At 43.6% G+C, this 72,089-nt stretch overlaps 4 protein-coding genes across 4 annotated transcripts; all 4 read left to right on the plus strand.

Moving 5' to 3' along the window:
* The first annotated feature begins 11,293 nt into the window (after positions 1-11,293).
* On the plus strand, positions 11,294-13,520 carry LOC122009501 (polygalacturonase-like). Its single transcript, XM_042565684.1, has 9 exons — positions 11,294-11,606; positions 11,696-11,827; positions 11,908-12,072; positions 12,178-12,198; positions 12,290-12,497; positions 12,606-12,687; positions 12,783-12,891; positions 12,995-13,111; positions 13,190-13,520. The coding sequence occupies exons 1-9, from the start codon at positions 11,361-11,363 to the stop codon at positions 13,400-13,402; spliced, it is 1,293 nt and encodes a 430-aa protein (XP_042421618.1). The 5' UTR covers positions 11,294-11,360; the 3' UTR covers positions 13,403-13,520.
* Positions 13,521-15,606: 2,086 nt separating this feature from the next.
* LOC122002123 (octapeptide-repeat protein T2-like) lies at positions 15,607-16,041 on the plus strand. The gene has a single exon (XM_042557192.1). The coding sequence runs from the start codon at positions 15,607-15,609 to the stop codon at positions 16,039-16,041; it is 435 nt and encodes a 144-aa protein (XP_042413126.1).
* A 16,182-nt stretch (positions 16,042-32,223) lies between these two features.
* On the plus strand, positions 32,224-32,736 carry LOC122002132 (octapeptide-repeat protein T2-like). Its single transcript, XM_042557203.1, has one exon. The coding sequence runs from the start codon at positions 32,224-32,226 to the stop codon at positions 32,734-32,736; it is 513 nt and encodes a 170-aa protein (XP_042413137.1).
* A 9,438-nt stretch (positions 32,737-42,174) lies between these two features.
* Positions 42,175-42,957, plus strand: LOC122002141 (zinc finger protein 1-like). Its single transcript, XM_042557215.1, has one exon. The coding sequence runs from the start codon at positions 42,175-42,177 to the stop codon at positions 42,955-42,957; it is 783 nt and encodes a 260-aa protein (XP_042413149.1).
* Positions 42,958-72,089: the final 29,132 nt, after the last annotated feature.

Genomic DNA, 72,089 nt, shown 5'->3' on the forward strand with positions numbered 1-72,089 from the left:
TCCATGGCTCCTCTAGACTCCCAAGTAGTACCCACCTGAGATCCATTGGACATGGGTCCCAATTTGACTCTTTGATCTCCTCCTAGAGCCCTTAACCTTAGCCACCTCCCTAGGTGACTCATTTATAATTGTTAGGCCACATCGGTGCACCTCCGGTGACACTTGACCTACAAACCTAACCTTCTTAACCTTGGACACCTTGTCCTTGGTTAACTTCTCCTTACTTTTAAATGGCTTTCTCTTGCCATTTATTGACTTCTCCTTGCTATAGTCATATGCAACCCTAGCATAAGACTTTCCCTTAGCTTTGGAGACACTAGATCGGTATCCCAAACCCGATCTATCATTGTTGGGTCTTTGACTACCCAACACCATACCTAAACCCTTAGATCCAACATTGAATCTTTCTAGGGTTTTCTCCAATTTATCAAGTTTTGCCTTCAAAACTTGATTTTCTCTTTCTAGGTTCCTAAACCTAGAATCAACATGTCCACCTTGGCCATTTCTAGACCTACCCTTCCTAGGCATATGTCTCCCCTTTTTGGGATTAATGCCTTGGTTCTCTATTACCTTCTTCTCCTTAGGTAATGAGAATTTAACTTTCCTAGGTCTATCATGCATAGGTCTCCTAGGGTTATGATTGATATTTACCCTATTCCTATCATGATATTTAAATCCAAAATTTTGCATGGGGATATAATGATAATCAAAACCATTTCTCCTAGCATGCATGGGAACATAAAAATTTAAATTTGACTTTGAATTACAATTTAAATTAGGGTATACCTCCCTTACCCTTGAAGCTCCCCCTTGACTTAAGCTCCTCTTCTTCTTTTCCCACTTCTTCAAATGTGCCAATTTCTTGAGCTCTCCCTTCCTTGGGCATTTGGTGTGGTAGTGACCCATTTCTCCACATGTGAAGCATATAATGTGCTTCTTCTCTTTCTTCTTCCTACAACTCAAATTAGATTCAAAATAAATTGAATTAAGTTTAGGAGTTACCTCTTTCTTACCCAATGGACACCTACTCTTGTAGTGTCCTTTTTCATTGCAACCGAAGCAAATTATGTTGTTCTTTGACTTCACTTCGGTGGAGGTGCTTGCTATGTTGACTTCCAAGACTTCTTCTTCTTTACTTGTCTTGGAATCTTCTTCAATTATTGAGGATGTAGATGATGCCTCATCTTCCTTCTCCTCCTCGGATGTTGAGCGTGACTCAACTTCCATTTGCTCCACCTCCTCTTATTGAGCTACTAAGCCCATCTCCTTGGGATCCACATCCGATTGGTCCTTCTTCTCCTTTTGGACCACTTCATCACTTTCTTCGGACTTTTCTTCTTCTTCTTGTGTAGGCAAAAATTCCTCCCATGGAAATTTCTTCACTTTGCTCCATAATTCATGGGCATTCTCATATTTACCTACATGACTCACAACATCATTAGGCAACATATCAATTAAAATTGATATTACCTTTGAATTTGCCTTTGATTGTATGGTTTGCTCCTCCGTCCAATGTCGTGATCGGAGCTTCTTTCCTTTCTTGTCCTTCGGGACTTCAAACGGCTCTTTAACCACCATCATGGTGTCTCAATCCGTGTTGAAGAAGACCTCCATCTTCATCATCCAATATGTGATGTCCCATAAGCCTCCGCCTTTAAACTTTGGCAGTTCAATCAAGCCGGTCATCTTTTGCCTCCTTGGCGGTTAGTCCAATAGAGAGCATCCTCGCTCTGATATGACTTGTTTGAGGATCTTGCGGCCGGCTAGAAGGGGGGTTGAATGGACGGCGCCCCCAATTACTCGCTTTCTACGTATTCGTTAGTGCACAAGCGGAAATACAAATACTAATTATGAATACAAAAGCTAATGACAAAGAAAAGAACAAGCAAACCAATGCACGTCGATGTAACATGGTTCGGAGATGATGCTCCTACTCCACGCCTGTCCGTAAGGTGGACGATCCTGATCCATTGGTGGATTAGCCCCCGGCAAACTCGGGCTACTCAAACAACTCCTTGAAGGTGGAGAAATCTCACCACAATACTAACCAAGAACACTTGGATATAAGAGACCTTGAGCACTTTGGTGACTACTAATTAGGCTTTAACCAAGTCTAATTTCGTCAACTTGGTCAGCCATCCCAAGCTCCGTCTTATAGAGCTTGGGGAAATCAGCCTTGCTGATTTGCCCGTTACCAGTCGAATGGTCCTTGCACCAGTCGACTGGTGCCAGCCCAACGGCTATCTACCAGTCGACTGGTCACAGGACCAATCGACTGATCCCAGCCATTTCGGGCACAGAGAGCTTCTGTGCTCACCACCAGTCGACTGATCCCAGTACCAGTCGACTGGTATAACCTTATACCTAGGATTCCCATCCCGAGTACATTTCTCTCAGCACTCAGACCCTCACGACTCACTTGACTCTTTTTTGCAGCTTTGACCTCTTGCTTTCAAGCCTACTTCCTTTGGCTCTCGTCCCTCGGATACATCCAAGCCCGCGGCTCGTCCCCAATGTCATCCTTTGCATATGCCTCGACGTCGCTTCCATCAGCCCTTGTCCTTGCTGCCTTGTCCACGGTCCCTCGGATGCTCCATCCTTCACCGGACCCGAAGCCGTCAACCTGAGTCACATGTGTCACCTGCAGTCCTGCATAACTCAAGTACACATATCAAATAACGAGGGTAAACCTAACTTAAACCTTTCGCCCAAACACCAAAACACATGGTCCCGCGAACCATTGGGATTGCTCCAACAGTAATGATGTATTGCTAGATACCGCTTATTACTTATGCTTCTAAATGGGTTTAGGAGCATTGTCAACGTTACAAGAACCTATAGGGTCACACACAAAGGACAATTAGATGGAGATTAGGTTCATATGATGAACCAAATTGGATTAAGAGTAATCCAAAGTAGGCTAATTGAGTTGGACTCAATTTGGTTCATGTGTTAAGTGAGTCTAATTTGGACTTAGACTCATTTAATCAATTTAATTCAATGAATAGTGATTCATTAAATTAAAATTGACTTAAATCAATGGTTAGATTAGATCAACCAAGGGAGAGAAGTGGTCAAGTTTGACTTGACTTGAGAGGAAGATGAAGGGTTAATTTTGACTTGACCATTGGCCACCTCATTGGTGAGTTGGCATTAAGTGGTCCAATGATGATGCTCCACATCATCATGGTTGCTTAAGTGGAATGCCACCTCATGGGAGTTACTAAGAGTTGTGACTCTTGGCATCCCATGGAGGTTACAATTCCCCTTAAAGTGGCCGGCCACTTTTGATGAGGAGTTAGTGCATTTTGTTTTCCTCTCTAGTTTTCTTCTTGCTCTCCCTCTCCTCCATTATTAATCTCTAAGGTTGCTAGCACATCCTTAGAGGTTCTTCTCCATCTCTTGCTTGTGTGGATACACATAGAGAAGTGTCTACTTTGACACTTTCGAGATCCGGTGAACCGAGGACGAACGGGATTGCGAAGGGCTTTGCATCAAGGGTAAATTCCTTATTCTTGTAGATCTAGTTTATAACTAGTGTAAGAAACTCGTACTCGTAATGTTTTCAAAATTTTAATCTTCGCACGGATCCGGTGACTGGGGTTTCGGGGTTTTCGCAACGCAAAAAGAGGTTTTTACAGCCCGAAAAAACCCAACATGGGCCTCTTGGATCCTCGTCCTGATCGACTATTGAGAAACTATGGTAACCAGAATACCCTGCTTTATCTGTCCCTGGTTCTCAAGGCCTAACTCGGAGAAACTCTGAATCAAGTCTGTGACCAAAACTCGGTGGAAAGATAAAGTCCCTCTAGACTTCCGGCTAAGTGCATTGGCAACCACATTAGCTTTCCCCGAGTGGTATCTAATAGTACAGTCATAATCCTTCAAAAACTCCATCCATCTCCTCTATCAGAGATTGAGTTCCTTCTGAGTGAAAAGATATTTGAGACTCTTATGATCAGTGACAATCTCAAATGTAATACCATATAGATGATGCCACTAAATCTTCAAAGCAAAGATAATAGCGGCCAGCTTCAGATCATGTATTGGGTAGTTCTTCTCATGCTCCTTTATCTGACGAGAAGCATAAGAGACTACCCTACCATGCTGCATCAAAACAGCGTCCAAATCCAGTAGAGAAGCGTCAGTGTAGAGCACAAATCCATCCTCTCTAGAGGGCAAAACCATAACTTGTGTCAATAGCCGACACTAATCTCCTCTTCAACTCCTCGAAGCTAGTCTCACAGGCTTCTGACCACGTGAACTTCACGCCTTTCCTGGTCAGGCATGTCAGCGGCATAGCAATGTGAGAGAAACCCTCAACGAACCGTTTGTAATATCCGGCCAGTCCCAAGAAACTACGAATCTCTTAAACTGATTTCGGCTGCTCCCAATTGGAGACAACCTCGATCTTCTAAGGGTCTACGGAAATACCTCGGCTAGAAAACACGTGTCCTAGAAAACCAACTAAGGATAGCCAAAAAGCACACTTGCTGAACTTCGCATATAGACGATGTTGTTGAAGAATCTCCAATACTATGCGAATATGCTGTGCATGTTCCTCCTCGGAACGGGAGTAGATCAAAATGTCGTCGATGAAAACGATAACAAACTGATCTAAATACTCCAGAAAGATGCAGTTCATCAAATCCATAAATACCACTGGAGTATTAGTAAGCCCAAATGGCATTACCAAAAACTCATAATGTCCGTATCTGGTGCGGAATACTGTCTTCTGAATATCAGGAACTTTGACTCTCAACTGATGATATCCAAACACCAGATCAATGTTAGAATACACTGATGTACCTCTGAGCTGATCAAACAAATCCTCGATCCGTGGTAAGGGGTACTTATTTCTGATGGTCACTGTATTCAGCTGTCTATAATCGATGCACAACCTCATAGTACCATCCTTTTTCTTGACGAACAATACCGGAGAACCCCACGGAGATACACTAGGGTGAATAAATCTCCTGTCCAATAACTCTTGGAGTTGGAATTTTTGCTCATCCAACTCTTTCAGTGTCATACAGTAAGGAACTTTTGATGCCAGCGCGGTCCCCGAAATTAGCTCAATAACAAACTCCACTTGCCTTCGGGGAGGCAAGCCTGGTAGCTCATCTGAAAATACATCCGGATACTCTCGGACCATTGGAATGTCTGAGAGCTGAGATCTAGTGATGTCGTCAGCATTAATTAACAACAATAGAAGTCCCTGATAGCCATGTGATAGCAACTTCTGAGCCTGAATCGCAAAAATGGTCGATATATAGTCATCCCTTATGCTAGTGAAATTCCACGAGGGTTGGTTCAGAGGTTGGAATGTGACGACCCTCATCTGGCAATCAACCATGGCATGATATGCTGACAACCAATCCATGCCAAGGATGATGTCGAACTCGACCATTTCCAGTACTAATAAATCTATAGTGAGTATATGGTTGTCGAAGTCCAATGGGTATCCTCTAACCTCCTGAATGGCATCCAATGCATCACCAGACGATAGGGAGATGGTTAGTCATTGCGATCTAAGAACAGGTAGTCTACCAATCTCCCTCATAAATACCCAAGAAATAAATGAATACGAACTACCAGTATCAATTAGCATATCAGCAGAAAATGCATATAGTAAAATCGTACTACGGAAAATGGATCCGTTAGCTCGCTGTGCATCCTCTCTGGTAATTGCATGAACTCATCCAGTCTTCGGTAGGGGTGGAGGTGGTAGCACTGCCAGAGGTTGCTGCGCTTGAGTCGGAGTCTGAGTCTGCCACTGAGGCGATGTTGGATACTGAGCCAGAGATGGATATGAGGCCTGTGACTGATACTGGACCGGTGGCTGGGGCTGCGTCTGGTACTGAGCTTGTGACTGTGGCTACAGCTGATACGGGACTAGTGGCTGAGGCTACGACTGGTACTGGACCAGTGATTGGGGCTACAACTGATACTGCACTAGTGGCTGAGGCTGTGACTGATACTGAGGTCCCGAAACAGAACCCTGCAATACCGTGTAAGCACTGGAGTGCTCTTGTCTGTGCATGCCATATGTAGCTACTACCGGAGAGGCTGTCCTCTGCGGATGATGTGAAGAGTGGACTTTCTGCCCCCTCGCTGAGTCCCTGTTTGACTGAACTGTCCTCCCTAAATAGAAACTCTGGAAGCCACATGTTGAGCCTTCAGTGAGCAATCTTAGCTCATGTGCCCAGGAAGTTTGCAATAATAGCAAACTGACTATCCCATGGAGCAGGCTGATGTAATGTGATCTCTAGATCCACATCAGGTGCAGTGCATGTCACTGGAGGACTATTTCCGATTATGCTGAGAAGACCGAAAACATCCTGAGGAAGTCCGCCTTGATTTCTAAGGCCAGCCAGATGCCCCAGAAGTACACTGACCTGACTGACTATGACCACTCTGCTACTGTCTAGTAGCCTGTGGTTGTTGTGTCTGTCCTGAAGTCCGAACTATCTGCTTCCTTTTCTTGTCCGCATTCGCTCTCTGCCGAGCCACCTTAATCATAAGAGCTCTATCCAATGCTTCTATATAAGATGAATTTCCAAAACCTACAATCTTATTTGAAGATGTCCATCCATTCCCTTGACAAACTAAAGCATACGAGACCTGTCCTCAACAACTAACTCTGGACAAAATCTGGCCAATCGATTAAATTCAACATTGTATTCTGTCACCGTGCGATTGTTCTGCCAAAGACTCAGAAAATCCTGCTGGCGTGTCATCTGATATGACCGTGGAAAATACTGGCTCTCAAAAGCCTCTCTAAATCTTGCCGAGGTGATGTGCTGCTCGCCTATGATCGAGCGCTGCGTATTCCACCAGATGTTGCCCTCATCCTGTAAATGGAAAGTAGCCAGCTTTGCTTTCTCCCACTCGGAGCAAGCCATATAAAAGAAAGTCTGCTCCATAGTCTCTATCCAAGACTAAGCCATTCTCGGATCGGTTTCTCCGTGGAATAACGTGAATCGACCTTTCACCGACTCTGCCAAAGCTGGGATCCGAGCTCGTGCTATAATTATATCAGTAGGGTGAGTAGAGATCATCGCTGGAATTGGCGGAACCACTTGAGCTGGTACTACAAGTGGTACCGCTGGATAGGTCGGGGAAGGTACCCTTGGTGCTGTTGCATAAGCTGGAGCAGGTACCGCTGGTGGCACAGCATGGTCAATATAGGCAGGAGCGACTGGTACTGCTGGTGCGGATGCCGGGTATGCAGTAGCAGGAAACAGGTGGCGGTGGTGCTGGGTACGCCGTAGGCGTAGCTAGAGGAGGTACTCGGTACGCGGTAGTAGGCACTACTGGTGGAGGGGTCAGATATACTGCAGGTGGTACTGCTGGTGGTGCCGTGAATATTGTAGGAGTGGGTACGGTGGGTACGGTCGAGGTAGGTACCTCTGAAACCATCGGAGTCTGAGAGCCCGACGCGCTTGTAGTACCATGTGGAGTCTGTCCTTGACTGATAGGCTCGATTCCGGCAGACCCCTCTGGTGACTCCATCGCTAGGGATTCCAACGTCCTCTTACGTGATCGTCCTGCGCTACGTCTCGGCGCGGGAACACGTGTAGCTCGCTTTATATCTATTAAATTATTACACATGTATTACTACGAGTACCAAAATTATAAAATTAATCATCATACTTATTTTCCATTTGAAGATGTTCCGTCGCTGCTAAGTCCCCAATTTTGACCTAGTCAAAGAATATCTCGGAATTCGGAAACAAAAAAATCGATGAAAATACATATAAAATCCGAAAATACCCAGATTAACTCGCAAAAACCTGGCTCTGATACCAAATAAATTGGTATCAGATTAACTCAAAAATCTATAACACGAAAAATAGGCATTGTAAACTTGGCTCTAATACCAAATAAATTGGTATCAGATTAACTCAAAAATCTAGAACATGAAAAATAGGCATCGTAAACCTGCTCTGATACCAAATAAATTGGTAACAGATTAACTCAATAACCCAGTACACGAAAAATAGACATCGTAAACCTGCTTTGATACCAAATAAATTGTCACACCCCGGGGAAGTCCCTGCCAGAAAAAGTTTCGCCAGCATCTCCCCTGTACGGGTGACAATCTGAAATTTATCTACATAGCCCTCAAGGCTCACAATCATCAGCCAACATGGCTGGAATATATATATCATACAAAAATGAAACAATCCACACAGTTATAATATATCAGCCTCCATCTGTAATCACAATACGAAAATAAATTGAAAACAACATCCAAACTTACCTCCTCTGTCGTCCGGTAGGCGCGTAGCAAAACATACCAAATAGAAACCCACAAAGCAAGCAAAATACCAACCATTACAATGCCTTAAGAAAAACCATACAAATCCAGGGTGCAAAACCAATACAAGTATGAAATACAACTCTAAGCAAATAAACAGAATATCAAAAGACCAATACGTAAACTCTTGTGACAAGGGAACTAGCAACTGGAACCTCCTGACAGCTTCAACCTGAAATAGGAATAAATCAACGGTGTGAGTTCAACAACTCAGTGGTTACCAGATAGACATGCATAATAAGATATAACTAACAGTAATAATCATGCGATAAAGTTTCCTAAACAAAAGTAGGAAACGTAAACTGAAAAGGCTGAATAAACTGTACTCACTAGAACCTCCTATTCGAAAATAAGGGTCATCAGACCAGATACAAAATGTCACCTATATACATGTCAATCATATGCAACCACCAAAATGCAACATGCATAATGTAGCAAGCACAAACAATAAATGCAATCCATGCATATGATGCAAAAATGGCATGGTCACCCCTGACGCCAGTCAGCCATCTCACACGCGATGGTGAGACCGAGTGGGTAGGGTTATGCCAACTGTGCACATTGCCATCACTTCTCCTGAGTGACCGAGTGGATAGGATACTGTCGAAGTACACCTATCCTCCTACCCCAAACATAGTGGGGGAGCCTAAGCTCTCATCTCCCTGTATCATGGTTAAGGGGAGGGATCCCTACCCGCTACACGATGCAGTCATCGCTACCTATGAGCGGACCAGGAAAGCCCTAACAGAGCAAATTACACACACTCTGCATATTGTACCACTAACTCATGAGTGGTTGTGTGTACAGATCATGTAACTGGTGATGTGCTCAACAATAATGGAGCAGACAATCGTTCAGCATTCAATCATGCAAGATGGTGCATGACACTAAACATGTAGATACTGACAGTATGCACCTCCATATAAAATATACCAAAAAGAAAATAAATCCATACAATGATCTAGGTAACAATGAACTAGATACACAAGTCAGACATGTCAAAAACTAGACTTCTACACAGTAGGGCAATGTATATCACTATTTCTATGAACAGGAGTAAACATGACAACAAACAAGAGAATATAACTATGAATGCATAACATATAGGAATATAGGCAGACTACAAGAACCAAGAAGTGACATACCAAAGCAGAAGTAAACACAATCATTACTACCAGCTATAAACTACTATGCATATAAAAAATAACCATATCAAGGAGATAAGTCAGAGGTACCCACCTCAAAAGAATGTCGTATCCGATAGATCCCAAGTCATGATGCTGTCTCAAACAGATCCTGCATCAAAGTATTTTATTTAGCTAAATTCCTTTGAATTAAATAGCTAAATAAAATCCCCCACACTAGTTAGGGAAACCCTAATCAAAGTAATCAACCTAATTCAATAATCCAATTAGGTTTAACTGAATCCACAATTCCTTCACTTCAATCCCACCCTCATTCCACCATATGAAAATCAACATTTTAGTAAACACACCTAACCTAGTACAGATTTGGTTCCAACAAATCCATTCAACTACTACCACAGTTACTTCAACAATTAAGCATTCAAAAATCTGTAAATTTCTCAATGCTAATACCCTCATCTCTTCCTCTTCAGTAGCTAGCAAGTGTCCTGGATCGGTAAAGCCAGCAACAAGCTATTGACGCTATGGTGATGCTGTGGTAGCCAGAACCAAACTAGGTCACTGCCAATCAATCAACACTACTAATGCATCAACTGCCCAAGTCTAATACCAGATTTAAATCACTTACCTGAGGGAACCGAGAGAAAAAGAAGAACCGGTGAAACCAAGCTAGGGTAGAGGGCCAAGGTAGCTCGGCGTCGGAGATCAAGCTCGCAGCTGTCGGCGTCGGAGCTCTATGGTCGGCGGCGCTGAAGAGGGGCGTCACTAGGAAACTAGGGCACGACTAAGAGGGAACTAGTTGGTGCTGGTAAGATCGGGGCTGTGGAAGTCGAGGAATGTGGCCTCAGCGTCGACATCACCGATCTAGTCCCTCCAAAGGAAGTGATGAATCCGCACTAGCGAAATCACTGGACAGGAGGGCAGATCGGGTGTTGCTTGATTCGAGGAGGTCGAGAGAAAGAGTCGGAGAAGAAGAATCGGGAGGAAAGAAACTTGGCCAGCGGTTTTGTACGTGTTCGAGAAGAGGAAACGAAGAGGGACGACACCGTTGGGTTGGGGAGGAGAAGGGCTTGGGAGAGGTGGCGGTGCCTTGGCATCGCGATAGAGAGAGGACGTCGGGAGTTTAGGGGATGGCGCGGTGAGGATTAGGGCACGAGTTGGGGAAAAGGAGAAGAATCAGGATTTAAGAGAAAGATTAATAAACTTAAGTTTGATTTAATTAAACTCTATGTTGATTTCTCAATTAACTTCCAACTAAATGGGTATTCTATACCGACTTTCTCAATCCCATATATGCATCCCCTCCAAATACGTCATACGAGCTCCAATTAAATCCCATAAAATTTTTAAAAATTCTAAAAATTTCAATAAGATTATTTTCTCAAATAACCTTATTATTTAATTATTATTTTATTATCGTATTTTCCACACCTAAACCACCGTTCATCTGACTATATATCGAAAAGACATAAATATTCTTTACATATAATTAATATATTAGCTAGTGTTTAAATGCAGTGAACTTAATTAAGATGATAAAAGAGAGTTTAACTTGAGTTAATCAATCCAAAGCTTGACGTTTCCTTCCTCAAGAATACTGTTGGTGCGTAAAGAAAAAAAGGAGACGACTTAACCACGGAGATGACAAACACGTGTATAGTTGTAATTAAGATTCCAAATTGTCCACTTGTTTTTTGACATCAATTCATGATTAAAGAGTGATTTATATCTTCAAGCAATGCCACTCTCGCTCATCTATAATCATCCATAAATAGGCGCAACACACACCACGGCCATTCCCACACCCATCCATGCATTTCAACTAATTACTTAATTAGAAGAAGATCATCACACTTGTTAGTTAGAGTAATTCCTTTGTCAAATTAAACTAAATGATGATGCCGTCCCATGCACATAAATTAGCATGCCTCATACTTTGCATTCTCTTGCTGAGCAAATTGCACCACTGCTTTGGAGAAGAAGAGGCAGCCAGCAGTGTCTTGCTCGAGGATGATCAGGCTGCAATGCCTTTGCATGACTTGCGGAGTGCTTATGCCAAATTCTATCAGCTAATTGCAGGGAGGAAAGTTCAAGCTCAAGAGGTGATCAATATCGATGCCTATGGTGCCAATTCTCAGGTATGCATGCAATTAATTAATTAGTTGTTTAGTTTTTTGGCATGCATGAACCCTAATTAATTCTGGGTATCTATCTATATATCATGCAGGGATATCTGAAGGCCTGGAACGCAGTTTGCTCTTCTTCCACTCCAGCCATTTTGACGGTTCCAGAAAAGAAGAATTATGTTCTTCAGCCGATCATCTTCTCAGGCCCTTGCAAATCTAGTGTCACTGTCATGGTGAGTTAGTTCTTCATCTCATTTAATTAATTAATTAATCAGTATTTTGCTCTAGTTAATTAGTTCCTTTATATATATAGATCAAAGGATCTGTGGAAGCTCCGGTCGATCGGTCGGTCTGGGCCGGCAAAAGATACTGGATAATGTTTCGTGGTGTCGACAACCTTTCAGTTGGAGGCGGCGGAGTGATCAACGGCAATGGCAACGTTTGGTGGCAAAACTCATGCAAGATTAAAAAGTCTTCAGTAAGATTTTTTTTATTTTTTTATTTTTTTATTTTTTTATTTTATTTTATTTTTTATCTATACGATAACAACATAACTAACTACTAATTGTTTTTTTTTCTTCAGCCTTGCGTGGGCGCACCCACCGTAAGTAAAACTTCTCATGAGGGAAATAATTAATTAATTAATTAACTAACGGTATCTAATTTGCTGTCGTATGCGTTTTGAATATTGGAAGGCGTTGACTTTTAACGGCTGCAAGAACTTGAGGGTGCAGAATCTAAGGATTCGAGATAGTCAACAAATCCACGTGTCGTTCCAGAGCTGCAGCGGCGTCGACGTATCTCATCTTTCGATCACTGCTCCAGGAACAAGTCCGAACACCGATGGGATTCACGTCACAGGAACACAGAGCATAACCATCTCCGATTCCGTCATTGCAACTGGTAATTAGTCATTTAGTTTATTCCTTAATCATCATCATCATCATCCAGAAATATTGAAAATTATGTTTGATTATATATATATATTTTTCCTTGGAATTAATTAACAAGGTGACGACTGCATATCGATCGTGAGTGGGTCTGCTAACGTGATGGCCAAAAACATAGTTTGCGGACCTGGCCATGGAATCAGGTAATTAATTCATTAATTAAGTTCAAACAAAGAATTGCTATCATAAAATTCGCATCAAATCATGTGTTTTTTCTCTAATGATCGATTAATTGAAGCATCGGAAGCCTTGGAGGTGGGAATTCCCAGGATCGCGTTTCTGATGTGACTGTGGACACTGCCCGTCTCAGTGGCACCACCAATGGAGTCCGGATCAAGACGTGGCAAGTAAGAACTAATTAATACCATAGGATTAATACCATAGGATTAATTACAAGTTAAAAAATTTAGATTATTTATCATTTTTTTGTTTGTTTGTTTCTAATCGTAGGGAGGTAGTGGATATGCAAAGAACATAGTGTTCAAGAACATAGTCATGCAAAACGTCAAGAATCCTATAATCATTGACCAGAACTACTGTGACTCGAATAAGCCATGCCATGAACAGGTTTTTTAATCTCTTGTTATATTTGGTTGCTACAGTTCAAGGCCATGCATGACTAGCTCGTAATTAATGACATTGTAGGGATCAGCTGTGGAAATAGGGAATGTGCTGTACAAGAACATAACAGGAACTAGTGCTTCAGAGGATGCTATAGCCCTGAGCTGCAGCAAGGCAACTCCATGCCATGACATAGTGTTGCAAGATATCGACTTAGGTCATTCCACAAAAAGCTCCTGTGAGAATGCAAAATGGAGCAAATTAGGAAGTGTTGTGCCTTCTCCTTGCACCAACTAGCTAGTCAGTACTAAACTGTGTGCTTAGTAGTAGTCATTAAGAGAAACAGACAGGCTAAGTCTGCTCTAAATGACTGGTAATTCATGTTTCATGTAGCCTTTATCCATTAATGAACCTATCCGTGCTTGTGTTGATATTGCATAAAAAAAGAAGAAAAATTAATTAAAAGAGCACGTGGAGCGCCATTGATCTTCATAAGTATTCATCAAGGAAGGTGAGAAGGAACTGCTTATAGAACTAATATTAACGTGGAGCATCATTGATCTTCATAACTATTAATCACGTGAATGATTTTTGTTTCACGTGTTTTTTGGTTTAAACTAAAAATAATGATTTCACTGTTTAATGCAGTCATACAAAAATAATGATCTGTTTCTTTTTGTGGAGTATGATTAGAATCCTAAAAAAGAATTCTTCACAAATTAATATATTTCTTAATCAACTAACAACATCGATTTAAACGTTAAAATATACCACCTCTTTAAATAGCAGGTCACTTATTCATTATATTAACACTTTTCTTTTATTAACACACATTTACATTTATTTTAATATTAAAATTGATTATTTAGGCTCCCACTGTCTATCATTGATTTTTTATCTTTTATATTTATATTTTATATTTATTTTTGAATTTTTAGTATCCAAGAAGAGAAAGACAAAAATAAAATCATCCCAGAAAATGCATATGAATCAATTTAATTATTTACGCCGACTCCAATTAAAAATAATTTTAAAATTCTTATTTAAGTCAACCCTGCAAACTAACCTAAAAATATAGAAACGCATCATTAATTTAGTGGTTAATTACAAAATAAATCCGCCAATGCTATTCCCACGTTAACCTTTTCGTTATCCCACGATCATTAAATATTGTATAATTCTTTTAATCATCTACTGTTAATTAAAACAAATGAAAAAAAAATCAATAGATGAAACATTAAAAATAAAACTGAGCAATCCCTTAATAATCGAACAGATTAAATCGACACCAAATAAATCAAACTTTATTTTGATAATTGTTGGGATTGTGCCACAACAAACAAAAAGAATTATCAAAAAAAAAAAAAAAAAAAAAAAAAAAAAATCGGAAGAAGAAGATGAAGAGGAATAAGGAGAAGAGAGACGAGAGGAAGATTTAGCATGGTTAATAATCCGGTCCGAAAGCTGAGTCAGACGGACCGTCGGATGAGGTAGATGAAATGTTGATGAAGTCGCGACGTCTCGGAGGGGGGTGTGCTGAGATGGCTCCCGTGTTGACCAAGTTTCCAAAAGTCCTCTGGTCAACGCTACCTGCAGCCAGCGACCGGGTTTACCCGGCCCCCGGTACCCCGATGCTCGATGCAGATCCAACGAATATATGAGTACAAGACTAAGCCATGAAATAATGAAAATGCATATGAAATATGAACGAAGAACGTACCCTGACCCAGGGGTGCCCTCGGATGGGACGCGGCTGGAATTGTCGCGACCCGGAAGAGTAGATGACTCCGATCAGGCTGGAGAGCTGGATCTGACGACGAGAAGCAGAACGCGGCATGAGCCCGAAAGACGAGCTAAAGGTCGGGAGATAATAGCGGCATGCAGGCCGGGGCACGAGATCGGCACATAAGCCGAGACCTGAAATCGGCACGCAGGCCGGGACAAGACACCGGTATGCAGACAGGGATAAGACATCGGTACGCAAACCGGGATAAGACACCAGTACGCAGACCGGGATAAGACACTGGTACGCAGAACGGGAACTGATATCGGCGCGCAGGCCGGGACACGACACACAGGCAGGATGAGCGCGTAGGTCAGAATACCGTACCCAAGCCAGATCGGCGCAAAGGCCAAAATACAATAAAACGGCACGAAGGCCAGGAACACAACGGGAACTAAATACAGTCCAATCAATGACAACAGCCACGGTGGAGGCCGCACTCGCCACCGACGACTGGGAAGGGAGAGGTAACCAGGAGGCGGCACTGTACAAGGGGAGAATGGAGGCAGCAGTCCCCTCCCCTGGGCGGCAGCGTGTAAGAGGGAGGAAGTGGAGTGTCCTGGAGGCAGTTCCGGCGAGGGGAGGAGAAAGAGAGGCGGAGTCCGCGGGGAAGAGGTGGCTGCAGCGGCATCACACGAGGAAGCGAAACGGCGGAGGCATTTGAGACCGGCTCGCGGGGGTGAGGAGAAGGGCAGTGGCCTGTCTGCCCGGCGACGGCATGGGGCGAAGGACGAAGGAAGCAGCACTGTCGTCGCCGGCGTCGAGAGGAGAAGGAAAAAAGGAGGAAGCTGGGCGGTCGTCGGGCCGGCGGCAGCGCAGCGAGGAGAAGGAAGATGGTGCTGTCGCCTTCACTGTGGGGAAGAAGAGGAGAGGGCTATCGTCGCTATGGTCGGCCCTGCGAGGAGGAAGAAGAGGAGAGGCTATCGCCGGCGTTGCGAGGGTGGTGGCGAGAGAGAGGGAGCGGCACAGTGAGGAGAGGGAGAGGAGGATAAGTGGGGGTCGGCGCCGACGAGGAGCCTCGCGTGAAGGGGCTGGCGGCGAGAGAGAAAGAGAGGGAAAGGGAGGAGAGGTAGCGGCCAGTGGTGAAGAGAAGGAGAGGAGTGGAGAAGTGGCGGCCGGCGACCTCGGCTCCGGCGACGTCGACGCGAGGTGAAGGAAGAAAACCCGCTACTGTGGCAGCGGAAAACCAACCACGAAAAACCCACCCCCTGCATGCTACAGTGCATACCCCACTTAAAGCCCTAGTTAGCGAAAAGATCTAAATACCCTCCTTCTTTCCCCTTATTTCTTCTCTACCCCCCCCCCTCCCCTATCATATCCGTATCACAAGCCTCCCCCTCAAGTCTAGTCGAAGGAGGCGCAAGTCCGATTGACTAGACCCATCCGAACAAAAAACAGAATCGCTACTGAATGCAAAGTCATATCGCAGGTCTGTCATATAACGTCGAACGAGTAGCTGTGGCAATATTAAGCATGTGACGCAAACAGAATCGAGCAAGCGACGAGAAATAATTCGAAATGCACGACAGGCAAACGATCGATCAGATGCTGAGGGAGACTGAGTGATATCGCGAAGACGCTCAGACGAGACCGAGCAGAGCGATCGAGCGATTGCTGAGTGAGGCGAAAGGCGATGGATGAGCGATGTTGAATGCACGACCAAGAAAATGTCGTCCAAATAAATCGTGACCAGGACGAGTAAAAGCCGTAAGTGCGACCGGGAACGTGTCGATCGAGCGACGATAAATCGCGACCGAGAAATAAAGTGACGAATCGACGAGCGAAGCCGTGAGCGCGACCGGGGAGGTGTCGACTGAGCCATAATAAATCGCGACCTGGCAGTAAAGAGATCAACGGACAAGCAAAAGTCGTGCTTGTGATCGAGTGAGCGCCGAACAAGCGAGTGCCGACTGAGCGAGTGCCGACCGAGCTAGTGCCGACCGAGCGACCGTAAATCACGATCTGGCCATAAAGAGAATGATGGGCATGCAAGGTCGTGAGCGTGACCTAGCGAGTGCAGACCGAGAGACAATAAATCCCGACCTAGCGAAAAAATATCGACCGGGCGATAAGGTGTCTGCCGAGCAGATCGAAAGACGATGGGCGAGCGATGTAGAGTGCACAGCCAAGAAAGTCTTTAAGCGATAGGTCGATCAGCGTAAAGCGAGTAGACGAGTGGTACCAGTGAGTGGTCAAGTAAACGGCCAAGCAACAGCGATGAGCGAAATACGAATGGCGAGCGTCGGGTAGGCAGACGAGCGGGGCGAGTTTGTCGAGCAGAGCGACAAGTAAGCGATGAGTGCCGACCGAGCAACAGCAGTGAGCGGAACGTGGGAGCTGAGTGCCGGGCAGAGCGGCAAAGCGTGCACGATGAGTGCCAAGCAGAGCGGCGAAGCGTGCATGATAAGTGTCGAGCAGAGCGGCGAGTGAAGCGAGTATGCCGAGTGTCATGTAGAGCTGCGAGTGAGTGATGAGCGCCGACCGAGAGGTCGATGGGCGTGAGAGCATGCTCACTTATAACTCGCACTGGGACGAGAGTCTGGGACAGCCGACCGAGCAGCTCGGTCGTTGGGCATGAGAGCAGAGCTCACTTATAACTCGCACTGGGGCGAGAGTCTGGGACAACCGACCGAGCAGATCGGTCGTTGGGCGTGAGAGCATGGCTCACTTATAACTCGCACTGGGGCAGGAGTCTGGGACAGCCGACCGAGCAGCTCTGTTGTTGGGCGTGAGAGAATAGCTCACTTATAACTCATACTGGGGTGAGAGTCTGGGACAGCCGACCGAGTAGCTCGGTCGTTGGGCGTGAGAGCATAGCCCACTTATAACTCACACTGGGGCGAGAGTTTGGGACAGCCGACCGAGCAGCTCGGTCGTTGGGCGTGAGAGCATAGTCTTGGTTTGAGTTTAGATGTTTGACAATAAGAAATTGATTGAAGAAGAGTCAAGTAGGTCAAGGTTGACCGGATACTTGACAGGGAAGTCCTGGTGAGTGAAGCCAGGCAGAAGGAAAACCCTAGTGAGTGAAGCTAGGTGAAAGTCCTGGTGAGTGAAGCCAGGCAGAAGGAAAACCCTAGTGAGTGAAGCTAGGTGAAAGTCCTGGTGAGTGAAGCCAGGCAGAATGAAAACCCTAGTGAGTGAAGCTAGGTGAAAGTCCTGGTGAGTGAAGCCAGGCAGAAGGAAAACCCTAGTGAGTGAAGCTAGGTGAAAGTCCTGGTGAGTGAAGCCAGGTGAAAGCCCTAGTGAGTGAAGCTAGGCAGAAGGAAAACCCTAGTGAGTGAAGCTAGGTGAAAGTCCTGGTGAGTGAAGCCAGGCAAGGGAAAATCCAGATGGATCAAGGATGATCGGACATCTGGTGTTGGGAAGTCCAAGTAGGTCAAAGGATTGACTGGATACTTGGCATGAATAGAAAAGTCTAAGTGGGTCAAAGGGATTGACCAGACACTTGGTGGGAAGTCCTAGCAGGTCAAAGGAGTGACCAGATGCTAGGCATGATGTACCAACATGTCAAGGTTGACCGAATGTTGGTTTGAGAGGCTTGGAACTTGGTTTTGGGCAAAAACCAAGTGTTGGATCGATCAGTGGATCGATCCAGGAGCTAGATCGATCAATGGATCGATCCAGGCTTCTCCTAAGCGAACAGAGAGCCTCTGGATCGATCCATGGATCGATCCAGATGTTCCAATCGATCAGTGGATCGATTGGGACGCGGCTGCTTCGCGCAATAAGCGCTGGATCGATCCGTGGATCGATCCAGGCGCTTTTCCAGAGCACAGAGGCGCTCTGGATCGATCCGTGGATCGATCCAGAGCCTCCCCGATCGATTGGGAACATTCGAATCGATCGGGATCCGACCGTTGGCGTCGATAAAGGCCGCAGGCGTTCATTTCCTTCGGCATCTCTTCTCCGATTCACTCCAGATCTTCGCCAGCTCCTCCACAGCACTCTCAAAGCTCGTGATCGCCAGTTCTTGAAGGTTCTTGGAGGCTCTCCGAGTCAAGAGGCGGATCAAAGGCAAGAAGAGAAGCTAGGGTTAGGGTTTTCTGCATTCATTGTAAGCTTTGTGCTTGTATTTTGTTTCCCTTTCCTTCTTCTTGTACCGAGAGTCTTGTAGGGCTTCTCCGCCCTCGGTAGTTACCGAAAAGGAGTGTTTCATAGTGGAGGGTGCGTGCGTGGTGTGGATCCTTGGATTAGTCACCTCTTTTGGAGGTGGATACCAAGTAAAATCCTAGTGTTAGCGTGGGTGTATTTGTTTCTGTATTTTCCGCTGCATATTCTTGAAGAAACAATCAACGCCAAGCAACGCCAAGCAACGCCGAGCAACGCCAAGCACCGAGCGAACGCGACGAGCTATTCACCCCCCCCCCCTCTAGCTACTTTTGGTCCTAACAAGTGGTATCAGAGCGAGGCCGCTCTTCACCGGAATCATCGCCGGAAGGGTCAAGCATAGCAAGAAAAGCTAGAGGGGTGAAGAAGTTGGAGCAAATTCTTCAAGTTCAAGATTTTATCAAGCTCAATTTCAAGATGCAATTCCAAGATGGACTTGGATTTGACACAAGGGTGGCTCCACCATATTCATCTACAAGCTTCGATTCTTGGAAATCAAGAATCGAAAATTTTCTTATGATGGAGATAGAGCAATGGTTTGCTCTCATGGAAGGTTTTGAAGATCCCACAAATTCCAATGGCAAAGTACTCAAAACGAGCAAGTGGAGCAAAGACCAAATCCAAAGATGTGAGGCCAATGACAAAGTGACCAAGCTTTTGGTCAATTTATTGCCAAGCAACATCTTGGAACAAATTGGAGAGTTTGAAGATGCCAAGGAGCTTTGGAGCAAATTGGCAAGAATTCATGAGATCCCCTCCACTGTACCAAATCAAGGAGAATCCAAAGAGGGCGACTCATTGGATCAAGACCAAGAGGAGGACTCCGAGGTTGAGAGATGCTCAACCTCCGAAGAAGAAGTTCAAGAAGAAGCTTCATCTTCAAGGGAATGCAACGAAGGGAACAAGGAGGGAGCATACTCCTTGTTTCATATTCAAGATGATGAAGCCTCCACCTCTAGGATTGAGGGGGAGCAATCCTTGGTGACACCGGATCAAGAAGAAGGAGAAGCTTCTACATCCGGGTCAAGAGATGAAGAGATTGAAGAAGCTTCTACCTCCACGAGTCAAGAAAAATCAAATGGAGGAGAATCAAGATCGGATCAAGAGGAAGCTTCTACCTCCGGATCCAAAGGGAAAGATGCCACCCCTACAAGCAAAGGTATAAATATTTCAATTAAAAATAAAAATCATATTATATGCTTTGAGTGTAGGGAACATGGGCACTACAAGAGCAAGTGCCCTATATTGGCCAAGAAGAAGGGCCAAGTGGCACAAAAGGGCAAGGCGAAGAACAAGGAGATCATTCCCAACACAAAGAAGAGCAAGGAGCATATTATATGCTTCTCTTGCAATCAAAAGGGGCATTACCGAAGTCAATGCCCCAAGGGGAAGAAGATGGTCAAGGCTCAAGGAGGCATTCGTCAAGGGGGAGCCTCCAAGGTAAAGAAGAAGGTAACATTTATTGAGCCTACCCCTTTACATTATGGTAAAAAGCATGATAGTTCTAACTTATATCATTTTAATGCTATTTACCATGAAAATAGAAAGCATGATAGCGTTAAAGAAAAACATATAGCTTTTCATGCTAAAACCACTACACCTAAGGCTAGGAATGTAGGTAAAAGTCTAGGCAAAAACTCTAAGGATTTTAGATACAAGCCCAAGAACAAATATGCTCATGAATCAAATGAAAAATCTAAAACTAAGGACTTAGTGATAGAAAATCAAGTCTTGAGGTCAAGGCTTGATAAAATGGAAAGGACCCTAAAAAGGATGGAAAATATCCTAAAAGGGCAAAATGAGCATAGCCTAGGTCTAGGAGCACAAAGGTCATCTAATGGCCATAGAGGTTTGGGATACAAACCAAAGGCTAAGAAGGATGTGCCCTCTTACCATAGAGTTCCATATAGTTATGGAACAAACCCTAGGTCTAGTGGTCAAGCCAAGAATACTAGGGAAGTCATCCCTAAGAGTATTTTTGCAATAAATGTGACTAAGACTTCTAAGAAGTCTAAGAAAGTCACAAAGAAGGTTACAAGGGAAGCTATCCCTAGAGTTGACCTAGAAAATGTGACCAAGGCTTCTAAGAAGCCCAACAAGGTCACTAGGAAGGTATCTAGGGAAGTTATCCCTAGTGAGTACCTAGAGCATCCAAGGAGCACCAATAGGTGTTGGGTTCCTAGGAGCATCTTCTCTACCCCATAGATGGGTTAGAGAGTGTCAACTCCGATTAGAAGGGTAGTTAACCCAACTTTGAGGAAATTGACACTCAAGGAGCATTTTCAAGGTTTTAGTTAACCTTTGAAAATGAAATGGAATTATTGATTACTCCTTGAAAGAGTAAAATGTGTCTAATGGTGAAAAATTGATTTTATCTTAAAATGGCACAAATTGGGAAAACCTTGAGAAATACCAAGTTGGGATTTTGGTATTCTCTTGGAAATTTAAGGCAATCCGGGCCTTGATTTATGTAATCACTCTTGAGGAAAAATGGAATATGCCAACATTTGAGGACATGTTTATTTTCAATTGGCATACATTAAATCAAGGAAATTAGAAATGCCAATTTAGGCTTTGGCATTCTCTTGTAGCACTTTAGGGCAATCTAGGTTTAAGGTGTAAGTTTAGCTAAGACTTTAAGGATACTTAGATAGTTAATCTAGGTATATTTTATTTATGCTAAATCTTGCCATGATTGTTTGCCCATCATATGCCATGACATCATGTCTAGTTTTGCATTCATGTTTTATTATGAAAAATCCAAAAATATCATGTCATGACATTCATACATCATGTAGTAATTGTAGGACCGATGCGGCCGGCTAGAAGGGAGGGTTGAATAGCCCTGAGTAAAACACAACCCTTTCTCGGACAATTAAGCTAACACTTGAAAAAGAATAGATTAAGCAGAAAATAAAGCATAAAAACGAGGCACCGGTTTTGACTTGGTTACAACCGGGGAGGTTGTTAATCCAAGGAAGATTGTTGCACTAAAAACTCCTTCAGGCGGAGAAGCCTCATTTACAGCAGTGTAGGCACAAAAAGAAAGAAGCTAATCAAAGAAATGGAAGCACACAAGTGTTGTTTACAATTTCTGAACTGATGTAAAGCTTCTGGACCAAGGCTATATTTATAGCCTTGGTCGGGGCGCCTGGAAAGGTTCCGGGCGCCCTGGGGGGGATAAAATTTATCCCCCAACGTTCAGATCGAGATAATTCTCGATCTGGTCAACATTACTGTTCCGGGCGCCCGGAAGGGTTCCGGGCGCCCCGGATGGGTCCGGGCGCCCCGGTCCCCGAAAGTCAACATAGTTGACTTTTTCATCCGGGACCGCTTCTCTGGTTCAGTCCCGCTTCGGTCCGGTTCTTCCGCTCCGGATCCGCTCGTTTGGGTGATCTCTGCCTTCCGGAAAAGGGCTCACCCGAACCCAACTTCCGGTCTTCTCGAGCGTGCTTCCCTCCGGCTTCTCGTCCCTCGGAATTGCCGCGTGTTTCCTTCTCGTCCGCCAGCGTACTCATCCGCAGTCTTCGTCCCTCGGTCATCGACCTTCTCGCTAGCTGCGTCTCTTGCTCCCCGAGCAATCTTCCGCTCCGGCTTTCGTCCCTCGGAACCACCGCGCGCTTCCTTCTCGTCCGCCGGTGTACTCTTCCGCAGCGCCTCGTCCCTCGGACGCACAGCGTGCCGTCCTTCTCGCTAGCTGCGTCTTCCACTCGAGTACCTGTGTTCCTAAGCTCCTGCACACTTAGACACAAGGTTAAATACACAGGACCTAACTTAACTTGTTGATCACACCAAAACAACCTTGGGGTTCCAACAATCTCCCCCTTTTTGGTGTGATCAACCCAAGTTAAGCTAGGGTTAAAATATACATAAAATTGAATTAAGTAAATTAACTTAAATTGCAATTTAAGTGCAAAAAGATAGAAAAAATTAAATCTATCTACCTCCCCCTAGACTTATACTTTCCCTTCTCCCCCTTTGATCACAAAAAAATGGGGTTCCAAGAAAAATAATCTAAGGGTTAAAGACTTAGAAAAAATATTTCTAAAAAAATCTAAGTTTTTAAGAAATTTAGAAAATTTTTCTAAGTAATTAAAGCTGAGATTTCTAGTTTCAAAAAAAATTCTTAACTTAGGAAAAAATAATTTTTGAGAATATAAAATAACAAAATTCTAAATTGAAATAAAATGTTTTGAATAACCTTTTCAAGTACTAATTAATTCTTGTATTAATGCTTCATTAGTAAGTTAATTAAACATTTATTTCAATATTTTGGCTTCCAGGTCGTGGCGAGGCACTAGGCCTTCTTGGTTATTGGAGCAACAACCACTTCCTTAGACAAAGCCTCATAAAGAAATTCTTTATTTAATTTTCTCACTTAAAGCGCTAATTTTACTTTTAAAATTAATTTAAGCATGATTTAGGAACCCAATATAGGTTCCAACCTACTGGATTAACTAAAAAGTTTTAGGGACATATTTTCTAGAGATATTTTAATTTGTCCCGTGATATCTATAATACCAATTCAAATTATTGAACCTTCTAAAATTGGTTTTAGATGAGCAAGCAGAGTTTTTCAAATTTTCTACTTGAAAAATTAAATTTTGAATTTCTAATTTTAATTTTTCATTTTCTAAATTTGATTTATCTAGCATTTCTAACGGACAAGATGTAGCTAATATTGCTTTTAAATTTTTATTTTCATTTTCTAATTTACAGCAATCTTTTGTTAAAATTTTAATGAATTTAAACATTTTATTAGGAGGAAGAGATCATACCTCACTTACCTTGTCGATCTCGTTGTCGGTTTCTCCCCCTGAACTGCTGCTCTCTTCGGACGTGGCTCCCCCTTCATTGATGCTTTCGATGCTCATTTCGGAAGAGCTTGATTCGCAGTCGTCGTCTTGATGACTCGCCATTAACGCGAGCCCGGAGAACTCCTTGACTTCTGATTCCGACGACGTATCGTCCCACGTCGCTTTTAGGGCCTTGCGATTTTGGATAGGCTTCTTACCCTTGTCCTTCCCGTTGTTCTTCAGTTTAGGGCAATTGTCCTTGACGTGCCCTTCTTCATCGCAATGGTAGCAGCGGATGGTTCTTTTCTTTCTTCCCTGCGGATGGTTAGATTTCCTAGATTTACAAAAATTTTTAAATCGTCTTACCATCATTACCATTTCCTCGTCGTCGAGAGAAGATTCTGACTCAGGTTCGTCTCTCGAAGCTTTAAGGGCGACATTATTCTTGGGCTCCTTCGGACCTGCACATCTTGACTCATGCACTTCAAAAGTTGAAAATAATTCATCTAATGAAATTTTTTCTAGATTTTTTGAAATGTAAAAGGCATCTACTAGTGATGCCCATTTTGAGTTTCTAGGAAAGGAATTTAGGGCATACCTTAGCGAATCTCGGTTACTTACCTCTTCTCCGAGATTCGTAAGTCTGGTGATGAGTTCCTGAATCCTCGAGTGTAGATGTGCAATTGTTTCACCTTCTTCAAATCGGAGGTTTGTAAGCTGGTTACGAAGTAAATCCCGTCTTGCAAGTTTGGCTTCGGATGTTCCTTCGTGTAACTCAAGGAATTTATCCCAAAGCTCCTTTGCCGAGTTGTAGGTACCAACTCGATTGACTTCTTGTGTTGGAAGTACACTTAGCAGATGAAATTCTGCTTTCTTGTTTGCCACGTGGTCAGCCTGCTCCTTCTTTGACCATTGATTTCTTGCTTTGCCCTCTGGTGCTTCATAGCCAAATTCCATTGTTAGTAATAAATCATAATCTGTTTCAAGAAATACCTCCATTCGCTTTTTCCAGCTAGCGAAGTCCCCTTCGAATTTTGGTGCGTGGATGTTGGATCCGGCCATCTTGTTGCTTCGTTCGGCGGTTAGTCCTCCTGAAGCGCCTCGGCTCTGATACCACTTGTAGGACCGATGCGGCCGGCTAGAAGGGGGGGGTTGAATAGCCCTGAGTAAAACACAACCCTTTCTCGGACAATTAAGCTAACACTTGAAAAAGAATAGATTAAGCAGAAAATAAAGCATAAAAACGAGGCACCGGTTTTGACTTGGTTACAACCGGGGAGGTTGTTAATCCAAGGAAGATTGTTGCACTAAAAACTCCTTCAGGCGGAGAAGCCTCGTTTACAGCAGTGTAGGCACAAAAAGAAAGAAGCTAATCAAAGAAATGGAAGCACACAAGTGTTGTTTACAATTTCTGAACTGATGTAAAGCTTCTGGACCAAGGCTGTATTTATAGCCTTGGTCGGAGCGCCTGGAAAGGTTCCGGGCGCCCTGGGGGGGATAAAATTTATCCCCCAACGTTCAGATCGAGATAATTCTCGATCTGGTCAACATTACTGTTCCGGGCGCCCGGAAGGGTTCCGGGCGCCCCGGATGGGTCCGGGCGCCCCGGACCCCGAAAGTCAACATAGTTGACTTTTTCATCCGGGACCGCTTCTCTGGTTCAGTCCCGCTTCGGTTCGATTCTTCCGCTCCGGATCCGCTCGTTTGGGTGATCTCTGCCTTCCGGAAAAGGGTTCACCCGAATCCAACTTCCGGTCTTCTCGAGCGTGCTTCCCTCCGGCTTCTCGTCCCTCGGAATTGCCGCGTGTTTCCTTCTCGTCCGCCAGCGTACTCATCCGCAGTCTTCGTCCCTCGGTCGTCGACCTTCTCGCTAGCTGCGTCTCTTGCTCCCCGAGCAATCTTCCACTCCGGCTTTCGTCCCTCGGAACCACCGCGCGCTTCCTTCTCGTCCGCCGGTGTACTCTTCCGCAGCGCCTCGTCCCTCGGACGCACAGCGTGCCGTCCTTCTCGCTAGCTGCGTCTTCCACTCGAGTACCTGTGTTCCTAAGCTCCTGCACACTTAGACACAAGGTTAAATACACAGGACCTAACTTAACTTGTTGATCACACCAAAACAACCTTGGGGTTCCAACAGTAATAGGATATTTTCTTTTGAAAATTATTTTCTTTTGATGTATGCCATAACATTATCACGCATTAAGTTTAATTCCTTGTAATTAAGGACAAATGGCATTTAACAACACTTATTAACGAGTGACATCCTAGGTGGATGTCTAATATTTCTAAAATGCCTAGATAAATATGCATGATCCCTAGATTAGGGCAAAAACCAAAATCTACATCTCACAAAGACTATAAGGTGACTTGTATGTGTTTTGTCCACAATAGATACAAGTGAGATGTTAGGATGATGAACAAAACTCAACATGTTGATTTAGTGCATTCTTCTGAGTTTTAGGTTCATCAAAACACATAGTTATGTGTTTTCCCATCATTGGGAAAGCTAATGTACAAGTCATGTGCATTATGCCCAAGGAACATGATGGGATATTGGTTTTGAAAATGTTTTTAAAATATTTTTGGAAAACCTTGGTGAAGGCTATCTTTTGATAGTAATCACCATTGAATAGTTAGACACAAACTTGAAGAAAAACACTAAAGTTTTTGCAAGTTTTCAAGTTTGTGTCAATCTTTGAAAATATGATGTATTTTCATAGAAAGCTATTTTTCCATAATTAAGTATGCCCTAAATAATGTCTACACGAAATTTCATAATTTTTGGATTTTTGTAGAATTTTCTAGGGGTTTCTGAAGTTGACTGAAATGGAATTTCAGCAACTATCAGAGCTCCGATCGATCCATGGATCGATTGGAGTGCCCGAATCGATCCGTGGATCGATTCAGAAGGCAAGTCTCCCGCGAGCAGAAGCTCGCTAGATCGATCAGCCGATCGATCCAGGTAGTCTGAATCGATCAGTGGATCGATTCAGAAAGGTTCAATCGATTGGAACCCAACTCCAATCGATCCAAGTTGCTGATTTTGGCTGGGAAGGCTTGATTTCAGCATCCTTGAACCTCTTTGAGTCTAGGTAACCATTCCAAACCCCTAAAATACATTTGTATACATACAAAGGGTGTTTTCATGTGAAACCAAGGATGGATTGGTTAAGGAAGGCTTCATTGAAGTTTAAGTTGAGGTTTGTTTCAAATTTTGAGTATTTGAACCTCAAAACTTCTAAATTTGGGTTTCCTAAAGGTTTTAGGGATTCCAAGTCATTGTTGGTGCAATGACAGAAGTCACCACCATGTCTTTAGGGGGAGGGACTCTTTAAAGACATGAAAAATTACTTTTCATGAATCTTGGAAGGTGGTTAACCTTCTTTAAAGAAAATGCTCATGTATGAGCTTTTGAACTTGAAATGGGGAGTGGATATCCTCATTATTTCAAGTGGGAACTCAAGTGGTTAGATAATGCTCAAGGTTGGGTATTTGTCTACATTGAGGGAGAAGTTAAGGATAAATGAAGGGTATGGGACCTTCATTATCGTGTTGATCACAACGAGTGATGTTGTGAACAATGATGAGTAACTCTTCAGGGGGAGAGTCGTCAACAAATGGATTTGTTGATGTGTACCCAAAATTGGGGCATGGGTTGATGTGTGCCCAAAGATGGGTTGATGTGTGCCAATAGGGGGAGAATGAAAGGACCTATGAACGGGTGTAAGTTAGGCTTTCATTACCTAGAGGGAGTGTGCCCTCGTAGGGGAGAATGAAGAGCTTAATTTATATGTTCATTACCTAGTGGCATGAAGATTGAGGCTATAGGATTAGCCTAACTTACATGTGGTATTGTAAGTGTTATTGTGGTATTGTCAAACATCAAAAGGGAGATTGTTGGTGCAATATCCCTCAAGGTTGACCTGGATGACCAAGCGAGTCTTGGTTTGAGTTTAGATGTTTGACAACAAGAAATTGATTGAAGAAGAGTCAAGTAGGTCAAGGTTGACCTGACACTTGACAGGGAAGACCTGGTGAGTGAAGTCGGTAAGGAAAACCCTAGTGAGTGAAGCTAGGTGAAAGTCCCGTGAGTGAAGCCGGAAGGAAAACCCTAGTGAGTGAAGCTGGGTGAAAGTCCCGTGAGTGAAGCTAGGTGAAAGTCCCGTGAGTGAAGCCGGTGAAAGCCCTAGTGAGTGAAGCTAGGCGGAAGGAAAACCCTAGTGAGTGAAGCTAGGTGAAAGTCCCGTGAGTGAAGCCGGGCAGGAAAATCCAGATGGATCAAGGATGATGGACATCCGGTGTTGGGAAGTCCAAGTAGGTCAAAGGATTGATGGATACTTGGCATGAATAGAAAAGTCTAAGTGGGTCAAAGGGATTGACCGACACTTGGTGGGAAGTCCTAGCAGGTTCAAGGAGTGACCGGATGCTAGGCATGATGTACCAACAGGTCAAGGTTGACCGGATGTTGGTTTGAGAGGCTTGGAACTTGGTTTTGGGCAAAAACCAAGTGTTGGATCGATCAGTGGATCGATCCAGGAGCTGGATCGATCAGTGGATCGATCCAGGCTTCTCCTAAGCGAACAGAGAGCCTCTGGATCGATCCGTGGATCGATCCAGATGTTCCAATCGATCAGTGGATCGATTGGGACGCGGCTGCTTCGCGCGATAAGCGCTGGATCGATCCGTGGATCGATCCAGGCGCTTTTCCAGAGCACAGAGGCGCTCTGGATCGATCCGTGGATCGATCCAAAGCCTCCCCGATCGATTGGGAACATTCGAATCGATCGGGATCCGACCGTTGGCGTCGATAAAGGCCGCAGGCGTTCATTTCCTTCGGCATCTCTTCTCCGATTCACTCCAGATCTTCGCCAGCTCCTCCACAGCACTCTTAAAGCTCGTGATCGCCAGTTCTTGAAGGTTCTTGGAGGCTCTCCGAGTCAAGAGGCGGATCAAAGGCAAGAAGAGAAGCTAGGGTTAGGGTTTTCTGCATTCATTGTAAGCTTTGTGCTTGTATTTTGTTTCCCTTTCCTTCTTCTTGTACCGAGAGTCTTGTAGGGCTTCTCTGCCCTCGGTAGTTACCGAAAAGGAGTGTTTCATAGTGGAGGGTGCGTGCGTGGTGTGGATCCTTGGATTAGTCACCTCCTTTGGAGGTGGATACCAAGTAAAATCCTAGTGTTAGCGTGGGTGTATTTGTTTATGTATTTTCCGCTGCATATTCTTGAAGAAACAATCAACGCCAAGCAACGCCGAGCAACGCCAAGCACCGAGCGAACGCGACGAGCTATTCACCCCCCCCCCCCTCTAGCTACTTTTGGTCCTAACAGTGAGAGTCTGGGATAGCCGACCGAGTAGCTCGGTCGTTGGGCGTGAGAGCATAGCCACTTATAACTCACACTGGGGCGAGAGTTTGGGACAGCCGACCGAGCAGCTCGGTCGTTGGGCGTGAGAGCATAGCTCACTTATAACTCGCACTGGGGCGAGAGTCTGGGACAGCCGACCGAGCATCTCGGTCGTTGGGCGTGATAGCATGCTCACTTATAACTCGCACCGGGGCGAGAGTCTGGGACAGCCGACCGAGCAACTCGGTCGTTGGGCGTAAGAGCAGAGCTCACTTATAACTCGCACTGGGGCGAGAGTCTGGGACCCGACCTGCCGGTCGTTAGGCGTGAGAGCATGCTCACTTATAACTCGCACTGAGGCGAGAGTCTGGAGGCGTGAGAGCATGCTCACTTATAACTCGCACTGGGGCGAGAGTCTGGGACAGCCGACCGGGAAGGTCGTTGGGGGGTTGAGCGTGAGAGCAATGCTCACTTATAACTTGCACTGAGGAGAGAGTCTGGAATCCCGATCGGGAGGTGTTCTGGGGGCCTAACCAGGAAATGTTCGGGAGACCTAACCAGGAACTGCTCTGGAAGCCTGACCAGGAAATGCTCTGGAGGCCTGACCAGGAAATGTTCGGGAGACCTAACCAGGAACTGCTCTGGAAGCCTGACCAGGAAATGCTCTGGAGGCCTGACCAGGAAATGCTATAGGGGTCTGACCAAGACTTGATCTGGAGACCTGATCGGGAAACAATCTGAAAGACCGACCGGGAATTGGTCTGAAAGACCTATCGGGAATTGGTCTGAAAGTCCGATTGAGGATTGGTCTGGAAGCCTGACCGGGAATTGGTCTGGAGGCCCGACCGGGAATTGGTATGGAGGCTCAACATAGATCGTTAGCGATACTCCGATCTGAGACCGGTGATGATACTCTGGCCCGAGACCAGTGGCGATATCTTAACCCCGAATGGGGGAGGATAAGCCTTGAATGCCCATAAAAGCGGAGCTCGCAGCAATATGAGGAAATAAAGCCTTTATCATACCTGATCGCGAAGTGGTATCAACCGACTGAGGATCTGTCTCGGTCCCTCACCTCCCAAATACCCGTGGAGCGAGGGGAGAAGATAAAGAGCGTGAAGCCGACATAAGAGAGCAAAGCCCATAGCCGTAGAAGGAAGCAGAGCACTGTAGGTGAAGAGAGCAACACCTGTAGATGTAAGAGGCTGCACAACAAGTGAAGGATGCAGAGTATATAATAATAGTAGAGTGAAGTGCATATAGCAGTAAGAGAATGTTGAGCCCATGGTGAAAGATGCAGAGCTTGTAGTAATAAGAGGACGCAGAGCCTCATGGTGAAGGGTGCAGAGCCTGTAGCAGTAAGAGGATGCAGAGCCTCATGGTGAAGGATGCAAAGCCTGTAGCACACATGATGGAGAAACTGGGCCCCTGGTCCCTGATCGGAGAGTAAGGTCCCTAACCTGTAATCAAATAGCGAGGCCCCTAGATCCTGATCGAGAAGTGGTACTGCAAGTCTATGATCGGAGAGCTGTGTCCCAAGTGTATGAGTGGGGAGCTGTGCCCCTAGAGTATGAGCGGGGAGCTGTGTCCCAAGTGTATGAGCGGGGAGCTGGGCCCCTAGTGTCCGATCAGAAATTGAAAACTCTAGTCTTTGATCAAGGAACTAGGCTCTTACTCTTTTATCAGGGAAATAAAATAGTTCCTATAATCGTAAAAAGAGAGCAGAGCTCGTAGCGTACCTGATCGGGAAGTCGTGCCAACCAGCTAAGGGTCTGTCTCGGTCCCTTAACTCCCAAATACCCATGGAGTCAGGGGAAAAACATAAAGGAAAAACTAACCTGTCAGCCAGCTGAAGCTCCACTCGATCCCTCGACTCCCGAATACCGGTGGAGTGAGGATAGAATATAATATATGCGTCGAGATCCTCCGGGATTGTGATAATGGCAGAGAACCTCCCGACGTCGTCCATCTTCACATTTCGGAACAGGTTGTTGTGTTCCCACAGACGGCGCCAAATTGATCCGGTCAGGAAGCTGAGTCAGACAGACCGTAGGGTGAGGTGGATGAAATGTTGACGAAGTCGCGACGTCTCGGAGGGGGGTGTGCTGAGATGGCTCCCGTGTTGACCAAGTCTCCAAAAGTCCTCTGGTCAACGCTACCTGCAGCCAACGACCGGGTTTACCCGGCCCCCGGTACCCCGATGCTCGAGGCAGATCCAAAAAATATATGAGTACAAGACTAAGCCATGAAATAATGAAAATGCATATGAAATATGAACGAGGAACGTACCCTAGCCCAGGGGGCGCCCTCGGATGGGACGTGACTAGAATTGTCGCGACCCGGAAGAGTAGATGACTCCGATTAGGCTAGAGAGCTGGATCTGACGACGAGAAGCAGAACGCGGCATGAGCCCGAAAGACGAGCTGCAGGTCGGGAGATAATAGCGGCACGCAGGCTGGGGCACGAGATTGGCACATAAGCCGAGACCTGAAATCGGCACGCAGGCCGGGACAAGACACTGGTACGCAGACCGGGATAAGACACCGATACGCAGTCCGGGATAAGACACCAGTACGTAGACCGGGATAAGACACTGGTACGTAGATCAAGAACTGATATCGGCGCGCAGGCCGAGAACTAGATCGGCACGTAGGCCGGGACACGACACACAGGCAGGATGAGCGCGTAGGTCGGAATACCGTACCCAAGCCAGATCGGCGCAAAGGCCAAAATACAATAAAATGGCACGAAGGCCAGGAACACAACAGGAACTAAATACAGTCCAATCAATGACAACAGCCACGGTGGAGGCCGCACTCGGCCACCGACGACTAGGAAGGGAGAGGTAACCCGGAGGCGGCATTGTACAAGGGGAGAATGGAGGCAGCAGTCCCCTCCCCTGGGCGGCAGCGTGTAAGAGGGAGGAAGTGGAGTGTCCTGGAGGCAGTTCCGGTGAGGGGAGGAGAAAGAGAGGCGGAGTCCGCGGGGAAGAGGTGGCTGCAACGGCATCACACGAGGAAGCGAAACGGCGGAGGCATTTGAGACCGGCTCGCGGGGGTGAGGAGAAGGGCAGTGGCCGGTCTGCCCGGCGACGACATGGTGCGAAGGACGAAGGAAGCAGCACTGTCGTCGCCGGCGTCGAGAGGAGAAGGAAAAAAGGTTGAAGATGGGCGGTCGTCGGGTCGGCGGCAGCGCAGCGAGGAGAAGGAAGATGGTGTTGTCGCCGTCACTGTGGGGAAGAAGAGGAGAGGGCTGTCGTCGCTATGGTCGGCACTGCGAGGAGGAAGAAGAGGAGAGGCTATCGCCGGCGTTGCGAGGGTGGCGGCGAGAGAGAGGGAGCGGCACAGTGAGGAGAGGGAGAGGAGGAGAAGTGGGGGCCGGCGTCGGCGAGGAGCCTCGCGTGAAGGGGCTAGCGGCGAGAGAGAAAGAGAGGGAAAGGGAGGAGAGGTAGCGGCCAGTGGTGAAGAGAAGGAGAGGAGTGGAGAAGAGGCGGCCGGCGACCTCGGCTCCGGCGACGTCGACGCGAGGAGAAGGAAGAAAACCCGCTGGCGGCGGAAAACCAACCACGAAACCCCCCCCCCTGCATGCTACAGTGCATACCTCACTTAAAACCCTAGTTAGCGAAAAGACCTAAATACCCTCCTTCTTTCCCCTTATTTCTTATCTACCCCCCCCCCCCCTATCATATCCATATCAGTTAGCAATGTGTCTACTCCACAAAACAGTCAAACACTCTTTTGTTAGGAAATCTCTCTCAATTTTAGAGTTACAATGATCCTATTTATTCTTGACCCTTACATGGCATTTTGGATGTAAAATATTATGTATAGATGTGATTACCAAAAATCCCACAACTCATCAGCGCTTCTAGAATGGGGCATGACTAGGCCGTGCTCCGGGCATGCCTGCTCTAATAGATCTGGTCACATCCATGCCATAACTGGTAGCACATCTGTGCCTGACACTACGACCGTGTTTCTTTGAAGTTGTCGAAGACTCAAAGCTACATGGCCATGCCCGAATTCAACTCCATATGTGCAATCTCCAACAATAATGTTAGGACTGTATGAACTAGAGGGAGGGGGTAGGCGTGAATAGCTCTGATCGCTTCTCGTCTTGATCTCATATTCATCGTTTGAATGCACAGCGAAAACTTGAATCCAAAACCAATGTCACATGCACATCTCTAGAATTTACTTGTTATCCGCTTCTTAGACGATTAATCTAAGACCTACTCCTAGTGATCTCCCTCCACTATGAACTTCTCTTTTTCAGATACTGGAAGCGGAGAAATCTCTTACAACAAGTTCATTACAAGAACAAATACAAGCAGAACAAAATACAAATGAAAATGAAAGCTAAACACTTTACAATTGAGAACTTAGCTTTAATTTGGATGCTTGTTTGTCACTTCAGAATGCTTTTTGATGGTTGAAAATGTAGCTAGTAACATTTCACCTCTAACCTCTTAAGAACAGGTGCTGCTTATTTTCCTCGAAACCCTATTTTAAAGGCTATTGCTTGAATTGATTTCCACCAACCAATCTATTGCCTTACTCACCAATCGATTGTCATGTCAATTTCAACCATTTAAACCTGCAAAAATGTCTATTTTTACCTAGTCAATTGATTACTATATTTTCATAAATTTAACATAGTATAGATTTTGATCTAGACATACCCAATGTCTAATCCTGAATTTAACTTATGAATTCTAATTTAACTTCCAGTGGATTTAGTAAATAGTGGGTACATTTATTCCGATCATTTTCAATTTACAAATGATCTCATCTTGATACTACTATCAACGTGACCTCATCTTACAGGTATGTCTCCATTCACAGCTTCATTAGTTGTCCCATAAGCAATGATCTTACCTCTATTTATGTCGCTTATAAAATTATACTTAATAAATATGTGTTTGTCTTTGCTAAGATATTTGTGATCCTTAGAAAAAACTATGATAGCTTGATTGTCACAGTAAACTATAACATGACTCTCACTATCCTTAATAATATTTAGATACTTTAGGAACCTTCTTAACTAAATGACTTCTTGCACAACCACTGCATAAGCCACATACTCAACTTCATTGTTGACCATGTTACACAAGTCTGCTTCTTGTTGTTTCATGAGATGACTCCACGATTCAAAAAGAAGGTATAGCCAGATGTGAATTTTCTATCAGTAAGGTCCCCAGCCTAATCTAAATCTGTGTAGCCTTTCAGGCTCATATCAGATCTTTGAAAATAGATACAATAATCTATTATCCTTTTAAGATATATGAATATCCTCTTCACTGCTTTCTAGTGTCTTGGTCCTGGATTTGACTGGAAATGAGTAACTAATCTAATAACATAGCTAATATCAGGACTTATACAAAGCATAATGTATACTAAACTACCAATTAAACTGACATATTGTCTTTTCTTCATTTGGACTATTTCCTCAGGAGTCTTAGGACGCATACTCTTGCTCAAAATAGTATCATTTGCTAAAGGTGTTTGCTCAATATTGCAATTCAACATATTGAAGTGTTGTAGCATCTTAGTAATATAAACCTTTTGAGACAAACCCGAAAGTCTTTTTGACTAATCTCTTATAATCTTACTCCTAAGATGTATTTAGCTTCTCTCATATCTTTTATATCAAATTATGATGAAAGTCATGCTTTCACTTCTATCTTAAACTCCGTGTCACTTCCAACTATTAGCATATTATCAACATATAATAATAAGATGACAAAATTTTATTTTTACATTTTTAAATAGACACAATGATCTTCATTGATTATTTCGAAATCATAAGATAAAATAATTTTATTAAATTTTATGTTTCATTGTTTTGACGCATTTTTAGACCATAAATACACTTTTAAGTCTACACACTGTCTTCTTGGTTTTTGGCAATGTAATATTCTGGTCGTGCCATATAAATTTCCTCGTAAAATTCACCATTTATAGTTGTCTTTACATCCATCTGATAACAATTCTATGTCAAAATATGCTACTATAACTAAAATGACATGAATTGACGTAAATTTTATGACAGGAGAAAATGTCTCTTCAAAATCAATACCTTAGGTCATTTACAACCAAATGAAACTTATATTTATCAATCGATCCATCAATTTTTCTCTTAATTTTGAAAATCTACTTATTTTCAATAACCTTTCAACCTAGATGAAGATCGACTAATTCTCAAATATTGTTAGGATACTCCAGGAGCTAGAGGGGGGATGATTAGTTCGAATTGCTTCGCCTTGTTGAATTGTTGCAGCAGAAACTTGAAGCAATGCTAATACTCTTGATTTTACTTGGAGGTGACTAGTCCAAAGGTTCACTCTCCTCACTCATAGTACACTATGAAAACCTTCTTCTTGAAGGTGGAGAAACCTTGTACAAGCACAATACAAGAAATACAATAAGAAAAAGCACAAGCAAATTACAAAGAAAATTGAACATGATTTAAACCAATGAACTCTTGCTTAGCTTGCTTTCTTTTATCTTGGATTTGCCTCTTGGTGGTGGAAAATCCAGCAGCACTTTATCTCCAAGCACCTAAGAAACTGATAGAGAATGGCAGAGAAGTAGAGCTTTTGAATCCTTAAAAAAAACACCTTTTATCCTGCTGATTAGGGTTCTTAATCAATTGGCCTTACTCCCAATCAATTGCCACATTGGATCTGTCTATTCAAATCTCCTAACATCTCTTTTTTACTTTTTTAATCGATTACCTAATCGATTAAATGGCTTTAATCGATCACCCGTTTGATTCAAAAGCCCATTATTTGCTCGTATTCTCTCCCAATCGATCACTTGATTAATTGACCTCTTCGTGAACGCCTCAATCGATTGGAAACCTTCCCAATCAATTGAAAATACTATGCTTCATTAAAATTAGCTCCCAATTGTGTGGCCAATTGATTGTATTGACCTTAATCAATTATCTAATCGATTAACGCACCTTCTGTACTGTGCTTTGCAAACCAATTGATTATCAGATCGATTGACCCCCCCAATCGATTATCTAATCGATTGGTAAGTAGTAAAAACTGTAGAGCTCTAAATGAGCTCCATTTCTCATCTAAGATCACCTCATTTCTATATCTGAGTCAAAAGTTATGACCATCGAAAGTTTGTTATGTCAGAACTTCCGTGTTTCATGTCGACTCCCTGTTGGGTTTTCGACTGCCAAGTGTCTAGTCAACCTTTGACTCACTTGGAATTTTTATTTGCCAACTTTCCATTGGACTTTTGAGCACCAAGTGTGGTCCTTGGCCAACTTAGATTTTTCTCTTACCTAACTTTCAGGTAGGACTAGTCACTTGGTAAACTTCCAGCCTGTTTATCCTCAGTTAGGGTTTTCCCTTGCCTAACTATAGTTAAAGCTTCCTTTGCCAATGTACGATCCTCCTTAATCCACTTAGATTTTCTTTTACCTAATTCTTCAGTTAGGACTTTGCCAATTTTGAAACAGTTGTCTTATCAAATGACTATTAGTCGAACAGTCGACTGATCAACTACCACTACAACAATATCTATAAATAATGATCGAATTAGCAATGGAATTAATTATTATAGCTAAATTAATGACTGAATTAATTTTTGATCACTAATTAACGCTTAAAATTAATTTCAACACTAATTTAACAACAAAAAATATATTCTATCATTAATATAGTGATGAAAATTAATTCCAACGTTATACTAGCAACGAAATATTGTTTCTATTGCTAATTTAGCGATACCACTAATTCTCTTTCTTAGTTTACCAAATTTCTCCTCCTTGTCTCTTTTCTCCGTCTCTTCTATCCCATCTTCCCTTATTTCTTCCACTTATTTCTTGTCTCCCATCCCGACGGAGAAATTACATAGAAACATAGGAGGGCAAAAGCGTGGAGGAAGTGGAAGATGGGCAATGGAGAGCAGAGGATGGCGAGCTTGACATGCTGTGGAAACCAGCATTGTCACAGAAGACTCGGCTGACAACGGGATCATCGAAGATCACAAGCACTAGCTGCTAAAGCTCCACCTTCACCCCAAAGGAGAACGACGAGGTGCTCCTAGCCAAGGCGATGACACTTGTTACTACTACTGGTACAGGTGGAACATATCTAGGTTCCCCCGCTGGTTGGCCTATGACCGCTTGATCACCACCATTACTGAGTTTGACACGGGCGGCTCATCGCTCTGCTCTGCTGCTTGCCTACTCGTCGATGGTAAGTCGATCGAGTGCCACCACGAAGCAGAGTTCCAGTGCCTTGAACTGTAGCCTAGTTGAGTACTTCGAGCTTCACGCACGCGACAGTGCATCCTGAAGAATAGAAGGAGAGCTGCCTCTGCTTCCGCTAGAAAAGGATAAAGAAGATGAAATGATACGTGTGAAGACTACATGGAGGGAGGTGGTCTTTTTACCCATTGCGCAGGCGGCGCGATGGAGGGGGTAACCCGAATGAAGAAGGGCTTCCCCAACCGAGTTTGAAAGTGGGAGGGGGAAATTGAAAGCAAAACACTCTTTCGATGGCGACAAACGAACTTCCTACGCAGAGAGATTTTATTTAAAAAGAAAAAAAACTAATTTAGAGGCCGAAATTAAAATTCGGCCACTACATTTAGTGATGTTAAGTTTGTTTCCGTGGTTTATTTTAATATGGAAACTAAATTTCATCGCTAAGTAATGATAGAATTAAGTTTTCATCTCTATTTAGTAACAGAATTTAGTTTTATTCGCTAATTAATATTGACGACCAAATTTTTAGAGATCAATTTTTTTGATCGATAATCAATCGCTAATTGTAGTTAGCGACTGATTACCGACTGAAATTTTAATCACTAATCTTGATTAATCTTGTAGTGTGTTCTCCGAATTGATATATTGAATTTAATTGAATTAACCAACATCACAAAAATAAACAGTTTTACCGACAAAAAATATTGATGGAATTTGTTCTATCGGTAAATGTAAAAATTACCGACGGAAATAATTATTTCCATTGGTAAAAAAAATTAGACCATTTTTTTATGGAACCTACCAATGAAATTCCATTTCCGTCGGGAATCATCGACGGAAATCTATTTTTGTCGATAAAATCGAAACTTGATTACCTATGGAAATCCATTTCTGTCAGTAAAATCAAAATGGATTACTGATGGAAACGGATTTTCGTCTGTAAAATCGCTAAAATTAGGACATGACAACCCTTTTTCCCACGTGCGCTCCTTCAATCTTCTCCTTCCGCTCCTCCCCGCCAGTACGTTTGCTCCCTCTCCCTCTTCCCTTTTTTCCAGCAGCTAGCAAGCCTCCTCCTCTGTCTTCCCTTTTTTCAGCCACTAGAAGGTGACGGGCTAGTGGATGTGAATGCCGCCAACACGTGGCTAGCGATTGTGTCGGTCGCCAACCTGTCGCCTACCGACTATGCAGACCGCCAGCACGCAGCTGACCGCTATGTTGGCTACCACTTATTGGCATCGTGGTCGGCTGTCGGCCACCACCTGTTGGCTGCGATTGGAGGTTGATCGCATGCCCGACTACTAGCTCGCGGCTGGGAGCTTGTACAAACCTCAAGCTTTTGCTAAATTTCTAATTAATTTTAGTTAAATTTTTATTATGATTGTTTCTATTTAATTTTATCTATTTTTATTTTTTATTTTGTAGTATATTGCATCGGTTGTTTTTTTCGATTAGACTACTCTTTTCAGGTATAATTTCTTAAACACTAAATATATGCTATATTAAATAGTTGGCATCTTGATGGTGATTTGTATGTTAATAGTACATATCTATTTTATGGTGATTGTTATGCTTGTGTAAATTTACGCTTTAGATATATAGTTGACATCTTGATTTTGATAATATGAATATTAAATATGTTAAGTGATTGAGTTACATAGTTCTCGACATATTAAAGAATAATGTTGATAACAAAACAAGAGTTGAGGGGTTAATATGCAATACTTATCTGGTTGAACAAGTATCTTCTTTTTGGTCCTATTATTTTGTTGATACTATGCAAACAAGACATCGGAAGTGTCCTAGAAATTTGAATGATGCTTCTCATCCGATAGACCTATCGATGCTTTTTATTTTCAAGTTTCCTGGTAAGTCAATGTGTGCATCACTTTCTAAATCATTAACCCAAGAAGAATATTATACTGTAAAAACATACATACTCTTAAACGATAAAGAGGTCAAATGATACATAAAGTAAATTGATTTCTCTAATCAAACATTTATCCTTCGTTTAATTATTTTGCTTGGTATCCCAATTTTTATATAAGTACCTTCTTTCCCAGCTTGCACGAACAACAACTATATTTACAAAACCTATCAATTGGTACAAGTGAGGTAACTTTAAAGTTAGAGACTAAATTTGCATTATAGTTTCAATGTAAGTTAAAAAATTTGTGAAATTTTTTAGTTCATGTGTATTAAGAAGTATCCTAATTTGTATCATAACTATTTTTATAGGTGAAAGATCGTAGAATATCAAATGTGCAAGATGATACGATACTGAATATTGCATCATGATCCCTCCGTAAAATAAAAGTGTACTCTAGTTATTATGTTAATGACCCCAAATTCAATATGGCATAATGAGATTCACGGAAATTAAGATATAATTCTAATGTTTGCATCAAAGGATATATGGACAACAATAACATTGAGTTTGATTACCATGGTAGACTTAATGAAATTATAGAGATTGAATATCATGTATTACCTATAAAGAGGTGTGTGTTGTTCAAATGTTCATAGTATGACCTGACCTCAAGAATAGGTACTAGAATACATCCATTGATTTCAAATTGAATAATATTCATATTATATTTTTCAAACAGGATCAAATGATAGATAGAGTGGCTCAGACTTGCAGGCCAAAGTCACATTTGATCATTTGAGAACTCCTAGGGGTCGTGATGGTTCCTCTCTCTTCTTTTAAGAAACAGTCTTTAAGATAGAAAAATCAAGAACTGCGCATTCAAATTGCCTCAATAGATAACAAGATGGAACAATAGATGACTGCTGAGACATAGAGGAGAGCTTAGGAGGATCAGAAGCGATGTGAGGTTCATGATGCTCTCATGGCACATATGTGATGGTTCATAGTAAATTTGTCCCCCCACCAGTTCCATTTGATTTTACTTCATAGGAAACTCAAGATCAATCAGATCCTGTTAATTAGTTTTTTATGATGTTTATTCAATTAAAATTTATTTTTTTTATCATACATAAATCATGCAAAATATATTTATCATACAAAAATTAGTTAATTTCTAAATATTGTATTACTATATATTTCAGGAGTCCAGGCCTATTACATTGATGATCATCATTTGCTTATTTCTTTTATCTAGGTATTAAATTTGGTTATACATATATGTAACATTTTTATTTATGCATAAATATGATATAAATCTATCCTATTTGACTTTCAGAGATTTTTTATTTCTATTTTATATGTGGATGTACTATTTGGATTATAGATTATGCATAGAATAGTTTTTTTTTTTCTATTAGTTTGTTTTTATGGATGTTCTATTACTAGATTATGTTTAGATTTTGTTTATTTTAGATAATTGTGATTGTTTCTATTATGAATTGTGAAATGTGTTTGCCTGGTGAAAATGTGTTTGATGTGTTGATTGTGAAATGTAATTGTCTGGATGAATGTGAAATATGATTGTGTAGATTGTGAATGCCATTGTTTGTGATTGTTTTATTTGTATATGAAAATTGTAAACAGGGTAGACCTAATTGAAGTTTGCTGATTTAATTTTATTTTTTAAATATGACGGAATCGATGATTCCGTCGATAAATTATAAAGGGATTACCTACAGAATTGTGTATTCTGTTGGTAATCCCTTTATAATTTACCGATGAAATCGGTATTCCGTCGATAGATCTTTAAATATTTACCGACAGAATTAGTGATTTAGTAGGTGATTACCGAAGGAATCAGTGATTCCGTCGGTAATCTTTTTATAAATATACCGATGGAATATATTATTCTGATAGTGATATTTGCTATGGAAATTAATTTTCTGTCGGGAAACACCGATAGAGTTTATTTTCTGTTGGTAAATTATTTTCAGATGAATTATCTTCCAACAAAATATTTTCCATTATAATTCTGTCACTAAACTCCTATATTGATGGAATTATGATAGAAATTTTCGTCGGTAAAACTATTTATTTGTTTAGTGTAAATTTAAACTTTTAAAATTGAGATCAAAGAGATTAAACTAAAAAGTTGATATATTTTTTTAAATAAAATTCACAATTAATCAAACCAAATTTTCAAATTTAATCTATTGAATCAGTTGATTCGATTACGGATCTCTTAGAGCATTCATAATGGAAGCTCCTGTAATGTGGAAGCCACGATAAAGAGCTCCTTCATAATTTTGAGGAAGTGGCTCCCATTTCAAGGAGTCACTTCTTCGTTGTTGTTTTTTTTTTAATTAAATATTTTTTATTCTATTTAAAAAATTAAAATATTTAAAAAATAGAAATGTGATGGAGAGAGTATTATAAAAATTTATGAATTTAAATTTTATGAAAATTTAATTATATTTAAGGTAAAATATGAAATATAAATAAGAAATATATATAATGAAAAATATGGACCTATGAACAAAGAGGTTGTTGTGAGTTTTTTTTTTTTTTATTTATAGTGGAGAGATGTGTAAGATTTTTTATTTTTAACATTGCATGGATATGACAAAAAGAGTTCGTGGAAAAGTTTCACGATGCGTATGTCCTTACTCACCACCCTTGCAACCAACCCTTGCAACCTCACCAATCCAGTTAGTATGTTACTGCACTGTCTTAAAACTCATGTCAGTTCACAGATAGATTAACGTTGAATGCACATAAAAAAGATTTGGAATAAAAATAGAAACAATTTTGTAATTCAAGAGAATAATGATTTAGAGGAAAATCGGGAAGGGAGACAGAAGCATATTTGGAAATGAATAAAACCAGAACGTAAATGGAAAAAGTACAAAATCAATCAAGTGCTTTAATTAATTTTCCAAACATAAATGGAAGCATGCCGTCTCCTCTTTTATTCAGCAGCAAAGAACACGGCAGATAGAGAAAGAGAGATCATGGAATCTATAGTAGTTATGGAGAAGAAGAAAGAGAAGCAGCAATTGGAGTTCCATGAGAAGTCATTAGAATTGAGTCTCAACAACAAGGACAATATCTTGGGCGAGGAGATGGCTTCTTCTTCATCATCCATGGCTCGCCTGTTCGAACTCAACCTCATCAAGTCCCTAGAATCTGTTCCTGAGCCAGCGCTCGCTCGAGCTCCACCGCTTCCGCCGCCGGAGGAGTTACAGGAGTCGCAATCCCGAGTGTTCTCGTGCAACTACTGTCATAGGAAATTCTACAGTTCTCAAGCACTCGGCGGACACCAAAACGCGCACAAACGTGAGCGGTCCCTTGCAAAAACTGGCGGCAGCGGTGGCAACGGCAGCCTCGTCGACGTCAGCCATTTCTCATCTGACACGGCAGCCATGCAGCTGCACGGGTTGTACAGCGGGCGGCCACTGGGGATTCAAGCGCATTCGATGATACATAAGTCTTTGTATGATGCATCTCTGGGTGCACTGAATGAGCACCATGGCTGGCGCTGGGCCGGGATGGGCATCGGACAGCAGACTGGAGCCGCGAGGTTGGACGGCAACATGAGGCCCCCGGCAGGGTTCGCAGCGAGGTTCAATGAACCCGAGGCGGCAATCGCCGGTGGCAATCGATGGGCAGGCACCGATGAAGCTAACGAAGAGGAGCTGCAAAAAGTGGACTTGACTCTGAAACTCTAGTTATGGGTGTTCCTAATCCCTCGATATATGCATTGTCTTTTTCATTTTCTCACCTTGTCACCGATATATTCTAGGCAATGGCTATAGCTTCTTGGAAAAAATTCTCTTTTTTAATTATGCTTTTCCTCTCTAATTTTCAGTGATAATTTCAAGAACACTATTCAAGAACATGAAATGAAATAGAAAACTAGCATGAACAATTAAGGGAAATTGGAATCATTCACAAGGTTAAGCCAATGGAACGGATGAGTTAATTAGGGGCCTGTGACATTAAGACGTGTTTGGTGAGGGGTAATCAACTTTGTAATATAATTTTAAACCTTAATGTAATTTATATTATAAAAGATAATAAATTTTTATAATCTTGGCATGTGACCAAAAGGTAAAAGTTTGAATCTTGAAACAGTCTCTTGCAAAAAACAAGGTAAGACTACGTACAATGTATATCTTCGTGCACTGGACTGTCCTCTAAAAGATAATAAACTTTTATAATTAGGATTAAAAGACTAATAGCATGTGATCCTGTCCGAACGCTGAATCAATGGACGCTGGGCACGTGGCGCTCTCCGGGTCGCCGATGTAGATCTCCGGCTAGTCTCACGAAGCTCCGGCGAACCTGCACAGAAGTCGGGCCGGGAAGGGGTTCCCGGCGGCGACCCTCCGACGCTCAAGTCAGGTAAGCAAGTGGTGGAAAAAGTAGCTCCAAAGCTTGTAGAACGCGTACCTCCGGCGAAGTCTGCGACTCTTTATATAGAGCGGTGAAAGAGCCTCTACACGCCCACCGAGGCGCGTACGTGTCCGCAGCCCATACCTCGGTATGTATTTGTCAGAAAGTTTACCTGACGCCATACTACAACAGTCCCATCGCGCCTTTGATGGGACAACAGGACACCCCGTTGTCAGACTAGGAGTATGGCTTAGTCATATGACTTGACGGCTGTCAGCAGATGTTCCTGTCCCTATTTACCCACCGCCGGCCAGGACGTCCATCCGGCCGGCTAGACGAAGAGCGCCGTCCGGAAGGCTTTAATTCCCTGCACCGGCCGGGCGGCGCGCCCATTACGTCCTGCCTTCTCTTAGGCCTTCCGCTCGGTCATTATTTACTGTTTCATTGAGCGTCGGAACCCCGATCCCTGTCAGGGCGCCTTTTACTATCAGATGTTTACTGGCAGACCGATCGGCTTGCCCCTTTTCTCATGAGTCCGGTCGGCTCACCCTTCTTCGACGGACCACCTGGCCTTTTGACCTCCACGTGGCGTTGACCCCTCGTTAGGGGGTCCCGGGCTCTTACCACCGGATCACTTGCCTTCCCCTCGAGTCTAGTCGAAGGAGGCGAAGTCCGACTGACTGGACTGCCGATCTGACTGAGCAATGATCACTGCATTAGGCCGCTCGGCCAGGCATAGGGATACTCATCCGTTCGGCGGTATCTTGTCCGTGCCTTGTGTTCTCTTGGAATCCATGTCCGATGCTCTCCCCTACTACCCATCACGTGCGCTGCGCACGGTAAGGGGAGCTCATTAAATGCGGCCAGTATCCTGCTGACACGTGGCGATCGTGCGTTTGTCAGCGTATGGCGGTGGCGTCACTTCCGATGGGACAGCCGCCGTTTGAAATGAACGGCTGGATGATGACCTCGTTATCGACGACCTGGATCGGACGGTGTAAATTGATCGCGGCCGCCCTTATAAAGCTCCCGACCCCAGCTCTTCGCCGCATTTCGACCTTATCGTCTCCAGCCATCCCTCTGTTCCTTTTTTCCGGCGACCTTGCGTTTCAGCTCTCCGACGACTCTACAGCCCCCTTCGATCATCTTCTTTGCCCGTAAGGATTCCTTTTCCTTGCTGCCTCTCCTTTTTTCTCTCTATTAGCTATTTCTTTCATCATCCCACATTCTTTCCCTGTTTTTATTTCTCCCTCCTTCCATCGTGCGTCCATCCCTAGCCTTATACCATGACCAACACCTCACAGCCGACCGGCGGTGCTCCGGGTCTTTGGTATTCGACCATGGAAAGCCGGTTCGACGAGGAGGACGCCTTGCGCCTCACTCGAACCTATGATCTGCCGACCGACCACCAAATAGTGTTAGCCACACCGGCCGATCGGCCTCATGAACCGCCGCCCGGCACCGTTCTATTCTTCCGAGACCAATTTTTGGCCGGGCTACGCTTTCCACCTCACAAGTTCTTCTTACAAATTTGTAATTATTTTCGCATTCCGCTCGGCCAGGTAGTCCCTAACTCCGTTAGGCTGTTGTGCGGAGTGATAGTCCTTTTTAAACTGAACAACATCCCCCTCGACCCTAAGATTTTTCACTACTTTTTTTATCCCAAGCAAGCCGAGTGGGGTACCTTTATTTTCCAATCTAGGATAGGTTTCGTCCTTTTTGATAATATGCCGAGCTCCAACAAACATTGGAAGGAGCACTTTTTCTATGTGCGTTTTCCCGAGCTGCCAACTTTTCGTACCAAGTGGCAGACGGCGATGCCGGCGCAACCGGAGCTACGCAAATTTAGAGGTGATGCGGCCTACCTTCATGCGGCCGAGCGGTTGGTGGGTCAGCGCTATCACATTGACAAGCTGCTCCTCCCAGGAGTAATGTATATATTCGGCCTGTCTTCCACCCCAGCCGATCTGCCTTGCAGCATGAGTAAGCGATTCTCATCCCTCCTTTTTCTTTTGTTCTAATTGATTTAATCTTTGTTTCTGCAGCTGAAGTTATGTGGCGTGCTAAGGCGACCGAGAAGCTCCAATTGAAAGCCGCTCAGATTGAGGCGGTGAAGAACAAGGAGGTCGCCGAGCGGAGCCTTGATCCAGCCGATCCGACCGGCAAATTAGGCGAGGGGACCTAGGATGCCCCTGAAGCCTTAGCAGCTACTACTTCTCACGATGAGGCAGCGGGTGGCCCAGAACCTTCTACCCAAGCCGAGGTGGAGGGCCGTTCGGCCGATGATGTTCCGCTACTCACTCGGAAGCGCCGACGACCGAAATCTGCATCTGCCTCAATTCCACTTGATGAGCCACAGCCCGAGCGAGGCGCGGATGCTCCGGTGTTGTCCGGGACGGTTTCCCTAGAGAGTACCCCGACCCCACATGGCTCTCCAAGGGTAAGCTCTGAGGTGTCGCCGTCCAGCCCTTCAAGAACTCTGCGCCGTATCAGGCGTTTGGGCGAGCTTCCTTCCTCGTCCACCGGTGGGCCATCCGGTAAGGCCGATGCTTCTCAGGGCGAGCCGAGCGGCCAGAACTTAATTAAAACCGTCCTGCGCCTCCCCTCAGAGGAATACATGGCTGCTGCTGATCGGCCAGTGGTCCCCGAGCAGCAGATCACCTTGACGGGCCCTCTTGCAAAAGCTTGGGAGGACGCTCGGCGCCGAATAAAAGCGATGACTCCCAGGCAGCTCGGCGACAGCAACCTTCAACAGGCCACCGGGGTATGCTCTTTTTCTTTGTTCGTGTATTTGAATTAAGTTTTTAACCTGTTCACTTTTGCTCGTAGAACTGGGTGGAGCAAATTGCCGTTAGCAATCGGTTGGCCGAGCTGGAGGATGAATTGAAAAAACTCAAGGCCGCGGGGGACAGCCAACAGTCGATGACCACTCTGGAGAAGGCCAAAAAATTACTGGAAGCCGAACGGAAACGGGCTTCCGATCTGGCGAGCAAGGTCGTTCGGCTTGAAGCGATGGTCAAACAACGAGATAAGAGATCAAGACGGCGATCACTCGGAAGCGACAGGCCATCGATGACATGGACCAAATGAAGGTGGAGATCAGAGGACTGGAGCAACGCATCAAGGATCTGGATGCTCTTCTGGCCACCGAGAAGGAGAGCCGTTCGGCTGATCTTCAAAGATTTGATGTAGATTTGAAGGATCTCCAAGCTGCCAGCGACGCTGCCCACGCCGAGCTCAAAGAGTATCAATAGGGGGAGTCGGCTCGCTCCGACGAGGTGAGGAAGGCATTCGTCCGCTCGGATGCCTTTGGGGAGAAATTTACTGACAAGATCTCCCTCACCTTTGAAGAGGCAATCAAAGCGGCTGTGGATCACTTAAAGGCCAAAGGCCACCTGCCCGCCGAGCTGACCATCCCTCCCGAGGACCTCGCGACCGTGATGGGCGCCATCCCTGATTCTCTTTTTGATTTCGACGCATGAGGAGTGTTTCTTATGAACTTTTTTGTATCCCCGCCGTTCGGCCAAACTTATTTTTGCTGTAACTTTTTTGGTTAGCCCTGTGCTTAATAGATAATCTTTTCCTTTCCTTCAACTTTTGTTTTGGCAAGAAATTTTTCTCTCATCATAACTAAAGTGTTCTTTAAAACTCCTCCGCTCGGCACCACGCTCTGTCAGACTAAAGTCGATTGTCTTTAATAACGTCTTTCATCATGCGACTGAGCAGCCGCTCGGCGCGCGAACGTCACTCGTTCACTTGCTCGCATTTTTAATTCTGATTAACCATCTTTTGCTTCGCGCCTTACCTCAAAGGGGTTTTCACTAGATTTTCGCAATGCGAGCCGCTCGGACGTTTATAGACGCCGGCTCGTCTCTCGATATTTAACGTCGGAGCTCGACGGTCTTCCGCTCGGACATTTATAGACGCCGGCTCGTCTCTCGATATTTAACGTCGGAGCTCGACGGTCTTCCGCTCGGACGTTTATAGACGCCGGCTCGTCTCTCGATATTTAACGTCGGAGCTCGACGGTCTTCCGCCGGACGTTTATAGGCCGGCTCGCTCTCGATATTTAAAGTCGGAGCTCGACGGTCTTTCGCCCGGACGTTTATAGCCCGTCTCTCGATATTTAACGCCGGAGCTCGAAGGTCTTCCGCTCGGACGCTTATAGACGCCGGCTCGTCTCGATATTTAACGCCGAGCTCGACGGTCTTCCGCCGACGCGTTTATAGACGCCGCCGTCCTCGATATTTAACGCCGGCTCGACGGTCTTCCGCTCGGACGTTTATAGACGCCGGCTCGTCTCTCGATATTTAACGTCGGAGCTCGACGGTCTTCCGCTCGGACGTTTATAGACGCCGGCTCGTCTCTCGATATTTAACGTCGGAGCTCGACGGCCTTTACGGCTAACTTCGACACTGCCGATCGGCGGAACCCTTGGCCATCCTTTGAATTAATTTCGCTTCCTGCATTACAAGGACACGGGCGACTAGCATATACACAAAAATGAGTTACATTCGTGCACCTTTCATCCAGTTCGATAGGGCTGGAGATGATTTGCACTCCATGGTCGATCCAGCTGCCGCCCGTCTTCATCCTCCAAGTAGTAAGCGCCCGAGCAGAGTTTTTCAATAACCTTGAAGGGACCCGCCCAAGGAGCTTCAAGCTTGCCGACGTCGCCGACCGGCTTGACTTTCTTCCAGACGAGATCGCCGACCTGGAATGATCTGGGGATTACGCGGCGGTTGTAGTTTTGCTTCATCCGCTGCCGGTATGCCATCAGCCGAACGGAAGCCTTGGCTTGCTCCTCGTCGACCAAATCCAGCTCCATGTTCCTCCGTTCGGCGTTGCCATCATCATAGCTCTGGATCCGGACGGACTCAACGCCGACTTCGACCGGAATGACCGCCTCGCCGCCATACACCAAATGGAACGGCGTGACGCCCGTCCCTTCCTTCGGCGTCGTTCGGATGGCCCATAAGACGCCCGACACTTCATCCGGCCAACTTCCTCCCAAATGGTCGAGCCGAGCGCGCAGAATATGAAGAATTTCCCGATTGGCTACTTCGGCTTGACCGTTGCTCTGGGGATAAGCCACGGACGTGAAGTGTTACTCGATGTCGTAGCTTTTGCACCACTCCTCTAGCATCTTCCCTGTGAATTGCCGCCCATTGTCGGAAACCAATCGGCGAGGGATGCCGAACCGACAGATGATGTGTTGCCAGATAAATTTTTTGACCATCTGTTCGGTGATCTTGGCTAGCGGCTCGGCCTCCACCCACTTGGAAAAATAATCAACCGCCACTAGCAAAAATTTCCGCTGCCCGGTCGCCATCGGAAATGGACCGACAATATCCATTCCCCATTGATCGAACGGACATGAAACTGTTGATGCCTTCATTTCCTCTGTCGGTCGGTGGTTGAAGTTATGGTACTTCTGGCATGAGAGGCACGTCGACACGGTCCGAGCGGCGTCTGCTTGTAAAGTCGGCCAAAAGTACCCGGCCAAGAGGATCTTCTTGGCCAACGATCGTCCGCCCGGATGCCCTCCGCACGATCCTTGATGTACTTCTTGGAGGATGTAAGCCGAGTCCTCCGAGCTCACGCATTTCAACAACGGGCGTGAGAAAGCCTTTTTGTAAAGCTGATCGCCGATGAGTGTGAACCGACCGGCTCTCCTCCTTAGCAGCTGGGCTTCATACTCATTGGATGGTGTGGCGCCCGAGCGGAGGAACTCTATGATGGGTGTCCGCTAGTCGCTTGGAAATGTGAGGCCTTCCATCCGGTCGACGTGCGCCACCAACAGTACTTTTTCAATTGGATGCTGAATGGCGACCGGCGTTATTGAGCTCGCGAGTTTGGCTAACTCATCAGCTGCTTGATTTTCTGCTCTGGGTATCTTCTGGACAACAACTTCTCTAAAATCGGCTTTGAGCTTCTCGAAGGCTTCAGCGTAGAGCTTGAGCCGAGCATTATTGATTTCGAAGGCACCAGAGAGCTGCTGAGCGGCCAACTGCGAATCCGAGTGAAGCGTTACCCGACCGGCTCCCATATGCCGGGCAGCCTGCAAGCCAGCTATGAGGGCCTCATACTCTGCTTCATTGTTGGTAGCTTTATAATCCAGCCGGATGGATAAGTGCATCTTTTCTTCTTGAGGGGAGAGCAACAATATTCCAATCCCGCTTCCGAGCCGAGTGGACGACCCATCTACATATATTCTCCACATAGTTTCCGGCTCCGGCCTTTGCACCTCAATCACAAAATCGGCCAAGGATTGTGCTTTGATCGCCGAGCGGGGATGGTATTGGATGTCGAATTCACTTAACTCTGTCGTCCACTTGATGAGCCGCCCGGACGCTTCTGGGTTTAGTAACACACGTCCGAGCGGGCTATTGGTTTTGACAATGATCGTATGCGCCAGGAAGTATGGACGAAGGAGCCGAGCGGCGAGGACCAGAGCGAAAGCCAGCTTCTCGAGTCCAGTGTAGCGAGATTCAGCATCTTTTAAAATGTGACTAAGGAAATACACAGGCTCTTCTCCGCTCGCCCTCACTAAAGCCGAGCCGATTGCATGCTCGGTTGAAGACAAGTACATATAAAGTGGCTCACCCGCAGTCGGCTTGGCTAATACCAGGAGAGAATTCAGATATGCCTTCAAGTCTTCGAACGCCCGATCGCATTCTTCATCCCAGTGAAACTTAGTGGCCTTGCGCAAGATTTTGAAGAAAGGGAGGCTCCGGTCGGCAGTTTTGGAGATGAATCTGGACAAAGCAGTTATCCGATCGGTCAAACGCTGCACTTCCCTTGTATTTCTTGGAGGCGGCATATCTTGTAGAGCTTTCACCTTGCTGGGATTTGCTTCGATGCCCCGCTCGGTCACTATGTACCCTAAGAATCGCCCTCCTTTTGCTCCGAACAGGCACTTCTGGGGATTTAGCTTGACTCCATATTTGCGTAGCGTTCGGAAGGTTTCTTCCATGTCCTTGAAGAGATCGGCCGCTCGGACGGACTTAATGAGAATGTCGTCCACATAAACTTCTAGATTCCGCCCGATCTGCTCTCTGAATACTTTATTCATCAAGCGCTGATATGTGGCCCCCGCATTCTTCAATCCGAACGGCATCACATTATAGCAATAAGTGCCGTCGCCCGTCACGAAGCTGACTTTTTCTTGATCTTCACGGGCGAGCGGCACTTGGTGATAGCCCTGGTAGGCGTCGAGCATACAGATTAATTTGCAGCTAGAGTCCACCAACTGATCTATCCGGCAGAGGATAAAAATCTTTCGGCAAGTTTTGTTGAGATCCCGAAAATCTATGAACACTCTCCACTTGTTGCCCGGCTTGAGACTAATACTACGCTCGCCACCACTGGAATTGCACTCACAGATATGGCCGGCTTAAGCTTCTCAACCTCTGCCGGATGATGGCATTCGCTCGCTGAAATCTTTTTCTCGCTTATCACCGAGCCTCCTCGACATGCAACTCAGGTCTGCGCTATGCTCGCGAAATTCGGCAGCTCATGTGTCGACCGACGAAGACATCATGATTTCTTCGGAGGCATTGGATCGCCTCCTCTTCGCTTCCGCATTGGACGCAATAAAAGTAGTGGCCTCCGATCGGGTTGGGTGAATCGCACTTCTTTTTCTTCATAAATTAAAGAGGGTGGCTTTTCGGTGATGGCGTTTACCTCGATCCGGGCGCCTTCCGAGCGGAATTGGCTTCTGCTCGGACCATCTTGATGTAGCATCGCCGAGCTACTAGCTGATCTCCCGCACTTCTCCCACTTTGTCCTCCACGGGGAACTTGATCTTCTGATGGAAGGTTGAGACGACCGCTCGGAATTCGCTGAGTGCCAGTCGTCCCAAAATGACGTTGTAGGACGAGGGAGAGTCGACCACCACGAAGTTTGTTGTCCTTGTCCTCCTGAGCGGCTCTTCTCCCAGCGAGGTAGCCAGCCGGATCTGTCCGACCGGCTGAACTTCGTTACCCGTAAACCCGTAGAGCGGAGTTGTCATGGGTAACAGCTCGGCTCGATCAATTTGCAGCTGATCGAACGCCTTCTTGAATATGATGTTGACTGAGCTCCCTGTGTCAACAAATACGCGGTGAATAGTATAATTGGCTATTACCGCTTTGATGAGCAGAGCATCGTCGTGGGGTACTTCAACTCCTTCCAAGTCCCCGGGCCCGAAACTAATTTCGGGTCCTTCCGCTCGTTCTCGGCTACAGCCGACCGTATGAATTTGGACGCTCGCCTTTCTAGCTCGGTTGGAGTCTCCTCCGGTCGGCCCGCCAGCAATAACGTTGATCTCACCTCGGGAAGTATTGCTTCTATTTTCCTCTTCCCGAGCGGACGGTCGAGACCGCTCTCTGGACGCTCGGCGATTCTCCTGCCTTGGAGAACGATGCCGATCGGGAGTTTGTTGCTGTGGCCTACCAGCTCGCGTCCGATCGGCTTCATGAGTTCTCTGTCGCCTGTCGACTGAGGGAGACCGTCGTCCGGCATTCCGGGGCACAGGATGAGCCACGAAGGGAAGACTGTTGGTGCAATATCCCTCAGGTCAAGGTTGACCTGGGTAACCAAGCTGAGTCTTGGTTTGGGTTTAGATGTTTGACAATAAGATATTGATTGAAGAAGAGTCAAGTAGGTCAAGGTTGACTGGATACTTGACTGGGAAGTCCTAACTGGGATGTTAGGCGTAAGAAAAGTCCTGAGAGCCAGGCAGTAGGAAGTCCTAGTGAGTGAAGCTAGGCGGATGGAAATCCTGGTGAAGCGGTGAAAGTCCTAGTGAGTGAAGCTAGATGGAAAAAGGATAGTGACTGTGAAAGTCCTAGTGAGTGAAGCTAGGCGGTGAAAGTCCTAGTGAGTGAAGCCGTGAAAGTCCTAGTGAGTGAAGCTAGGCGTATGGAAAACCCTAGTGAGTGAAGCTAGGTGAAAGTCCCGTGAGTGAAGCAAGGGAAAATCCAGATGGATCAAGGATGATCGGACATCCGGTGTTGGGAAGTCCAAGTAGGTCAAAGGATTGACCGGATACTTGGCATGAAAGAAAAGTCCAAGTAGGTCAAGGGATTGACCGGATACTTGGCACAGAGAAAAGTCCAAGTGGGTCAAAGGGATTGACCGGACACTTGGTAAGGGAGTCCTAGCAGGTCAAGGGAGTGACTAGATGCTAGGCATGACATACCAACAGTCAAGGTTGACCGGATGTTGGTTTGGGAGGTTTAGGACTTGGTTTTGGACAAAACCAAGTGTCGGATCGATCGCTGGATCGATCCAGATCGCCTTGGATCGATCAGCCCGCCCCGAAGCTCGGATCGATTCGTGGATCGATTCAGAGGTCCCAATCGATCGCTGGATCGATTGGGACGCGCGATAAGCGCCGGATCGATCCGTGGATCGATCCAGCGCTTATAGCGCGCTCTGGATCGATCCGTGATCGATCCAAAGCCTCCCGATCGATTGGGAACATTCAATCGATCGGATCCGACCGCTGGCGCTGCTTATAGAGGCGTTCGATGGCTGCAGCAGAACTTCTCCGATTCACTCCAGAGCTCTCGCCAACTCTTCCACAGCGCTCTCAAAGATCAGATCGCCAGTTCTTGAAGTATCTTGGAAGCTTTCCAAGTCAAGAGGCGGATCAAAGGCAAGAAGAGAAGCTAGGGTTAGGGTTTTGTACTCATTGTAAGCTTGTAAGCTTGTATTTTGTTTCCCTTTCCTTTCTTCTTGTACTGAGAGTCTTGTAGGGCTTCTCCGCCCTCGGTAGTTACCGAAAAGGAGTGTTTTCTTAGTGGAGGGTGCGTGCGTGGTGTGGATCCTTGGACTAGTCACCTCTTGTGAGGTGGATACCAAGTAAACCAACCGTGTTAGCGTTGTTGTATTTGTTTCTGTATTTTCCGCTGCATTCTTGAAGAAACAAGCAACACCGAGCAACGAGCACGCGACGAGCTATTCACCCCCCCTCTAGTTACTTTTGGTCCTAACAAGTGGTATCAGAGCAAGGCCGCTCTTCACCGGAATCATCGCCGGAAGGGTCAAGTACAACAAGAAAAGCTAGAGGGTGAAGAAGTTGGAGCAAATTCTTCAAGTTCAAGATTCTATCAAGCTCAACTTCAAGATGCAATTCCAAGATGGACTTGGATTTGACACAAGGGTGGCTCCACCATATTCATCTACAAGCTTCGATTCTTGGAAATCAAGAATCGAAAATTTTCTTATGATGGAGATAGAGCAATGGTTTGCTCTCATGGAAGGTTTTGAAGCTCTCACAAATTCAAAGGGCAAAGTTCTAAAGAAAAGCAAATGGAGCCCGGAGCAAGTCCAAAGGTACGAGGCAAATGACAATGTGACCAAGCTTTTGGTCAATTTATTGCCAAGCACCATCCTTTGCAAAATTGGAGAGTTTGAAGATGCAAAGGAGCTTTGGAGCAAATTGGCCAAGCTTCATGAAGAGATCCCCTCCACTGTACAAGATCATGAAGAATCCAGAGAGGGTGACTCTGTGGAGCAAGACCAAGAGGAGGACTCCGAGGTTGAGAGATGCTCAACCTCCGAAGAAGAGGAAATCCAAGAAGCTTCATCCTCAAGGGAATGCAACGAAGGGAACAAGGAGGGAGCATACTCCTTGTTTCATATTCAAGATGATGAAGCCTCCACCTCTAGGATTGAGGGGGAGCAATCCTTGGTGACACCGGATCAAGAAGAAGAAGAAGCTTCTACATCCGGGTCAAGAGAAGAAGAGAAGGAAGAAGCTTCCACCTCCGAAATTCAAGAAATAGCAAATGGAGGAGCAAGTGCCATCCCTACACAAGAAGGTATAAATGTTTCAATTAAAAATAAAAATCATATAATATGTTTTGAGTGTAGGGAAAGTGGGCACTACAAGAGCAAGTGTCCCAATTTGGCCAAGAAGAAGGGCCAAGTGGCACAAAAGGGCAAGGAGAAGCCCAAGGAGACCACCCCCGGGACAAAGAAGAGCAAGGAGCACATTGTGTGCTTCTTGTGTCAACAAAAAGGGCATTACCGAAGTCAATGCCCCAAGGGGAAGAAGATGGTCAAGGCTCAAGGAGGCACTAGTCAAGGGGGAGCCTCCAAGGTAAAAAGGAAGGTAACTTTCATTGAGCCTATTCCTTTGCAAAATGGTAAAAAGCATGCTAGGTCAAATTTTTATCATTTTAATGCGATTTACCATAAGAATAGGAAGCATGAGGGCTTTAAGGAAAAGCATGTGGCCCTACATGCCAAAACTACTATCCTTAAGGCTAGGAATGTAGGTAAAAACCTAGGCAAGAACACTAAGGATAATAGATACAAGCCCAAGAATAAAAATGCTCATGGATCAAATGAAAAACCAAAAACTAAGGACTTAGTGATAGAAAATCAAGTCTTGAGATCAAGGCTTGATAAAATGGAAAAGACCCTAAAAAGGATGGAAAATATCCTATTAGGGCAAAATGAGCATAACCTAGGTTTAGGGGTACAAAAGCCATCCAATGGCCATAGAGGTTTGGGATACAAACCAAAGGCCAAGAAGGATGTGCCCTCTTATCATAGGGTTCCATATAGTTATGGAACAAACCCTAGGTCTAGTGGTCAAGCCAAAAATACTAGGGAAGTCATCCCTAAGAGTATTTTTGCAATAAATGTGACTAAGACTTCTAAGAAGTCTAAGAAAGTCACAAACAAGGTCACAAGGGAGGTTATCCCTAGGGTTGACCTAGAAAATGTGACCAAGGCTTCTAAGAAGCCCAACAAGGTCACTAGGAAGGTATCTAGGGAAGTTATCCCTAGTGAGTACCTAGAGCATCCAAGGAGCACCAATAGGTGTTGGGTTCCTAGGAGCATCTTCTCTACCCCATAAATGGGTTAGAGAGTGTCAACTCCGATTAGAAGGGTAGTTAACCCAACTTTGAGGAAATTGACACTCAAGGAGCATTTTCAATGTTTAGTTAACCTTTGAAAATGAAATGGACCTATTGATTACTCCTTGAAAGAGTAAAATGTGCCAAATGGTGGAAGAATTGATTTTAATCTTAAATGGCACATATTGGGAAATTCATAAGAACTATCAAGTTGAGATTTTGGTATGTTCTTAGGCAATTTAAGGCAATCCGGGCCTTAAATTTAAAAGTGCTACTCTTGAGGAAAAATGAAATATGCCAACATTTGAGGACATGTTTATTTTAATTGGCATAAATTAATCAAGGGAATAAGAAATGCAAACTTAGGTTTTGGCACTCTCTTGAAGCACTTTGGGCAATCTAGGGTTTAAGTTTTAGGATTAGCTAAGATTAATGATACTTAGATAGGTAATCTAGGTATATTTTATTTATGCTAAACCTTGCCATGATTGTTTGCTCATAATATGCCATGACATCATATTTTATCTTATTTGTATTTTGTATTCATGACTTATCATGAAAAATACAAAAATACCATGTCATGCCATACATACATCATGTAGTTATAGAAATCTTTCTTTTGAAAGCTATTTTATTTTGATGTATGCCATAACATAATCATGCATTAAGTTTAATTCCTTGTAATTAAGGACGAATGGCATTTAACGACACTTATTGACAAGTGACATCCTGGGTGGATGTCTAATATCTCTAAAATGCCTAGATAGATATGCATGATCCCTAGATTAGGGCAAAATCAAAATCTACATCTCACAAAGACTATAAGGTGACTTGTATGTGTTTTAGTGCATATTATATACAAGTGAGATGTTAGGATGATGAACAACACTCAAGATGTTGATTTAGTGCATTCTTTTGAGTTTTAGGTTCATCAAAACACATAGTTATGTGTTTTCCCATCATTGGGAAAGCTAATGTACAAGTCATGTGCATTATGCCCAAGGAACGTGATGGGATATTGGTTTTGAAAATGTTTTTAAAATGTTTTTGGAAAACCTTGGTGAAGGCTATCTTTTGATAGTAATCACCATTGAATAGTTAGACACAAACTTGAAGAAAAACACTAAAGTTTTTGCAAGTTTTCAAGTTTGTGTCAATCTTTGAAAATATGATGTATTTTCATAGAAAGCTATTTTTCCATGATTAAGTATGCCCTAAATAATATCTACACGAAATTTCATAATTTTTGGATTTTTGTAGAATTTTCTAGGGGTTTCTGAAGTTGACTGAAATGGAATTTCAGCAACTATCAGAGCTCCGATCGATCCATGGATCGATTGGAGTTCCATGAATCGATCCATGGATCGATTCAAACGGCAATTCCCGCGAGCAGAAGCTCGCTGGATTGATCAGCCGATCGATTCAGGGAGTCTGAATCGATCCGTGGATCGATTCAGAAAGGTTCAATCGATTGGAACCCAACTTCAATCGATCCAAGTTGCTGATTTTGGCTGGGAAGGCCCGATTTCAGCATCTTTGAACCTCTTTGAGTCTAGGTAACCATTCCAAACCCCTTAAATACATTTGTATACATACAAAGGGTGTTTTCATGTTGAAAACAAGGATGGATTGGTTAACGAAGACTAAGTAGAAGTTTAGGTTGAGGTTGTTTCACATTTTGAATATTTGAACCTCAAAACTTCTAAATTTGGGTTTCCTAAAGGTTTAGGGATTCCAAGTCATTGTTGGTGCAATGACAGAAGTTACCACCATGTCTTTAGGGGGAGGGACTCTTTAAAGACATGAAAATTATTTTTCATGAACCTTGGAAGGTGGTTAACCTTCTGTTGTGAACTTGCTCAAGGTTGAGCATTTAAACTTGAAATGGGGAGAAATGGGGAGTGGATATCCTCATTATTTCAAGTGGACACTCAAGTGGTAGATAATGCTCAAGGTTGGGTAGTTGTCTACATTGAGGGAGAAGTTAAGGATAAATGAAGGGTATGGGACCTTCATTATCGTGTTGATCACAACGAGTGATGTTGTGAACAACGATGAGCAACTCTTCAGGGGGAGAGTCTTCAACAAATGGTTTTGTTGAAGTGTGCCCATAATTGGAGCATAGGTTGATGTGTGTCCAACGATGGGTTGATGTGTGCCAATAGGGGGAGAATGTATGGTTAAGCTTAGTCCTTCATTACCTATGGGAAGGTCATAGGGGGAGAATGAAAGGACTCATGAAAGGGAGTAAGTTAGGCTTTCATTACCTAGAGGGAGTTTTCCCTCTTAGGGGGAGAATGAAGAGCTTAATGTATGCTTTCATTACCTAGTGGCATGAAGAAGGAGGCTATGGGATTAGCCTAACTTACATATGGGATTGTAAGTGTAATTGTGGTATTGTCAAACATCAAAAAGGGGGAGATTGTTGGTGCAATATCCCTCAGGTCAAGGTTGACCTGGGTAACCAAGCTGAGTCTTGGTTTGGGTTTAGATGTTTGACAATAAGATATTGATTGAAGAAGAGTCAAGTAGGTCAAGGTTGACTGGATACTTGACTGGGAAGTCCTAACTGGGATGTTAGGCAGAAGAAAAGTCCTGGTGAGTGAAGCCAGGCAGAAGGAAGTCCTAGTGAGTGAAGCTAGGCAGATGGAAATCCTGGTGAGTGAAGCCAGGTGAAAGTCCTAGTGAGTGAAGCTAGGCAGATGGAAATCCTGGTGAGTGAAGTCAGGTGAAAGTCCTAGTGAGTGAAGCTAGGCAGATGGAAATCCTGGTGAGTGAAGTCAGGTGAAAGTCCTAGTGAGTGAAGCTAGGCAGATGGAAATCCTGGTGAGTGAAGCCAGGTGAAAGTCCTAGTGAGTGAAGCTAGGCAGATGGAAAACCCTAGTGAGTGAAGCTAGGTGAAAGTCCTGGTGAGTGAAGCCAGGCAAGGGAAAATCCAGATGGATCAAGGATGATCGGACATCTGGTGTTGGGAAGTCCAAGTAGGTCAAAGGATTGACTGGATACTTGGCATGAAAGAAAAGTCCAAGTAGGTCAAAGGGATTGACCGGATACTTGGCACAGAGAAAAGTCCAAGTGGGTCAAAGGGATTGACCGGACACTTGGTAAGGGAGTCCTAGCAGGTCAAGGGAGTGACTAGATGCTAGGCATGACATACCAATAGGATCAAGGTTGACCGGATGTTGGTTTGGAGGTTTAGGACTTGGTTTTGGACAAAACCGCGTCGGATCGATCGGATCGATCCAGCTCGGATCGATCGCGATCGATCCGCACCTGCCCCAATGAGAAGCTTCGATCGATCCGTGGATCGATTCAGAGGTCCCAATCGATCGCTGGATCGATTGGGTTCGCGCGATAAGCGCCGGATCGATCCGTGGATCGATCCAGCGCTTTCGAGCAGAGGCGCTCTGGATCGATCCGTGATCGATCCAAAGCCTCCCGATCGATTGGGAACATTCGAATCGACGGATCCGACCGCTGGCGCCGCTTATAGCCGCAGCGTCATGGTCGCAATGTAACTTCTCCGATTCACTCCGAGCTCGCCAACTCTTCCACAGCCTCAAAGATCAGATCGCCGCTTCTTGAAGGATCTTGGAAGCTTTCAAGTCAAGAGGCGGATCAAAGGCAAGAAGAGAAGCTAGGGTTAGGGTTTTGTACTCATTGTAAGCTTGTAAGCTTGTATTTTGTTTCCCTTTCCTTTCTTCTTGTACTGAGAGTCTTGTAGGGCTTCTCCGCCCTCGGTAGTTACCGAAAAGGAGTGTTTTCTTAGTGGAGGGTGCGTGCGTGGTGTGGATCCTTGGACTAGTCACCTCTTGTGAGGTGGATACCAAGTAAACCAACCGTGTTAGAGTTGTTGTATTTGTTTCTGTATTTTCCGCTGCATTCTTGAAGAAACAAGCAACACCGAGCAACGAGCATGCGACGAGCTATTCACCCCCCCCTCTAGCTACTTTTGGTCCTAACAAAGACTTCGACAATCCCTTGTGTTGTGCGTATCCGTCCGGTGGAAGGAGCAGAACATCGGGGTCCATCTCTTCTTTGGCTTGGGCCGGGCGGCAGCTACCTCTTGCACATGGGACCTGGCGTGGGGGGCTCGGATTGCTTCGGCCCTTGGTCCTCTAGGCGGCTGATGAGTGGCGTGCTGTTTTCGCTCGGCCGGAGGAGCCCGCTCGGCTGGAGTTTCCTTTTCCCTGGCCGCTTGCGCTTCTTCCACGTTGATGTATTCGTTAGCCCGGTGTAGCATGTGATCGTAATCTCGGGGCGGCTTTCGGATGAGTGATCGGAAAAAATCCCCATCCACTAGGCCTTGTGTGAAGGCATTCATCATGGTTTCCGAAGTGGCCGTTGGAATATCCATCGTCACTTTGTTGAATCGCTGGATGTAAGCTCGGAGCGATTCACGGGCTTCTTGCTTGATGGCGAACAGGCTCACGCTCGTTTTCTGGTAGCGTCGGCTGCTTGCAAAATGGTGGAGGAAGGCCGTTCGGAAGTCCTTGAAGCTTGTGATGGATCCGTCCGGCAACCTCCGAAACCACCGTTGAGCCGATCCCGAGAGAGTGGTAAGAAAAACTCGGCACTTTACTCCATCTGTGTATTGATGGAGAGTAGCTGTGTTATCGAACTTACCCAGATGATCATCTGGGTCAGTTGTCCCATTATACTCGCCGATCGTCGGAGGCACATAGTGCTTCGGCAGAGGATCTCGCAGAATAGCCTCTGAAAATTGGCGATTAATCCTCTCGGGTGATGCGTCCGCTCGGGGGGCTTTCCCCTTTCTGTCATCTCGTCTAGGCATCTCATCCGAAGAAGATCCCCTATCTCTATGAGCTGGTACGGCTTCAGGGGTGCGGAATAGGGCTCGATGAAATGCAACGGTGGCCGGTGGTGCTTCCGCTCGACCACCAGACGCTGATGTTGCTTGCTGCTCCGGCCGCTCGGCTGTGGCTTTCTGTTTTTGCTCCACGAGCTTGGCGGCCCTTATCTCGATCAGAGCGTCGAGTTCCTCGTTCGAAAGCGTCACCATGTGTTGTCGTCCAGCCTCGTCCATTGCTTCCGATCGGATGCAGGAGCGTTCCCACAGACGGCGCCAAATTGATCCTGTCCGAACGCTGAATCAACGGACGCTGGGCACGTGGCGCTCTCCGGGTCGCCGATGTAGATCTCCGGCTAGTCTCACGAAGCTCCGGCGAACCTGCACAGAAGTCGGGCCGGGAAGGGGTTCCCGGCGGCGACCCAAGTCAGGTAAGCAAGTGGTGGAAAAAGTAGCTCCAAAGCTTGTAGAACGCGTACCTCCGGCGAAGTCTGCGGCTCTTTATATAGAGCGGTGAAAGAGCCTCTACACGCCCACCGAGGCGCGTACGTGTCCGCAGCCCATACCTCGGTATGTGTTTGTCAGAAAGCTTACCTGACGCCATACTGCAACAGTCCCATCGCGCCTTCGATGGGACAACAGGACACCCCGTTGTCAGACTAGGAGTATGGCTTAGCCATATGACTTGACGACTGTCAGCAGATGTTCCTGTCCCTATTTACCCACCGCCGGCCAGGACGTCCATCCGGCCGGCTAGACGAAGAGCGCCGTCCGGAAGGCTTTAATTCCCTGTGCCGGCCGGGCGGCGCGCCCATTACGTCCTGCCTTCTCTTAGGCATTTCGCTTGGTCATTATTTACTGTTTCATTGAGCGTCGGAACCCCGATCCCTGTCAGGGCGCCTTTTACTATCAGATGTTTACTGGCAGACCGATCGACTTGCCCCTTTTCTCATGAGTCCGGTTGGCTCACCCTTCTTCGACGGACCGCCTGGCCTTTTGACCTTCACGTGACGTTGACCCCTCGTTAGGGGGTCCCGGGCTCTTACCACCGGATCAGCATGTAATATGAATTATATTCCAACCCTAAGATTTAATATGCCAAATATTCTTCTAATCCATTTTTGCACCAACCATTGTTTCCATTTTATAATAATATTAATTACATTTCTTATAAAAAATAATGGAAACCAAATAAAAGAATGTAATTACCTTTATAATCTTTCACTAAATATAGTAATATAATATTAATTATATTACATTACAAATTTGATTACTAACCGAAAGCAACCTAAGGAAAGAGATAAATTGAGAAGAAATATAGGCAATAAAGAGATATGATGATATTTGTCCCTTATTGAAAATCTATTACTTTAACGACCTTCTAGTGTCGACCCCAATGATACAAAGAGATGTAAATACAGATATATAAATGTTAAATGTATGATGAAATAAATCTTAGGGTCATCAGCTTTTGAAAATAGACTTCTACTATTACATTAGAAATATAATGGGTCCAACATCTGTACTGTACTGCGATCCCTTATTAAAGAATTTAGGCACGTGATGCAAATGCATTATTGTCAAATACATAAGGAGCCAATAATACTAGAGTAAATTCTCACGAAGTTAATAAGAACTTTGCCGGCAACAACACGTGCTAAAATTTTTCAAATTTGTAGTAGGAAATCTTGCGGAATTTATAATTCAAGACATGAAGGTTAGTATTTAAAATAAAAGGTAATAATCACCATTAAAAAAACTAATTTAGCCATGAAATTAGCTAAGGATATTTAATTTCGTGGTTAAAATAGTGACAGAATATTAAATCTGTCATGCTGAGTAGTGATGATACTAATTTAGTAACAGAATTAATATTCCGTTGTAATATTGGTTGACATTAATCAAAATACATAGTCAATCTATTTAATTAGAGACATAATTAAATTTTCATCATTAATTTATCGAGGTAGATATATTATCATTGTTAATTAGCACGTAAATTTAATCCCATCGTTAATTTAGTGATCACTGATGAATTATGAAAATTTAATTTTGTTGTTAAATTAGTGACGAATATTTAATTTTATCGCTAAATTAATAACATATATTTAATTCTGTCGCTAATTTAAGATAATTAGGGTTCCCCAATTGAAATTTTTTTTCTCTCCACTTCGCCTCTCCTCTATGATCCAAGTTCCGAGTTTGATCATCTCTCTGGCACGATCTCGTCTCTCTGGCATGATCTCTATTCTCCGATGTGAGGTAAATCTCTCCTCTCCCCTTTCCTCTCCTCTTCGACCTTGGCGAGATTGCAGTTGGCCTCTCACGGTGCTTATGAGGCCGACCAAAGCTTCGTGTTGTGTTTGATAGGCCGGTTGCGGCCTCGCATTGTGCTCTCGAGTCTAGTAGTGGCATCGCGCTGTGCTCATGAGGCCAACGACACCCTATGCTCATGAGGCCAACCACGCCTTATGCTTGCGACATCAACGACAGGCTAGACCGCGACCTCTCAACCCTGGTCGCCTGTGAGCTTAGCTTCAGTTTGGTTGGCTTGGCCATGCAGCCATGGGCGGCCGACCTAATCGTGCAGACATGGGTGGCCGACTTGGCCGTGCAGCCGTGCGTGCCCGATCTGGCGGTGCAGCCGTGGGCGACCGACTTGGCTGTATAGTGCTACCTGAACACTTATGCACGCGTGCAGCCTTGGCCAAATGCCTGGGTAGGCATGCAGCCTTGGTTGGCTGTGCAACCCTAGCTGGTATGCAGCCTGGCTAATCATGTAGCCATGGCCTGGCAATCTCAAGCATGCGGCTTAGGCAACCATTCGTGCGTGCAGACCTCTAGTTTTTTGGTTAAATTATCAAAAATATTGTATGTTTTCTATGCACCTCTCTATTTTAATGTTGAGTACTTAATAATGTTTTGTGTGGAGGTTTCTCTATTTGGTGTGTTCTTAACTTTTTGAAGACATCTTTTTTTATGCATCGACTTTAGGTATGTCTTGAATGGTTATTTGATGGGAGTATTAGGTTATTTAATGATTTAATTAAAATTAAGTTTAAAGTTTATGCATTTTTAGTTGTTTAGTTTTACAAGCTTAATAATGTTGTAAATTTATGTCTCATTAGGTTACAATGTATATAAATAAAGCTTAAATGGATTTATCACTGAAGAATATTTTGATAGAGTTAAAGAGTTTATGACATTTGCTAAGCGCCATCCAAACTATATGAATGGTGACCAATTATGGTGTCTATATAACATTGCAAATGTAAAAAATATAACTTTCTGTGATGACGATATCATGAAAGTACTTTTAGGTAAAAAATAGTTTTGTTCCAAATTACTACAACTGGTACTATCATCTAGAGCTTTATTTGTTTGAGTCAATTGAACCTTCTGTTGCTTGATTATTTAGATCCTATGGTGCTTTTTCATCTAATGATAATGCAATGCAATCAATAGTTTACAACGTAATTAATGCAGTTAATCATTCAAATATAGATAAAATACGAATACTTAAAATTCAAAAACTATATGACATGTTAAAAGCTAATGAAAGAGAAGTGTGGGAAGATATTTTTTATGGTTATTCTCAACTATCAGTTACTGCAAGACTATTGAACATCAAGGGCAGAACATCATTTCTCATAATGATATTATGATGACATTTATCAATTGATATTAGAGTTGCTCCCCATTGATAACCTAATGATTGATATCTTTTACATTATAAAGACATTGGTTAGGAGGTTAGGTTTGTTTGTGGAAAAATTGATTATTGTATAAATAAATATATAATCTTCAGGAATGAAAATAGTGAACTTAGTAAATACAAAATGTGTAATCACTCTTGTTATAAGCAGCGTAATCGCATATCAGAGCCTCCAAGTTTTTTTTTACTAATTTTAGTAAGTTGTGTATTTAGATTATTTTTATATTGTTATCTTGCAATTAGGGTATTCAATCTATTTAAGCATTATGTTTAATGTTTTGAGATAGGTTTAATACTATTTTAAGCTACTATTTCTTTTGTGGAACGACGAGTTTTCCCTTCCTCCTAATATTCTTTCTTCGAATCAATAGAGATTAGAAGTATTGATTCTGGTATTCATGGATGAATCAGCAGAGTTAATGGTATTTACTACATCAGTTGGTATCAGACCTGAACTGACCTTATGAGATCATGCTATCGAGAAGACAACAACACGTTGATAACCTCCACAATGTGTATAAATGTGATATGAAACAGCGATTTCAAGAGATGTTGGATGAATGGGTGGGGTAGATTGAAGGGATCGTGGATCGGCTTTCTGAGAAGATGACGACGATGTTCGAGAACCAAATTGGTAGAGATATAATCCTTCATCATCATCAAGAAAACTCAGATGTGAGAATGGGTGATGAGGAGGAGGATGCTTATGAAGAGGAGGCCTCCCATAGGCGATGCCGAGCAATAGTAGAGGATGATCGTAGGCATTAGGAGCTAGGTATGGGAACTAAAATTCTTGATTTTCATGGCAGCCTACAACTAAAGGAGTTTTTGGATTGGCTGACCCCGATAGAGAAAATCTTGGATTTTAAAGAAGTACCTAAAAACAAGTGTGTCCCCTTGGTTGTAACTAAATTACATGGAAGAGTGACTGTATGGTGGCAACAACTAAAGTTGACTCGAAACAGGTTAGGTAAGGCAAAAATTATTCACTTGGAGAAGATGAAGAAACTCATACGAGGAACCTTTTTGCCATACAATTTACAGTGAATACTGTATCAAAGGTTTCGGAATCTGAAGCAAGACATTTGGTTAGTGGATGAATATACTTCTGAATTTTTCCAACTAATTGTGAGGAATGAAATAAGATTAGTTCATGGCACGATATATCGATGGGTTGAAGTATCAAATTTAAGATATGGTTAATTTGTTTGACCTCATGTCTATATATGTTGCACATTAGAGGGCGTTGGTGTAGAAAAACATGCACGTAGTAGTAGTGGAATTTTTGCTACAAACATTGTGAGCGGAGGGCCAAGTTGACTAACTGTTAGGGTTGGAAACAGGGGTGTAGGACAAATTAATAGAGGAAATGGCAGTAGTGGCGGTGGAATAACTTGTTTTAACTTTGGAGAGTTTGGGCACAAACAATTGGATTGCAAAAAGGCTATAGCAAAGAAAACATTATTCATAGAGAATAAGATTATGAAGATAGTATGTAGCAGAATTCTCTAAGACCTGAGTATGACACGGAGGCCGCAAATAAAGTATTGTTGGAAGGAGATGTTGGAATAGCCTTCGTGGTTTGGTGTTCCTGTTTGACGTCGAAATCTGTAGACGATGATTGGTTATGGAGTAATATCTTTCAATCAACATGTATCATTCTGGATAGACTTTGTTATTTTGTGATCGATGCCGAAAGATGTGAAAATATCATATCTACTGAAGTTATTCAAAAATTAAATATTCAGATGGAAATTCATTCCAAACTGTATAAATTAGTATGACTTAAGAAGAGAAGTGAAGTATCAGTGTCACGAAGGGCTCTTATTTTTTTTTTATTGGTCTGAAATGTAGAGATACTATTTGGTGTGATATGGTAATAATGGATGCTTGTCACCTATTGTTAGGCAGACCTTGGTAGTATGATAGACAAGTGCATCATGATGGATGAGCCAATACTTATAGTTTTGTATTTAAGGGATACAAGATTATACTATTACCTGGCCGATAGACTGTGGGCAACCAAATCCTGCAGGTGATGTGTCAACTTTATTATCCATGGCTTAGTTGGATGAGGAATTGTAGAAAGCATAAAGGAGGTTTATGTTGATGGGCAAGGAAGTGTCTGAACCTAGCATTATTCTAGATTTAGTGGATGCATTAATTGTAAACTTTGGTGATATCTTTCCTGAAGAGCTACCCGACGATTTACCTCCTCAATGAGATATACAACATCATCTTGATTTGGAGCTGGGGGCATCTCTACTGCACGCAGTACCAGATGAGCCAACATGAGCAAGAAGAATTGCGACAATAGGTTGAAGATTTGTTGGTTAAGGGTCATGTAAGGGAAAGCATGAGTTCCTATGTTGTACCTACTCTCTTGGTGCCAAAAAGGATGTATCTTGACGCATGTGCATGGACAGCAAGGCCATCAAAAAAATCACTATTAGATTCCATTTTCCCATTCCTCGTCTAGATGATTTACTTAACCATATTAGTGGATCAATAGTGTTTACCAAATTAGATTTGAAGAGTGGGTATTATTAGATTTGCATTAGGCTAGAAGATGAATGGAAAATAACTTTTAAAACTAGGGAGGGGTTGTATGAGTGGCTTGTGATGCCTTTTGGTTTAGGGTTTAACATATAATCAGTGAAGGACTGACCTACATCAATGACCTTAACTGAAGTAAGAAATTTCCATGGGTTAGCCTCGTTCTACAAGAATTTCATTACTTCTTCTAGTAGCATTATGACTTTGATAATAAATTGTTTGAAGGGTAGTAGGTTTGATTGGACTGAGGCTACAGAGTCAACCTTTCAAATAATTAAAGAACAACTCACAATGGTGCTGATCTTAATACTTCCAAACTTTTCTCAGCCTTTTGAGTTACACACAGATGCTTCTAAAGTTGGTATTGGTGTGGCACTCAGTCAGAACGGTAGACCCATGGTATTTTTTAACATAAAACTTTATGGAGCAAAACTTAATTACAATACTTATGATGTGGAGTTTTATACCGTTGTGCAGGCAGTGAGGTATTGATGTCACTATCTGTTTCACATAGAGTTTATTTTATTTACAGATCATGACTCAGTGAGGCACCTACACCAGCAAGACAAGGTGTCACCCTATCATGCAAGATGGGTAGCTTATTTAGAGTGGTTCACTTATGTGGTTAAACATAAGGCAGGGATCACTAATCGGGTGGAAGATGCTTTGAGTTGTAGGAGCAATTTCCTAGTTACTATGTGGGCTGAAGTTCCAAGGTTTTACCTTCTTCATGATTTGCTTGATATTGATCTTTATTTCTCGGTGATATTGCAAGGCATACGGGATGGAAAGAAAATAGTTTTTTTACTGCATGATAGTTTTCTATTTAGCGGTAATCAATTATGCATTCCATCTTGTAGTCTTTGCTTGTAGATAATCAAGGAATTGCACAGTGTAGGTTATGTTGGTTGGGAGTGAACATTACATTTGGTTCAAACTTCTTACTTTTAGTCTACATTGTGATGAGAAGTAGAGAAATATGTGCAGATTTGTAAAATTTATCAAGTCTCTAAGGAGGCAGCCACTAATGCGGGTTTATACATGCCTTTGCCGATCCTTTCTCGACCTTGGGTTGATATCAGTATGGATTTTGTGCTAGGTTTGCCACATACCCAGTGAGGTAGTACTCCATCTATGCTGTTGTTGATAGATTCTCTAAGATGGTTCATGTTATTCATTACAAGAAGACTACTGATGTTGTTAATGCAACTGTTCTTTCGAGATGCCTACCATCTTTATGGATTTTTGATGTCCATTGTTTAAGATTGGGACACTCATTTCCTTAGTTATTTTTAGCGCATCTTATAGAAGATGGTCAATATACAATTAATTTTAGAAGTGCTTATCATCCTCAAAGAGATGGTCAGACAAAGGTTGTGAATCGATCACTTGAAAAATTATTGTGTTGCTTAGTGAGAGATCAAGTGAAGAGTTGGGACTAGAAGCTGTGTCAGGCGAAATTTTCTCACAACCATACTGTGAACTGAAGTACTAGTTTTAGTCCATTCCAGGTGGTTTACTCAGCTTAGCCTCATGGTCCACTGGATTTGTTGACACTACCTAGTATGGGTCTAATACATAGTTTAGCAGCCGACTTCGTTAATTATTTGAACGAGATGTATAAAATGGTACACGATCGTTTGCCCATCTTTAATTCAAAGTACAAATACACTATAGACCAAAACGGCCAACCCTTATGGTTTGATGTAGGGAATTTTGTGTATATAGTTTTAAGTTTTAACTAAGGATCATTTTGCCATTGGAGATTACAACAAATTATCAACCAAGAAGATTGACCTAGTTGAGATTACTAAGAAGATAAACCCCAATGCATATCGGTTGAAGTTGCCTTATATTTGTACTATTTATGTGTTTAATATGAAACATTTAATTACATTCCATGGTTGTCACGCCCCGTGACCTAAGCGTGTGACACCGGCGTTGCTAGCGAATATAAATACTCAAAAAAAAATTAGCCCCATAAAGTACATATCAAACCAGTAATAATCTAATGAAAATTTTATCTTTACAATCCAAAAGGGAAAGCGTACAAATAAAGATAACATGAACTAAAAGGATGAATCATTTGGACACGACTTCATTACCAGCTCCAACACATCTCTTGCTCCTCCTTCTCGACTTGTTCCTCATCTTTATCTGGGGATGGGTCCTCGTCTTTATCTAGGGATGAGAGTAAGGGGGGGGGGGGGTGAGTGCTTGGGAAAACACTCAGTACGTGGGATCGATCGAACATAGCACGATAGAATACAAAACATAGCAAGACATTCAGAATTCATGACGAAATCATATTTCATGAAACATGATAGAAACATAACTTAGTCAAAAACATATACTTTTAGTAAGACATTCAAAATTCATGATAAAAACATAACTTAAAAAAATATAGAACTGTTAATCATCTTGTTTTCCATGGTATTATTGATTAGCCCCCTATATGTAATTCCTCTAAGGGGTGTGACAATATATCAATTATTATTACCCACCGCATTAGAGCCATAATCATGTTTTCGAAAATTCCTTTTACTGATCAGTTCCCTATATGTAATTCCTCTATGGGGTGAGACCATATATCGGTTATTATTACCCACCACATCAGGGCCATAACTTGTCATATCTTATTATATTTTTGAAAATTTTCTTTATCATATCTAACTTGAGTCATAACAGTGCATCTTAGAATAAAAAGAAATGAATTTGCACTATAAAATGATGAAATATAAACATATTCCGTATCTATACTCGAAACGAAAAACCCACTTACTTGGTCAGAAACCTCTTCGATTTTGGACAAAAATTTTATGGGACTTGAACTTGCACTTGTTGATCGAAACTTGGGAAGAAACTTACACGAAATGTGGATGAGGTTTGGACGAATTTCTGTAGCACTTGGACAAGAAGTTTTTTAAAGGATTCAAGTGTGCCTTTGGAAGACAATGTCTTGGCTATTTATAGGCTAACCATGGCTAGATGAAGGGGTGGTCAAGGCATATGAAGAGATGGCTAGATGGAGGGTCATTCATTAAAAGGTTAGGTGAAGTGTCATGGCTAGATGAAGGGTCATTAATTAAAAAGGCTAGGTGAACGGTCATGGCTAGATGAAGGGTCATGGCTAGATGAAGGGGTGGCCAAGGCATATGAAGAGATGGCTAGATGGAGGGTCATTCATTAAAAGGGTAGGTGAAGGGTCATGGCTAGATGAAGGGTCATTCATTAAAAAGGCTAGGTGAAAGGTCATGGCTAGATGAAGGGGTGGCCAAGGCATATGAAGAGATGGCTAGTGTTGGAGTGTATACTGAAAGCCTAAGCTTTGTAAACATTCATTATGAATAAAGAATCACATTTGGTCAAATTTTCTACATTTAGTTGTAGTTGTTCAATTAATTTATATTGTAGATAATATAGTATGTGGTGTCACATACAGAAGATGATATTATCAGTACCTTATAAATTATAAACAGTAGCTCACGACCAAAATGGAAAGGAACAAACCATTAGAAGGTCGTAGTGTAATTAGGTATCAGTTTATCTTGACTGTATAATTACACTAGTACACTCAGAGTGTATTGAGTAGGACCATTTGAGGTCGTTTCTTTTATACTGACTTTATAAAGAAACAAAGACCTCGGTTATTATGGAAGTGTGTGCTCTTAATCCTAATATAATAACAAGCACATATATTTGATATTTATTTCTTTAATTTATCAATGGGTGAGATTTAGTTCGATAAATCAATAAGCCCGATAAATTGGGAAATGATATCACTTATAGTGTGTGTTGTTGATTATAGAAGGAAACTGTGTCCTAGAGATACTAGGTTGATAATGTCCTCAAGAGGAGCTCATAAGGATTGTCATGTTAAACACTGCAGGTGGACTTAGTCCGACATGACGATAAGGTTGAGTGGTACTACTCTTGGACTAAGATATTAATTAAATGAGTTGTCAAGAACTCACTTAATTAGTGGACATTCGATATCTTAAACACGGGGAGACTAACACACTCATAATAAGAAGGAGCCCAAAATGTAATTTGGGATTGGTGCGTAGTTCAATAATAGTTCTCTAGTGGAATGAATTATTATTGATAAAATTAAGTTGTGTGTTCGGGCAAACACGGATGCTTAATTTTATCGGAGACCAAAACCAATTCCTCCTCTCGGTCCCTATCGTAGCCTCTTATTTATAGAGTTCTATACCCACCTATACCCACCTTCTATACCCACTCAATAGGGGCCAAGCTAGCTTGGGAACAAGCTAGGCCGACCTAGGTATAATGTGGTGGCCCTAGCTTGAACCCAAGCTAGTAGGGCCAAATTAAATTAAAAAAGAATTTTAATTTTAATTTTTATTATTATGTGGAAGATATAATTTAAAGAGAATTAAAATTAAAATATCTCTCTTGTAAAAGATCTACAAAAGATTAAAGAAAGAGATTAGATCTCTTTCCTTATTTGTAGATTGGAGAGATGTTTTATTTTCTCTTTAAAAATTATTCACATGTTGTAAAATTAAAATTATGGAAATTTCTTTTTATTAACCATGAAGAGATTTTTTGAAGAGAAATTTTATTTTTTAAAATTTCCGGAAACAAATAAGGAAAGTTTTAATTGTTGATTGAAACTTGTCCAATTTGCTTCCTCTTGATGTGGCCGGCCATTAGAGTTTATTTGGGAAATTTTATTTTATTTTTCCCAAATAAATCATGTCAAGGAAATTAAGGAAATTTTATTGTAAATAAATTTCCTAATTTGCCTAGGCCAAGGAATATAAAAGAAGGGGTAGGGGTGCCTTCATAAGACACAACCTCTATTATTTTCTCTCCCTCTTTTGTTCCTTGGTGTGGCCGGCCATCCTCTCCCTCTCTTCCTCTTGTGGTGGCCGAACCTCTCTCCCTTCCTTGGAGCTCTTGTGGTGGCCGGATACTACTTGGAGAAGAAGAAGAAGAAGGAGAGAAGGCTAGCATCTCTTGGAGCTTGGTTAGTATTTTGGTTTTTCTCCTTGGTGAAGCTTTTCCTTTGTGGCCGAACCTTGCTTGGAGGAGAAGAAGGTGGTTGGTGGTTTCTCATCTCGGTAGATCGTTGCCCACACAACGTCCGAGGTTAGAAGAGGAATACGGTAGAAGATCAAGAGGTTTTTCTACAAGGTATAACTAGTAATTTTTATTTCCGCATCATGCTAGTTATTTATGGAAATAATACCAAATACAAGAGGCTTACGTTCTAGAATTTCGAATATATTTTTCGATGCTGTGTTCTTTTGGTTTTTCTTTTCCTTGTGATTTGATTGTTTTCTTTGGTTAACCTAAAGTTATTTTAGGAAATTAAATTTTAGCTTTCTATAAAAGGTTTTGTCTAGTCGGTAGTGGTTGCTCCCATATCCAAGAAGGCCATGTGCCTCGCCACGTCAGTACTGGGAACCAATTATGGAAATTAATATTTAATGGAATTAATAACTTAAGGAGACTTGGGTCGAACGTGTAAAGTTCCGCAGGAGATCCAAGTCAAAA

This window comes from Zingiber officinale, chromosome 1A, assembly GCF_018446385.1.
Source record: "Zingiber officinale cultivar Zhangliang chromosome 1A, Zo_v1.1, whole genome shotgun sequence".
In the NCBI taxonomy this organism is placed as follows: Eukaryota; Viridiplantae; Streptophyta; class Magnoliopsida; order Zingiberales; family Zingiberaceae; genus Zingiber; species Zingiber officinale.

What these genes read in the sequence shown, in the direction of transcription:
- LOC122002132 (XM_042557203.1), top strand. Translation starts at nt 32,224, where the DNA reads ATGGTGCGAAGGACGAAGGAAGCAGCACTGTCGTCGCCGGCGTCGAGA.
- LOC122009501 (XM_042565684.1), top strand. Translation starts at nt 11,361, where the DNA reads ATGATGATGCCGTCCCATGCACATAAATTAGCATGCCTCATACTTTGC. An exon ending in AATCTAGTGTCACTGTCATG is followed by an intron (nt 11,828 to 11,907) that starts GTGAGTTAGTTC and finishes TTATATATATAG; the next exon opens with ATCAAAGGATCTGTGGAAGC. An exon ending in GCAAGATTAAAAAGTCTTCA is followed by an intron (nt 12,073 to 12,177) that starts GTAAGATTTTTT and finishes TTTTTTCTTCAG; the next exon opens with CCTTGCGTGGGCGCACCCAC.
- LOC122002141 (XM_042557215.1), top strand. Translation starts at nt 42,175, where the DNA reads ATGGAAGCATGCCGTCTCCTCTTTTATTCAGCAGCAAAGAACACGGCA.
- LOC122002123 (XM_042557192.1), top strand. Translation starts at nt 15,607, where the DNA reads ATGGGGCGAAGGACGAAGGAAGCAGCACTGTCGTCGCCGGCGTCGAGA.